The following is a 72,089-nucleotide window of genomic DNA, read 5'->3' on the forward strand; positions in this document are numbered from 1 at the left end:
TGTTGTCCCAGTTTTTTGTATGTGTGCAGAACACCAGAGTGGCCGCCAACCTTGGTATCATGCATTTCATGCAATAGCTTTGCACGTAGGGTAGAGTCTGCAGGGACGATGACCCGTTCCTTGTAACGAAGTAGACCATTGCGCCATATAAAGTGACTGTGTAATTGATCCGTGGCTACCTGACTCATGAATTGTATATATAAATCTGTCTTTGCCACCTGTTTAATTTCTTCCCACAAAGTAACCTGAGGAACAAAAAGATGGTGAAGAACAGGACTACCTTGTTTGTGAGAGAGAGCATCGGCTGCAGAATTTTCACGTCCAGGATGGTATGTGATCTCAAATTCATAGCCTAAGAGTTTGGCTACCCATTTTTACTGTTCTGGTATGGTGATACGTTGCTCTAACAAGTATTTTAGGCTGCGTTGATCCGTCTGAATATAAAACTTTCGGCCTAAAAGATATGGCCGCCATACACGGATAGCTTCAAGGATGGCCATCATCTCTTTAGCATAAGTAGACCACGATTTCTTTGCCACCTCAAGTGCTTTACTCATAAATGCCACTGATTTGCCTTACTGGGTTAATATTGTGCCAATACCATCACCTGATGCATTAGTTTCTACAGTGAAGATGTCTTTGAAGTTGGGCATTGCTAACGTTGGTGTCGTTGTCATGACGTGTTTGAGCGCAAGGAAAGCAGTTTCAGCTTCCTCATGCCACCCAAATTGGCCCTTTTTAAAGAGATTGTTGAGAGCCCGAGTCACAATGCTATAATTTTTGACAAACTTCCTGTAATATTCTGTCAACCCTAAAAACCCACGAAGCTCTGAAATATTAATAGGTCGTGGCCATGCCACCATTGCTGCAATTTTATTTTCATCTACCTTCACTCCATGATTGGTGATTATGTGCCCTAAATACTCCAGCTCTTGTTGGCCAAAAGCACATTTGCTAGCTTTGACAAACAATTGCTATTGCTGTAATATCTCAAACGTCAGCCTTACATGCATCAAATGCATGTCCCGCGTAGGACTATAGACTAATATGTCATCGAAGAAAACCAGTATAAATTTTTGAAGATGAAGTCGAAATATAGAATTCATGATAGCTTGAAATGTAGAGGGTGCGTTACATAACCCAAATGGCATAACCAAGTATTCATAATGTCCGTTGTGAGTGCGGAAAGCAGTTTTTGGAATATCTATAAGATTAACTCGTACGTGGTGATACTCGGCTCGAAGATCAAGCTTGGTGAAATATGAAGCACCATAGAGCTTGTCTAACATATCATCAACTGTAGGAATAGGGAAGCAGTCCTTCACAGTTGCAGCATTGAGTGCCCTGTAATATGTGCAGAAACGCCATGTTCCATCTTTTTTCTTCACCAACAGTACAGGTGATGAAAACGGGCTGGTACTTGGTCTGATAAGGCAAGAATTCAACATTTCATGAACTTGCTTCTCAATTTCTTCCTTTTGATAATATGCATAACGATATGGCTGAACATTAATAGGTTCGGTTCCAGCATTGAGGGAGATGCAGTGATCAACATCCCTGATGGGTGGTAGACCTGTCGGTTCCTTTAAAATTTCTGAGAATTCATGCAAAATTGCCTTCATATCAGGATGAGTTGTCTGGTTGTGTGGCTCCGCAGTACTGACCTATAGACATATTGCAAAGATGGCATGGTTCTGGTGAATTGCTTTGGTTAGTTCAGTGATTGATGCAATTTATATGCCTTCATCGTCCATTCCTTGTAACCGTCTAAGTTGGTTCTTCTACAGAAATTCTATGGTTAACTGTTTCCAGTTGCAAACCACAGAAGCTAGCATTTCCAACCATTGGATTCCCAGGACTAAATCCAACCCTGTAAGTGGAAGAGAATAAAGAGTTAATGAGAATTGAGTGCCTTGCAGGTCCACTCCGACCTCTTCAAAACGCCCCTAACATTTCAATTTTTCATCATTCGTTACCCGCACTATGAAGGTTGTGGTTGGCACCACTGGTATTCATAATGCATTGTCCAATCTTTCGCTAATGAAGTTGTGAGTTGATTCACTGTCGATGAGTGCGATGACATCATTGGACCCTATCTTGGCAGTGATGCGCATTGTTTTAGGTGCAACCCATCCTGTTAGCGCATGCAGTGTAATTTCTGGTTCAGTGGTTGTCTCAAAATTCTCCTGAAGTGGTTGGTCTTCACTTTCATTATCACATGAAAGTGTGTTGCTGGCATCGGACCCTTCCAATATTAGGATTCGAGGCTCGTGACATTTATGTCATGTAGTAAAACGATTATTGCAATTAAACCATAAATTCTGAGCTCGTTCGCTGCATTTCCTCCCAGGTGAGCCGCCAAATGGGATTGGCAGGAACTGTTGGTGCAGCTCGATTAAAACTGGGAGGAGAAAGCGTAGATCTTATTGGTAGTGGTGGTGCTGGTCTAATAAACCTCCTCTGTCTGCTAAGTTGATCATCCTTTATTCGGGCTAGACTGATGGCCTCCTTCAAGGTTTGTGGTTTAAACATGCGTATCCCATCTGAAATCTCAATTTTTAAGCCACCTATAAATGTACCTACAAAAGCCTTTTGCATCCATCCGTGTACTCGGTTGCCCAGCCACTCGAATTCTCGTTGATAATCTCGCAGGGAGCCTCCTTGCCTTATTCTTGATAGGGCCTCATCAAAATCCACACTCTGAAGGACCAAAATGAGCCCAGAGTTCGTCTTCAAAATTTGGCCATGATAGAACGCGTCCTTCTTCTTCAATCAATTAGCGAACCTATTGCCACCACTAGTTGGCTTTCCCTTCCAAGTGGTAAGAAGCCAGGGAGACCTTCTAAAGTTCTGGAGTATTTTGAAATGCAAAAAACTGATTCACATGATTAAACCACTATGTTGGATCATCTCCTAAAAATCTAGGAAATTCAAGTCGTGCTGTCTTGGAAGAGACAATTAGTCATCCCCTTTCTTGACCTTCACGTTGCTGGTTGCCCTGGTTTGGAGGCTCCTGATTTGCCAGCAGCACATCAGAAAATCGGTTAAGCGTGTCCTCCAAATATTGCAATCTATCAGCCATGCCCAGCTCCATTTGGTGTAGTCCATCTTCTAACTGCTCAATGCGTTCCTTATTAGTGCCCATAAGATCTTCTAACTAGGCTTTGATAGCAATGATAGATACAACAAATATTTAACAAATATTGGCTGAGAAATGTTTGTTTCTCTTCGGGTGAGAAAGTACCATAATAATTTAAATACTGATTGATTGCCTCTTCATAATTCTCGGTTGCTTTAAATAAGCAAAACCGGTACAAGAAACTGAAATTAAGGAAAAACCGGTAACTCACGATGTGAGATTACCCACATAAAAACTGAAAGTACCACGTCCTAAATAATAAGCATAACAACTATAACAAATTGAAATAAAAGTGACAGATAAATCGCAACTGCAGAAGACCCAGTCCTGTAGAGAACCCACTATTCTTCAGCTCAATATTTATCTCTTCTGCATACCTGTGTGTCCATATAGATACTGTTCACGTTCAACTATTGCTGCATGGCACATGCAGTTAATATTTCACGTTCAGATCTTCTTGCATGGCACATGCAACTAATATATTACGTTCACCTCAACACACATAATGGCCTTGGCTGATCTACGTGGCATATCAGACCTTCAATTGGGTAAGATCCATTGAAGCAGTTTTCATCACTTCCAGACCTCCATTCCTAACTCCTACAAAAGAATGTTATGATGTTCTCTCACTAGGACAAGAGCTTTCTGTCACCTCAAAATGAATGAGGCTCCATCAAAAGTATTGATAAGAAAGCTAGGTGGTGGCCCAATGGTAAAAACTTGGGACCAAGAGGTTTGCTCCCTCTGTGGTCTCAGGTTCGAGCCCTGTGGTTGCTCATATGATGGCCACTGGAGGCTTACATGGTCGTTAACTTTAGGGCCCGTGGAATTAGTCGAGGTGCGCACAAGCTGGCCCGGACACCCACGTTAAACTAAAAAAATAAAAAAAAAAAAGAAAGTTAGAAATTCAAGCAGAGATTAGTTGATACCAGTTGCCTACAATTAGAATAGGAGGGCTGGTTAAAGCATTATCTGACCTTGTTAGGAGTGTTCTCTTTGTTTTGAATGTGATATATCAACAGAGTTAGATCATACCATTAAGAGAAGTGAAAAAAAAAAAGAATAAATGTTTCCTTTGATGCAAAATTTTTACTTCATTAGTGAAGTTCCACAGTAAAATAGCATGGGAATACACTTTTCAAATAAAATCTTAGTTGTAAAGTATATTTTTAATAAAATAAATGAAGAATTATATATATATATATATATATATATATATATATATATATATATATATATATTAAAAAAGTTCTTAACACCAAGATTAAATCAATAAATTAAAACTAAAATATATATTAAAATATTTAATCGGAGTTAGTTGAGAATCTCTTCAAAAAAAACTTTTATTTAATTATATAGTAATAAAAATGTTAATTCATGTAATTTTCCTTTTTTTTACCCAAAAAAATATACATTTTTTAAAACCATAATTCATTGGCCTAAAAGTAAAACAAATTCAAATAAGAATATTAATTTGCGGTAACAATACTTCATGTTCACATAATTTTCACGACCACAAACATACAAAACGCATAAGGTTCAAATAGAAAAATCTACTAAATTATTTCTAATATCAATCATATCATAAAGAAAGGCAAGAGTTTCTTTCAAAAATTAATATCAAATTGAATATTGATATATAATGAAATAATGTCTCAAATATAATTTAATTTATTCAACTATAATTAATTTGATCAAATTTCAAGAAATTCATTTTTGAAAAGTCATTAAGTGTTGTATAAAAAGAACTCTTAACAATATCACAAGAAATATCATAATCTTATCCTATAACAAATTAAAAATTAAAATGTATTCAATTAAATAATTTTCAAAACAATAATAAAAAAAGTCGATCGCTTCTGCCAAACAAAGGTAGGCAAGTATGGGCTTGTAAGGGCAGACCCACGCTCCAGATCCATTTTTTTTAATTGTTAAGCTAGTACTCTCTCTTTTTTAATAAACAACCAATAACACATCATCTCTTATTGGATTCCAGACACTTAAGATGGTTGAGAAATCGGGCTTCTAATAGCAAGAACTCAAAAATACTCTTTTTTCACCTAAAAACTCCTAAAAAACATTATAGATTTAAAATAACATTTAATCAATTTAAAAAAATTAAAAATCAACTAGATTTTAAAAACTTCTGGAGGCTCAATTTACTTTTACCCACAAGATGAAGATAAAAAACACATCTATGGAACTTCTTTCATTACAGAACCTGCTGAAACAAAAAAAAAAAAACTCTTTTTATCACTTAAATGTGGTTAATGATGATTTTATCTCTCATTCATTGTTTTCTATCGAGTTTCTCTTTCCTTTCTAAACACAAGAACTAAAAATAAACAAAATAAAATTATAGATCAAAATAAAAAAATAGTTGAAAACAATATGGACCAAAAACAAAATTTGCCAATTTCTTAAAACAAAAAAAAAATGGCAAAAAGGTGTTGGACAAACAGTGCCTTTAAAAAAATCATTTTTAGATTCGATCCTTTAATTTTTTTATCTTTCACTAAATTTTTTTTTAATATTAAGCATTAATTTAATATCAAAAAATTTCTTCGACACCACAATAATTATATAGAAAATAGATTAAAATAAATTATAAAGTTCAATTCTAAAAAAATACAATGTAGAAGGACGAATTAAAAATAAAATTGATGATCAGAGTAAAAAAATCAAGAAAAAAGCAACACTATTTTTTTGAATAATAGAAAAAAGCAACACTGTTGAAGTACACAAATCATTTACTAAGAATGCATGGTGGATTTCACAGTACAAAGCCTAGGCTTCTTAGCTTCTTCCTCTGCGTGTGTGTGTGATTGTGATTTGTAACTGTAATTAAAGCTTTATTAACCTCACCATAGATGTTTTGGAGACACAGGATAACATACCACAAATTAATGAATTGGAGACATACTCATCAATGGTAGACTTTATGTTGGATTCAAGCCAGTAATTTGCCCTAGTTTCCAACGTCAACTTATACGCAGTGGTAACATTATATCATCTGGCGATCCAGATCTGAAACAAAACCACATATATAGTTAAGCAATCTTCTGTTAAATTTGCTCGGTGACGTACATACATGCATGAGGTCAAAGCTATAATGATGAAGGATGTGTTCTGATGACAATCAGCAAGGACGTGGAGAGCTGAATACATACATAGCATTGTTCAAAAGCCATGGACATCCACCAACACATCAACTCCTTCCAAGCTCTTTCCATGTTTAGTCATGGAGTCGAGTTAACCAGCCGCCGTTTCATGAGTACGGTATGATTTGTTGCATGATCCAAAATAGACTCCACAATGAAGGGAGCCCGACAATACCAGTAGATGCATTGATTGAATGCCGTTTAAATTATTGGTCTGAATCATATATAATATAATCATCGTTCAAGTGGTAGATTGTTGGATTATTTAGTGGATAAAATGTCCACGACGACTAATTATCTTTATTTTGAAGAAAACTTTGGAAATTAAAAGCTTTGAATAACAGATTGCACCATACATCCCATAGATTCAAATTGACCTTTCTGCACTGAATCTCCTATAAAAATTAGACTTTCGCCCCTCAAAATTCCCAGTAGTTTCTGTGGATCAAGTCTGAGACATCAGAGAAGGTATTGAAAAACCTTTAGGAGTTTCTGCATTTCTACTAATATGAAATGAACGCAAGTAGCAAGGCACATTTCAAAGGAAAAAGGAAAATGAAAGAAAGAATAGGTCTTACCTTGGCAATTGAGCATGAATTAGGCTGCCGCCTCCAATTTCAGTCATGGCTACCATTTCTTTGGCAAGTGGTATGTGTAACCAAGCAAGGGCAGTGTTAGAAATAATTAGGGAATAAAGGTAGGATGGAAAGCTGTTAGGAAAATTAAAGATAATTGAAGGGATTAAGTCCAAGATTTTTGTTTCTTTTTTCAATATTAAATTAGCAACTAAAATCAATAATAAAAATAAGAAAATATTAAATTAGCAACTAAAATCAATAATAAAAATAAGAACTAAAGTAAATATTAAAAGAGTAAAGGTCTAGAAGAAGTTTAAGATTGTGGAACGCAGTAACGCTATTCCTAGAGAGAAGCATACATAAAGACAATTTTATATATAATACGCTTCTTTTTCAAGATATAATAGCCCGTTAGAATTTTTGGATGCAACAAAAATTCCCTAAATCTTTAACCCGTTAGTAGTTCCTTTTAGATTTTTTTTTTTCTAAAGCACTATAGTGTGTGAAGCATTGATTATGTGTATATCTACCTAATATACCAACTACATATGCTATATCTTGTCTAGTATAATTGGCTAGTTGTAATAAAGATCCAATAATTTGTGAATATTTATATCGAGACACACTTTTCACCGTCTATTTTTTCTTCATTTAGTTTAAGGACCAAAAGAACTACATACAAGAGACACATCAAAATAATTAAATCTTTTTTATATTTTTTCAATGTAATATGATTGAGTTAAAGCAAAACCATTGTTGTTTTTCAATAATTTAATGCCTAAAATAACATTAACCAGACCAAGATCCATCATATCAAAATTTTCATACCAAAAAAATTTAGTAATATTTATAACTTGAATATTACTATAAAAAATCATAATATCATCAAAATACAAATATAAAATCACATAATCTTCTTTTAGTTTTTTTTTTATTATAAACACATTCATCAGTAAAAATTGTTTGAAAATCATCAAATAACATGAGTTGATCAAATTTTTCACACTATTGTTTTAAAACTTGTTTTAAACCACAAAGAGATTTTACAAGTTTATAAACTTTTCTTTTCTTGACCAGGCATAAGAAAAAATTTTGGTTGATCCATATAAATTTCTTCTTTTAAATCACCATTTAAAAAAAATTATTTTAACATGCATTTGATGGATTTTTAATTTGTAAAAGGAATCTAAAGCAACTAATAATCTAATTGTAGTGATTTTAGAAATTGGTGTATATGTGTCAAAAACATCTACTCCTTGTTATTGTTTAAACCCCTTAGCAACTAACCTAGACTTAGATTTTTCTATAAATCCATCAGTTCTTAATTTCTTTCTAAGAACCCATTTATAACCTATTGTCTTACAACTTTGTGGCAAATCAATCTAAAACCAAGTTTTATTAGAAATTAAAGAATTCATTTGATGCAGACACCTCTCAACTCAAGATATGTTAAAATTAGATTTGAATAGTTTATAACTTGACCCAACAAGAATCTGCCTTAAAAAACCAAAGTTATACACAATGATCACCCTTACTAACATCTATAAAGAGACACAAACGAGTAATATAAAATCACAAGGAAGTTGATCAATTATTTGAAAAGTTTATAAATTTAATTAAGAACTTAATATGAAAATCACTCAACCACACAAAGGATAGCAATAATTCTGATTTATTTATTATAAACGGTATAACCTCTAAAAGATTCTATAAAAGAGTATTTATATTAGAAATAATCATAATTCTAATAGGATATCCCTAATGGATATTGATAAGCCTGATAAATAATAATAATAATAATAATCCAATGCACTCAAATTTAATAAAGACTATAATATATCTAAAAACCTAATAATAACTAACAGATAAAAAAAAAAACAATAGCTCAACTAATTTAAATATATAGTTCTCTCTCGTATTAAGAAATTAGAAGGAGGTTTGTATATCAATAGAAATATATGAATGTCTACTTTTCAATGCAGCTATCATAACATTAAAATTCTTTTAGAATCTCCAAGCATGACCAAAACAATACCGAAATGTCAAAACTAACATATTTGAATATTCTTATTCTAATCTTTTTATAATATTTGAATGCCCATCAATAAGTCTATCTTGAACATGAATTAAATTAATTAAGACTTGTTCATTATTATTTAATATGTTCTTGAAGTTCACCTTGACCCATATGTTTTGAAAATGTCTATTGAAAGTCTCTTTGAATATCTTAACCTTAAGTCTTGTCATTAGACCAACTAGAACCTCTAATAAATTTTATGGTGTTACTTGGAACACAACACTATCTTATATTTTACCATTGCTTTCCAAAAAGGAGCTTCAATAAATGACATAGCTTTATTATATATTTTAGGTTTTTTTTCAAGTAAAAATGTATAAAAATTAGCACCAAAATCATTTGCTTTTCTATTTCTTGTACTCTTTCTAATTTCACTAAAAGCACTAACAACGTCTATTTTAGAATAAGGACTTTCATTAACAGGTTTAGACAACTTATTTTTCTCTCTAATATTGTTAGGTTTCCTTTTCAATATTAAACAACTAAAATCAATAATAAAAATAATAACTTATTGAAATATTGTGTGAGTTCACAGTAAAAACAGACACAACCATAGATAAATGTATGATCTAAAAGAAAAATAATTACCTGTAAACTAAAAAGGAACAAGTTATTTCCACTTTATGGCTAGATAAAAAAAAAAGCACAATATGTTATCACAGGCAAATAATGCAAAATCTTGTCTCAATCAAACATGACATTATTTTCCAAGCAAACCAAACCACAACAATTCTCCTAATGGTGAAGAGAAATCCAGTAGCTCTCCCAATGTTGCATAGAGAGATCCAATGTGAGAGTAAATAGGTGTCATTAATAATGTCACAGCCCCACTTATTTAAAGCAACAATAATCAGCTCTCTGTATAATGATTCAGCCGTGAGCATGAAGGAAAAAAAAAACCCAAGGGACTATTCTAATTCACACTCCCATGAGTCTGAATGAACAATATTTTCTCAACATTAATATTTAGTTTTTTTTGTTAATTTTTATATGAAATATTAATAAATAATTAGATAACTCTACATATGCATAGTATAAGAAGGGAATGGAGCTTCCAATTAGTTGTTACGAATCAAGATAGTAACGAAATACTTGTGAAATGATGATTTTCTTTCTGCTTTAAAAGGGAACAAATACAATATTGTTGCACTTCTTCGCATGCATAATAAAGATTGGATTAAGCATGCCAAGAATTGACACAATTAATATTTAGATTCAATCCCTCTAAAGTTAAATAACATTTAATTATCTCCATCTAGAAAAAAAGATTATCTTTAAGAAATATATATATATATAGAAAAATCTTTGATCACATGACACAATATCCTTACATTCACAAGGCTCATCGGATTAAATATCACAGAGTAAATTATAACTCACTCCTATAGTTTGACAAACTAATTAATTATTCCTTGTAGTATTTAAAACTATATATGTAATCCCTCCATTCATAAATTTATCATAAATTTAGCTCTTTTGTTATTTTTATGTGCCTTTTCAATTTATTTTGTCTATTTTCTGTCTTCCAAAATAAAATAAAGAATAAACAATTATATAAAATGAGAAATTTGACTATGAATATAAGATATTTTTGGAATTAAATAATTACTAGTTGAGGATGATCATCATCAATAAAATACTATTTAATTATTTTTAATAATATAAGAAGTAACTAATTAATTACTTTTAATAAACTACAAGTCTATGTTATAATGAACTCATATCCCAATTCCCAAAAGCTTATTTTCAATAGATGTGTTGCTTACTTGAGCTATGAATATTAGAAATTCTCCCCAACAAATCTTTAGGTTATGTTTACTTTCATAAAATAGTATTTATGAATTTCCAGCTCTAATTTATTTAGATGGAAAATAGCATTTCGTTAATATATATATATATAAAAAAACAAATATATTACTATTTACACATTACAATTACTAAATGAAACTCTCAAACTTGGGTTGCCTTTATAGGAACACATTCTCACATATGAGTTGAAACTATAATGAATCGAGGAACTATTAGGTTCCATTGATGGAAGATCCACATCCACCAATTAGTAATATCTTTCAACCAATTGGAAGTATATTAGCTTTTATTCATTTAATGAGTCTTTTTTAATAAGAAATTAAGGAAATATGTTTATTATAAATTTTCTAAAACTAAAAACAACCATCTTGTTTGACTTTAATTGAAAATTGGTAAACGAATTCTTTTTATTTTTCTTCTTCTAGATTTGTTTATGAAAAAAAAGAAGAAAACTCACAAGTATATGCAACCTTAATCTCTTATGGATAATTTGTCTTTTATACAATTAGAGAAGGGAAGAAAATAAATCATGGCTAAAATAAATAAATAAATAAATAAAATATTACTCATAAACTTAAAAAAGTGGGTGTTTTACTATACACCCATCTCCTGTGCATATATATATATATAACACACACAAAAAGTTTCAATATATTTTTTATTTTTTATATATTTGATCCTTGTAATTTTAAATGTTTATATTTTTATTGTAAAGTTTTTTTTTTTTTTTTTTACGTTTTAATTCCTGTATAATGAGATAAGATAGTAAGATTTTGGATATTATATAATTTTTAAATAAAATTAGATATTTTTATGGTAATATTAACAATTACTTTGTATAAAATTATATAGCAATAACAAATACCCCTTAGCCTTAGCCTATTGCAGGGAATTTTTTGAATTTTATTTTATTAAATTATATGGTAATTAAAATAGATATTCTTAAATAAAAAAATAAAACCATTTAAATTTTAAATAAAAAATATTTTTATTTACTCAATATATTTTTATTTATTTTAACAAAAACATATTATTTTTATCAGTAACATGGTTTTTTAAATAAAAACTTAAAATAATTAAAATAACTATTTGTAAGAATTCCAATGACTTGGATTAAGGAGAAAAAGTTGTATTTCTTTAATCAAAACTTTATTTTCTTATTTATTTATCTATATATTTATTGTTTTAAAATTGTTTTCTTCAGGAACATGGTTTTGAAAACAAAACATTATCATGATATAAAAATCAAGTTTCAATAAAAAAACATATCATTATAGTTTTTTACTAAATAAGAAATAAGAAATAATTAATTTGATAAAAATATATAAGAAAATTCACAATAAAAAATAAAAAATAAATATTTTATTCTCATTGAATATTTTTTAAAAATATTTTAAAGAAAATTATGCATATGAAGTTTGTGTTTTTCATGAAATTTGATTTTTTTAAAATTAAATTTTCTTAGTATTTTTTAATTATTGTAATATAAAAAATAATATTTTTTACAAAACTTTTTTTAATATATTTTTAAATAAAAATATATTTAAAAAAACAATATTATTACAAACAGCACCTAATACCGGTAAAAAACCAAAACTCGTCCTCGATACTCTCAACACTTATAAATTATAATCCTATCAGCATTGCCCCACCCAACTCAAGGACCCTCTTTCCTTTGCTGGCATCCCCATTTCCACACTCTCTCTTCTCTTTTCTTTTCAAATCAAAATGATGTTGAGATCCATCAAATCCCTAGCAACCTCTCCGTCATCCCACATCCTCCGCCGTGGCTATGCCTCTGAGGCCGTTCCCGACCGCAAGGTTGCCGTCCTCGGTGCTGCTGGAGGTATCGGTCAACCACTTGCCCTTCTCATGAAGCTTAATCCTCTCGTCTCCAGCCTCGCTCTCTACGATATTGCTAACACTCCCGGTGTCGCCGCCGATGTCAGCCACATCAACACCAGATCTGAGGTTTATGTCCTTCTATCTATCTCTATCTTTTGATGCTTTCACATTTATTTTCCTCATTTTATACATTATTTATTTATTTATTTATTTTGCATTTCTAATAAAATTTATTTAATGGATCTATATTTGATTCAACTGTCAATCACTTGTTTTTTGGTCTCACTTAGAGCTTAATCCATCAGTGGTATAATGTTGTTAGACTCATTTTGCTCTTCATGTTTCTGCTGCTTTGATTTCTTTTAGTGGTTTTTCTTTTTAGACTCGTTTTTTACTTCTTTCTTTGTTTGAGTTTAGGTTTCTGGGTATTCAGGTGAAGCTGAATTGGGGAAAGCCTTGGAGGGAGCTGATGTTGTAATCATTCCAGCTGGTGTGCCAAGGAAGCCTGGAATGACCCGTGACGATCTCTTCAACATCAATGCTGGGATTGTAAAGGGTCTCTGTCAAGCAATTGCCAAGTACTGCCCTCACGTGAGTATTGAGATTCTGTTAAAGCAAGTTTGTTTGTATGCCACTGTTAAGTTCGATGGTTTGGTTGAGCTCTATCTGGTGTTTGGACTTTAAAATATATTTCTTTCAGCAAGTACACTAAAGAAAATGGACATGTGAAAGTGTAGAAACTGAATTGTTTTTTGGCTTCCTTATTTTTTGGTTTATGTGGACTTCCCAAAGTTCTATTTGGAACCCAATGGAGTCATTTGTATGTTGGAAGGCAACCAAACATGCCTTTGGCGTTATTTTGCTTTTATGTTTTTGTTGTTTTAATTTCATGTTGGCTGACAAATATTGTGGGATCAGGCACTTGTTAATATGATCAGCAACCCAGTGAACTCAACAGTCCCTATTGCTGCTGAGGTTTTTAAGAAAGCAGGAACCTATGACCCGAAAAGGTTGTTTGGTGTGACTACCCTTGATGTTGTTAGGGCCAAGACATTCTATGCTGGAAAGGCCAAGGTGCCAGTTGCAGGTTTGCCCAATTACTCATTTGAGACCCTTGTGCTTCTTATTTCCCACCTTTATTTCCCTACCGAAGGCCAAATTGAAAGAAAAGTGTATAAATGATATAACATGTTACTTGTCTTTTTTTTGGTGTAAATGAAAGAGCTCAGCTTAAGTAGATGTCATTCTTGTATTAGCATGTTTTTTCGGTCTTTTATTGTGCAGTTCTGTGTTTTAGAACTCTTTGACTCGTTATCTTCTGTAATTCTTCTCTGATGCTGACATGTTGTTCTTCTTTGGTTCAGAGGTTAATGTACCAGTTGTTGGTGGCCATGCAGGCATAACCATTCTCCCATTATTTTCACAAGTATTTATTCACTCCCCTTCCACTTTGTCTCCTAAATAACTCTATATGCAATGTATATTAATACTGTTTCTATTCGAATTCTTGTCTGATTGTTTGTGATCAACTTTTCTAATTTTGTTCTACTTGTTTGATTTATTTTATAGGCCACACCAAAAGCCAATTTATCTGATGCAGAGATTACTGCTCTTACAAAGAGAACTCAAGATGGAGGGACGGAAGTTGTGGAAGCAAAGGCTGGAAAGGGCTCTGCAACTTTGTCAATGGCGTAAGTTTATATCCTGAGCATAGTTATACTCATGAATGTGTTTTGAATCCTTGTTTATGGACACACTAAATTAGCATTTCATTGTGAAAATCTGTGGCTTACAAAAGTTTTCATCCTGGTCAATTCACGTGTAATATTGATTTTTCTGAAGGATTAGATTTACCTGTCAGATATCTTTTCTTTTCTTTTTTCTATCAAGGTAAGAAGTACGATGTGTATGTGACACCAGGATGGTCAAGGACTAATCCTGTTTCTGCTTCTTTTTCAAGTAGTGTTGGATGAGCCAACATTTAGCAGACTTGTTTGGATTTTTGGATTCTTTTGGGGCTAGATTTCTTAGGTACAATGATTAAACCATGAAGTTGAACTCTTTAATTTTAATAATTACAAGACTTTTTAAGCTGTTCCAGTAAAAGCTAACTTGTACTTGAAAAAATATTGATAGATTTGAAGTACGCCGTTGAATTCTGATTTTGTAATTCTTTGGCCACTCTTACTCATTGTTGGCCTGTTTTTCACCCATTTTCCTGACTTCATTTTTTTGTCTGCTTCTGTTCAAAAGTTGTAGAAAATGTGAATGGATTTCTTTTTCAACCTCTTATGGTTCTGTGACTTTCTCTTCACCTTGTTACAAGTCTCTTCATGTCCTTGCACCTGCTGTAATTATAAAAGAAAAGGAACTGTATATTTTTAATTTATTTGATTGGCCATTCGCAGCTATGCTGGAGCCATTTTTGCTGATGCGTGCTTGAAGGGGCTCAATGGAGCTCCAGATGTGGTTGAATGTTCATATGTGCAATCAACTATCACTGAACTTCCTTTCTTCGCTTCTAAGGTAATTTGATCAACTTTGTTTGAACATAAAATCTCTTTGTTAGATTATGTTGATGTCAAATATCCTCTCTGATGTGAATTCATTCTTTTAATTTACTTAATTGCACATTGTTTGCAAGTTAAAGAATACCCTCTGTAACTGATTATTGCTCGTCACAATATATCAGTTTAAATTAATGTTTTGTACCTTTTGGAATCTCTTCCGGGCTGTCCTGTTTGCTTAGTTGGAAAAGAAAAAATGATATCAATTGAATTTCTATTAAGCCCCAAACCCGAAATAACTGGGTTATATTTAGCTATATGGTTGTCTTATCCAGTTGTGTTGGGCTGTGCTTCTGAATGATGTTGTCATACTAAAACATACTAGTTTAATTCATGTCATTTTTTTTTCACCCCCTCATTACCTCCAATCTCACCAATATTTCTCACTGGTGTATCCATGGATTTCTTCCCATACATGCTGAATATGATTGAATTATTTTTATGACCTTTCCTTAATTTTGCTGCAAGAGTTGCATCTCCTCTCTGCAGATGCCTTTCTTAATTTGGTTATTGTCTTTCCATGCATGGATCTTAGCATTTTTTTTCTAGGTTATACTAATTTTGTGACAATGCTATCACTCGCTGTCAAATAACTTGATGCTCTTTTTAGTTCAAAAAAAAAAAAAAAAAAAAAAAAGAAAGGAAAAGGAAAAAACAAATGGGGACTTAGTGGGAAAATGAAACTGTTATAATATCCGTCACGCCTTGTTTTTAGCAACTGCTGTGCAGATATCTCTGATGAAAAAAGGTTCATTACTTTGTGAAGGTTCCTTGATGCTTTGCACCTTTATCAGATGTAGCACTCTGGTATCCGGTGCTTTTCTAGTGCAGCATTGCTGTACACATGCATTTTGCTGTGGAAGTTTTGTATTTTTATGCTTGCTGGGGTGGTCAGATAGTAAACATGGGAATTCGTTTTTTTGTGTTTGCAGGTGAGGCTCGGAAAGAATGGCGTGGAGGAAGTTTTGGGGCTAGGTCCTCTCTCTGACTATGAAAAGGAAGGTTTAGAAAAGTTGAAGCCTGAACTCCAATCATCTATTGAGAAGGGAATCAAATTTGCCAACCAGTAATTCAAGCAATGATATTTGCTCCTTCCATCACAAACGCACGCAAGTTTTGCATTTTCAGTGTTGTATTTGCGGCTGCCAGCAGCTGCAGCATTGCTTTTTCATGTAGAGTAGGCACATAAAACCATGTTTTATCAATAAAATACCCTGTGACTTGAGGTGGTAGTTGATACTCTGGAGAGAATTGGAAATCTAGTTTATGCTAAGTGCAAAATGCTTGTAAGATTTTATTCTTATTCACAGGGATGATATTTATAAATCAGAACCTATCTGGTGGACCGATATATCCATCTGACTTGCATGCTGGGTTTCACCCGACTACAAAAATATGATAAAAAAACCCCCGCTCCGAGCATTATACTGCAAAGACAACATGGCATTTCATCTCAGAGTGGAACTTGTGTTTCTCCCTGGCAGATATTTGACATTTTATTTTTCTTGTACTATAATTACTAGAAATCCTAAGTGACCCTAAGTGATTTATAGTACTATAATTACTAGAAACCCTAAGTGATCTATGGTAAGCGACTAGTTAAATAGAAAAAAGATATATTATCATCCATAAACTGTTCTATTTTAGATAAGCTGCTTGCTAGTTTTGTTCAATATTTGTTTATAACATTTTTTATTTTAGTGTCAGTAAATATTGTGATTGATATTTTTTACTCTGGTATCAATAAATATTGGAGTTGATATTTCTAATTCTAGCGTTAGTAAATACTGAGATTGATACTTGTCATGAATCCATTAATCTCAAACACTTATGGATTGAGTTTTAAAATGATCATTGGACCCGTGCGAATGACAAAAGTAGGCTTTGGACACTTTCAAAGAGATAGTTTTTGGTATTTTGCATATAGGCCCAATGGGCCATTTTATTTGTGACAAGTTTTATTAGGTTTTATAAACTTGTTATAAAGTATATATGCAAACAAAAAAATTTTTTATAAAAAAAAATAATAAAACAACAATTTTATAAAATTACTAAAACTTGCAAAAATATTTTTGAGCTTTTTTTTATGCTCAGAAATCACAAGTTAATGCAAATGTATTTTTTCACATTTTTTTAGGACTTGGCCATTATGCAAATTTTAGAAGTGGTTAATAAAAATGATTTATGATATTTTTATCCTTTTTTATGCTCATTAATTATGTTTATTTGTTGAGTATTTTCGAGGATTGTAAAAGTGGGTGTGTTATGCATGATTTTTTTTTTAGCATGTTAGAATAATAACATAAAAAAGGATAAAAATATCATAAATCATTTTCATGGATGACCTATCTAGATGAAAAATACAAAGATTTTTCAGGATTGGTCTCAATTTTCCAAGTGACCTACTCTTTCGTGAAAAAACATTAGATTTTTCAACATCGATTTCATTGTAATGGATAACCTATCCAAGTGAAAAATACAAAGATTTTGTTTTCTAAAAAAATATCTAATTGTTCTAGGTGACTTGTCTATTGGTGTGAAAAAATAAAAAATGAAACAATTTCATAAGTATTTTGAAATTTGGTTGTTTCGAGGTGGCCTGCTTTTTAATGAATCCCATTGGGGATTTTTCTTGTGATTTTTTTTTTCAAAACATGTTGTTTAATGTTTTTGAGTTAAATGACATATATGCATCTTTATCTGGTTTAAAATATAGCTCCCCCTTTCTTCACAATCTCTTTCCTGCTTAATTGATGAGGTTTGTTATTTCTGATCCAACTACTCTTGGTCGTTTGACTCTAGCCAGCTCAAGTTGACCTACAGGTCTTTTTCTAGAGTATTTGCAATTTTACACACCTCAACATTAATGGTGTTCATCACAACCCATTTACATGTTGGAAATTCTATCTTGTTAATTAATTTGAGGGGATCATTCATAACTCTGTTGTCTCACAACTAAAAAAAATTCAGTGTCACTTGTTGTCTTGAAAGATTCAAAATGCATCTTGTAAACAACAATGCTTCCTTGTTTCACTACCAAAAGCATTCTATTTTCATTGTTACCTTGAAGGGATCAAATCACCTTTTAAATACAACATTACCCCATTGTTTTGACTATTGCCCCTTAGTGTGCTTTGTCAGTGACTCAGACAAACAATGACTTTGAGCAACCCCTTTCTTATTTGGCTTGATTTCAATGAAAAAATCTTTATCTAGAATGAATTTTGAAATCTTGATATTGCATTTTGAAAACAAAAATTGTTTTAATGTAATTTTAAAACAATTTGTTTTTGAAATCTTGCAACTCCCTGGGTTTTTTTTTGTGGAAAAATGATGATTTATTCTTGTGTCAATGATATTGAAATTAATTAAAGTACATTTTGGGTTTCAAAGCAAGAGGCTCGAAAAGCTCGAGGTTCTGTTTGAGAAATTTTTGTTTTTGTTTTTTAACACTCATTTATCAACATGAATAATAACGAGTAGCTTATTCACAATGTCATAACTCTTATGAAAAGTTTTTTGCATTTTGAGAGCATTGTTTATTGATCCATATTGCTTTTTTGCTTGATTAAAAAGGACTTTTAAAGATACATAATGTAGGCTATGAATTTTGGTTATGAAAGAAAGGGATTCATAAAGCTCAAAAAATGTTTTAAGGTTTTAAAGATTTAGAATCACTATCATTAACTTGATTTATTGTGACTTTCAATCCTTTTTTTTTTGCCCTTTTTCTTTGGTTTGCCTTTTTTTATTATTTTGGTCGGGCATCCTCTTTTGAAAATTTTGACTATCACCTTTTCTTTTAATTTAGACATGCTCCTTAACATTTGAGTTTTTTGGGCTTTTTTGCCTTTTGGCTTTCTCACGGCTTTTTCATCAATTATTGATCATGGAAATGTCACTTACCCCCAGTGTGAGATGTGATCCTTATCAGGGTTTTTTTACGAAAGAAAATTTATTCAGGCTAAAAAAGAAACCACAAGGAATATATTTATTTTAGAATGTGAAAGGGATAACAAAGATGTTTTTTTTTCTCATTTCAAGCGCAAGCAATTAAAACCAATAAATTTCAACCTCGTCTAGTGTATTGGTTTGGACTTTGCAAAGAGATGCATTTCAAGAGTCTATGAACAAGGAATCCATTACATATCATTATGCATATATCTAAAACATGGCTTGAGACATGGTGTGAGGGTGGCTGTTTGTTTTTATGTTCATATATTATGGTTTAGAATTTGATCACCTTAGTGCTGGAGTTTCGTAATTCATTAATTCATTTGTTATCTTAAAAATAGAATGTTAAAATGTTGTTTTAAACAAACATTGAATTCTTTCTGAAATCAAAAACAAGTTTAATTTTTCAAAATCCCACTAGAGAAAAGATTTTTGCAAAACAGATTTTGGATTATGAGATCATTAAAGGCTGCGAAGGTGGGTTATTATGGGGATCCTTTTTTAGGATTTCTGAAAATAAGTAATGTTTTGTTGTAAATCAAAGAAAAAGACACAATTGAAAGCAGAACTCATTATTTCATTGAGTTTTGGAAAAAAAAGGTTCAACAATAGAAAACCTTATGCGTTATCTTGAGCCACGATTGCTAGCAAGGTAAAACATAGTAGCCATTGATTAAGTTTTTCTAGATTCTCCCAATCATTCAACTCTTATAAGCTTATTAAGTGGGCATTTTCCTAACAATCAGTTGCACAATTATATGTAGATCATTCTTATCATAATGACATTGTAGCTTCATCTTCAGGATGGTTGATTTCTGAGGATTAGTGTTGAAAAGTTAGCTATAGGAGAGGTAGGTGTTTGAGAGTTGCAAGTATTTTTGTTTTGGTAGCTTTTTTTTTCTTACATTTGTAGCCACCTTCGATATTGTGAACTTCAGTTCCATTCTTTTTCAGCGAAGCCTTTCTCCTCATTCAAAATAACAATCTTACCCAACCAGATAGTTTGTTCAATCCTCTCAACTATAACAACCATGTTAGTGAAATATTATGTAGAACTTTCAATCAAGTATTCAAAGTACGAGGCATTATAGGTGTTGTAAAATAAACTGATCATCTCTTTTTCCAACAAAGAATGATTAACTTATACAGTTGCCTTATGCCACATTTACGCGTATTCCCTTATGGACTCTTTGTTGTCCTTCTTCATAGCTTACAAGCTTGACCTATCAGGGGTTGTGCCCATATTGAACTTATATTGCCTAATAAAAGCATCAATCAAATCTTTCAACCTTTTCACCTTGGTATTGTCCAACCGTATATACCAAGTAAGGGCAATGTCACTCAAGTTGTCTTGAAAGAAATGAATCAGCAGTTTCTCATCATGAACCACCTCAGTTATTTTGTTATAGTATGCTTTGATATGAGTTATAAGACATTGGGTTCTAGTATATTTGACAAATTCCAACACTCTAAACCTTTTTTGGAATGACAACGTGGGGCACTAAACACATCTTAGAAGCCTTTACAGGATCATATAATCTAGTTCCATTAATTGCCCTCGTCCAGTCCTCTATGGCATCCAATTTTTCCAAGCCATCTTTTTCTACTACCTTGTCCTTTTGAGATTCCTCCACTGTCAAGACAATGGTAGGCGGTATCCTTATGGGATATACTAGTTGAGTAGATTGAAAATACATAGCCTGTTGAGATTCAGGTGGCGCTTTATTTTCCCCCAAATTCTATAGAATGAAAGGAGATGCGGGTATAAATGCAAATTGAGTTGTGACTACTGGCTGTACAGATGTCACTTTTTTGGATTTAGATCTCAAAGCATATTCGAGTAGACTGGTAAGTCTTATAGCTTATTCTTTAAGACTTTATATCTCCTTTTGATGTTGGGCTTCTAACTGAGCTGTTTCTTCATTCTCCATTTGTCTTCTTCTCAAGCGAGTGTTATATATGCAACTTAATAGAGGACTATATGTCAACCTGCTAAATGAAAATCATACAATTATACAAAGCAAATATAAGATGCTAAAAATAATGATGTTATCAAGAAGAAAAATGCATATTAAATGTGGACTTGCCCTTCATGGGGTGACAACAGTCTTTATTCATGGGTTTTCGGAACCTTATGCCATTATCATACCAATGAGGGGATCCTTGTCTAGTCTTGCCTAAGCTCGAGCTTTTGATAGCTCTTCGGCTTTCAATTCAAAACAATTCTTTTTTTCAATTGTAACAACTTGTATTCTTGTAAAATTCCCATGTGGAGGCCATTTATCACCCGATAGTCGTGGAATTCAAGATGCCACATGTTGGGCTTGCCATAGAGTACAACCTAATAGGTAAGTTCTAGTCATTAAGTGCATCAAAGAGTAGGTTACTATCTAGTCTAAAAGGATCTTTCGCATGCTTAATAATCGTTCTTTAAAGGTTGATATAAGGTTACAAGAAGTGTGAAGATAAATACCTTAAATAATATCAAATTGACATATTAACCACTTTCAAGCAAACAATCAAGCGAGAGTAAGATGATTTTACAAATCTTGCTCAGGCTAAAGCCATTGGGGTACCATTACTTCCCCACCTATCCTAAAGTTTAGGGTGTGTGCTCTTAAAAGTGATGCATAGTAATATTAACATGAATGCATGCTAAAACAGTGAAAGCAAGAAAATAAACAAACAACACTACAAATAAGATAGTAATAAAAAGACAAGGAAAAGCTTAGTCAAAAAATCCCAAGTGGAGTCATCATTTCATCGCACTCGACATCGTGACAACCTTTAAAAACTAGAAAAAAATAGATATCTAGCATCTTGTCTTAGAGAGAAAAGATCTTGTTTAAGAATTCACCACTTAATATTACGGTCACTAGAAACCCTAAAGTAATCTTTAAAGATTTTATGGTAAGGGACTAGTTATGCTAGATAGAAGATATTATCACTCTTAAAGCATCCTACCTTAGGCAGACTACATTGCTAGTATTATCTTAAATTGTTATGGGTTGTTGTGTTATGTTATCAATGATTTGTCTATAATATTTCTGATTCTAATGTCACTAAATATTGAGATTGATATTTTTTACTCTAGTGTTGGTATATATTGGGATTGGTACTCGTCATAAATCCACTTACCTTGAACACTTCTGAATTGAGTTTTAAAATGGTTATTGGACCGTGAAAATGACAGAAATGGGCTTTGAACACTTTCAAAGAGATGAGTTTTTAGTATTTTGTATGCAAGCCCAATGAGCCATTTTATTTGGGTCAAAGTTCTAATGGACTTTATAAACTTTTTATAAAGTTCATAAGCAAATAAAATATTTTTTTATTAAAAAATAAAAAAACAACAATTTTATAAAAATACTAAAACTTGCAAAAATATTTTTAAGCTCTTTTTTATGCTAATAAATCACAAGTTAATGCAAATACATTTTTCACATTTGTTTTTTGGACTTGGCCATAATGCAAATTTTAGAAATGGCTAATAAAAATGCTTTATGATATTTTTATAATTTAATTTTTTAAAAGGGATTAAAATTTGAAATTAAAAGATTGAGGACTAATTTTGATTAAAAGAGTGATTTGTCAACTTGTAAAAAAACTAGGAACATAATGTGTTTTTTTCCTTCTCTCCTAACCTTCATTTTGATAAAGATGATCATGGTATCTTTGATATTCATTTTCAAATTTGACTTTATGAGACTACTGTATTATAAATATAGATACCAGTGCATAGAATATAGGGGGAGCGGGAGCATATCAAAATCTCTACATTGAGGGGAGATCAGGAGATCAAAAAAATTCTACTTCGAGAGTAGACTTAAAAAATAAAAATAAAAACAAAGCAAAACATTAGAACTCCCATAGAGAACGCAACAATCTTATATTGATGATCTGGCCAAAAACTCCCCCCCTTATTTTCTTTCTCCCGTCATTGTCTTTTTAAAAACAAAAGGAAAAATCATTAACCACCCACCATACCAACATCTCCACTGATTCAAGCACACCAATGCCAACACACCCATGGTAGATCCAACTTTTCCTTTCAATTGTCGGTCAGCCAACAACAATTATCTCCACCTCCCTCTCCAAAACCAAAGATTCCATTGATAGTAAACCCATGTTGCTCTCTCTCTCTCTCTCTCTCACCCCCCATCACTAATCCATACACCCAAGACAACCATCAACAACCCCTGAACACCACCACTTACGGCGGGCCCATCATCATGAGAAACCCATAACGTTTCTCTCACAACAACACCTTTCTTCAATTAATTGTTTCAACCGAACCAGCCTTCAAAATAGTCAGCCTACACTAGCATTGTGTGTCACATCAACCCTTAACTAGCATTGTGAGTCACACGACCACTAGCTCTTCTCACTCCATCTCACATGCCACCATCTTTTCATCCCCAAACGACAGCAGATCTGTGAAGATATGAGGGGATTAAATTGATTTTTTTATGTGAAGTTTTCTGATTTTTATAAGTAATATTGATTCTCACCGCAGGCATAGACACGAAAAGAAAAGGAGAAGCTACCCAATTTGTTGTGCCACGCTCGATTTAGGACTCCAAATCATCATTCCACGCGTCGTCATTTGTGGCAACGCATGACAAACACGCGCCGCGAGAAACCCACTGTTACTATAACATCCGATTTCATTTTGGTAGTCTCATCCTATTTAGCAAGCAACACTGTTGAAGGTTGATTTAGAAGTTGATATTTGTTTTTGCAAATTAATGTGTATTTGTTATGAGTATTTTTTAGGATTGTAAAAGTAGGTATGCTAGTATATTAGTAAAAGTAGGTGTGTGAGATGCATGATGTTAGAATAATAACATAAAAAAACAAATAAAAATAAAAATATCATAAAGCGTTTTTATTAACCATTTTATGGCCAAGTCCGAAAAAAATATAAAAAATACATTTGCATTAACTTGTGATTCTTAGCATAAAAAAGAGCTAAAAATATTTTTGCAAGTTTTAGTATTTTTATAAAATTGTTGTTTTATCACTTTTTGATTAAAAAAATATATTTTGTTTGCATGTGAACTTTATAACAAGTTTATAAAACTTATTAGAACCTGACCCAAATAAAATGGCTTATTGGACCTACATACAAAATATCAAAAACTCATAGCTCACTTCTGTCATTTTCATGAGTCCAATGACAATTTTAAAACTCAATCGAGAAGTGTTCGAGGTAAGTTGATTCACAACGAGTATCAATCCCGGTATTTACTGACGTCAGAGTCAGAAATATCAACTCTGGTATTTATTGACACCGGAGTCAGAAATATCAATCCCAGTATTTACTGACGCCGGAGTTAGAAATATTATAAACAAATCATTGATAACATAGCACAACAACCCATAGCAATTTAAGACAAAACTAGCAATACAGTCTGTCTAAGGTAGGACGTTTTAAAGGTGATAATATCTTTCTTCTAGCGTAATCAATCATTTGCCATAGAATCTCTAAAAATCAGTTAGATAATATCTTTCTTCTAGCGTAATCAATCATTTGCCATAGAATCTCTAAAAATCAGTTAGATAATATCTTTCTTCTAGCGTAATCAATCATTTGCCATAGAATCTCTAAAAATCAGTTAGGGTTCCTAGTAACCATGATATCAGGTGACAACTCCTTAAATAAAACATTTTCCCTCTAAAAACAAAATGTCAAATATATATTCTTTTTCTAGTTTTTAAAGGTTGTTGCGAAAATAAATGACTGAAGACATCATTAGCATCTGAGAGCCAAATATCTATATCACAATGAACAACAAACATAAGAAACAACATTGGAAATATCACTGAAAATGGTGAATGATTCAAGATCAAAACCTATAAAAACAATTAAATGGAAAATCTAGAAAAATTATTAAAAGAAAGCATTTGATAATATATTGCCATTGAAAAGTGGGACCCGTGGTTACTCAGCGAGATTTATAGGATATGTGGGAAACACATATCGGAATGCAAGTTAGCAACGCTTCTAAAGATTATCTTTCGGCATTTTTGAAGACATTGAATGACGATTTAAGGCAAATGTTTGAACACAGTGAACTAAGTCTTGCAATTGACTTTGTAAGTAGAGGCTTAAAGAGAAAGGGTAATTGTTTTGAAATGAGTTTCTTAATTCTAACTCTTCAGTTAGCCATATTAACCTCTGGTTGCCAAAAGCAAAGCGATTGCATCCCTACAAAATCTGATTAAGTACTTTGCCAGAACAATTGGCATGTGCTAAATCACACCACCAGCTGCATTTAAACCAAAATTAGCTTCTACTGAACCATCACAAGACTCACAGTATCATTCAAACTACTGACATCACAGATATCACACAACTCCATAGCATGTTGCCAGAAACTTAAAACCATATATGTGGGTCAAGGAGAAAGAAAGAGAGAAAATTAACGAGCAGCTAATGCTTCCATAATGATTATTTTGACAGGCAAATGTCCAATATCGTCAAGGTTGAATGGAAAATTTACAATTACCATGAATGATAGATAAAGAAGAGACGATTAGGATTCTAACCAAAGATGATGCCCCTGCCTGAATTGAATCTACTAACTCCTATGTCAACGACCTGCATCTGACCCAGATCCTGATGAACTATCAATATCAGAGCCTGCACATGAAGTATCAAAATGAATTAATGAATCCATTTTATGTTCTAATTGACACTATCATCGCCAGAAAATTACATATGTTCAACAACACTATAGCTGTAGTGTTTCAATTACCACTTGAAGAAGATCTGGAGCCACTGCCAAAACTGCTTGAACAACGTGATCTGCTCATACAATGGCCTTGCTTATGCTCTTTAATAGGTGAAGAGGCGGGAACAGTCATTTGTACTGCTTCAAACCAAAAGGTTTTAGAATTCAATGCATAATGAATAGAATGCCATAAAGATCCAACAAATGAACAGCCTGAATGAAGGCAACACAAAATCCTAGGGAATTCGAGATGGTTATTACCTGATCCAAGTTCCTTTGGTGCCTCTGCAGTAGCAGATGTCAATTTCTACATAGAGAGAGAAGAATGATATATCAGTTAGCATGAGATTCATGAAGGGAATTCAGCTAAAGATTCGAACTAATAAAAATTATGGTCTTACAGTCCCGAGCATATCGTGGCCACCTTCTTCTCTATCTTGAAGAGCAACTTTAGCTTCTCTGTCATTCTTGCTTATACTCTTCCGGTAATTGGTTACATTACTATGAAGTTCCCAAAGTGTTTCATTATCAAAACTATCAATATCCACTTCAATCTCATCTTCTTGTTGAAAAAGCCCAGGATTCCTCTTCCTAATAATCTGGACAACTGATTCTAGTTTCTCTGAAGGTAAACTCTGCAGGCTTATACTCAGTTTCTGCTTCTCCTCGTAAGTCATTTTGCTTTTGTCAGTGTCCTTCTTAGGCTTCTTCGACACTGATGCCCTACCCTGATCAGCAGCTTTCATATTTGGATGCCCAAGCTCTGTCAAAGAATCTGTTCCACCCAAAGTTCTCGTCTCTAAAGGCATTGTCTGTTGAAAAGGAGCAGGACTGGGAGCACAGGCAGAAGCAGAACCACAAGCAGGGGATGAAGCATGAGGACCTGAAGCTCTCTTTGACGCAGGTGTTTGCAAGCTAGCATCGTACCCCATCTCCCCCCTCTTATCAAAATTAGTTTCAGCCTTAAAATTAGCCCAATTCTCCTCGAAAATCTTCAACAATGTATCTGCCATTGTATGCACATCCTGCCCTTTCTCATTATACTTCATAGCATTATTAAAAGTCAACCTAACATCCTCAGCAAACTCCTTTGGCGACTTATACCAATTCTTACTCAGCCTACTCTTCACTGTCCCTAAATCCATTGGATGCTTAATAATCTTAAAATAATCATGCAACTTCAACATTTTCACATCCACTGGCACATTAAACACCCATCCATATTGATGTTTCATTAACTTCCCTAACAACTCCCCACACTCTTTAACCAAATATTTACTGAACTCCACCGCCACCCCTTGTCCCCCACCACCGCCACACTGTTTCAACTTCTTGTTCGAATTCACCGGGGTTTTCTTCTTCTCATTACCATCCAACGGCCGCGAATTGGTGTGTCCCACATAACTAACTTCAGAATTAACCCTATCAAGAGTTTCAATTCTATGACCACCACTATTACCTGTTATTCTATTATTAAGATTATCATTAAAGGAAGATTGAGACATTTCTATGGAATCAAGTTTCTTTCGCAAGCTTCTAACTTGATGAAGTTCATTCACTAGTTTCCTCTTTAGATGTTTAATTTCAGATTTTGGCCTTGAATTCAAGTTGATTTTAACTCTACTATCATCATCAAATCTCACGTACCCGGGTAGTACTGACATGTTCCCATTCTGTGGGACCGGCTGTACGTGATTAAGACTTGAAGAGTCGTCTGACGCCACGGTTCCGTCGCGGTGGTTCTGCTTTCAAGAAGAGGAGGTGGTGGTGGTGGTCGGGTTTTTTAGGATTTTGAAAAAAATAATTGTCGGTGAGGGATATTGTTGTAATATTAGGTTTGTTGTGGTGTTTTTGGGTATACAAGTTTCTGTTGATATTGGGTCTCCTTTGTTATTTCTTGTCTCCACAGTCCTCTTCTTCACACTCTAACCGTTCATGGAAGGTTCGAAACCCTAATTTCTTGAATCAAAACCCTAATTATTGAATCAAAACCCTAATTTCTTGTCTCCACAGTCCTCTTTTTTTTTTTTTTTTTTTTATGCATTTCCTAACTTATAATTGGCCGGTCAAATTAAAATGACTTGGTAGATTAATTTAAAATCTAAGTGAAATCTAATTTTTTTATATTTTTTTTTATAAATTTAAAATAATTAAAATTAATTTATAAATACTTAATTTTATAATTTTTTTTATAATCTGCATCTACTTAAATTGTTTCTTTAACTTTTCCATATGATGAATTATTTCTTAAATGTGGGATAACTTATATGTATATATTCAAGTGTATTTGTTTTTAATTTTTGAATTTTTTAATGTATAATAATTATATTACACTTTATTTTTTTATACACTACATTCACATGAGTTATTTTTTAATTTTTTAATATTAGATAATTATATATAACTTATATTTACATGAATTATTTTTTAAGTTTTCAATGTGAAATAACTATATTACACTTCATTTTTTATATATAGTTTATATCCATATGAATTATTTATTAACTTTTCAATATAAAATAACTGTATTATATTACATTCACATTTTTTTTATAACCTAAATTCATACGTGTTGTTTCAAAAAATTTCTACGTGAGAAATTAAATTCTCAAATAATTTTATTTTTATTTTTTATAGTCTAAATTCACGTGCCAAGATTTCAATACTGGCTTCAATGGGCAATTTGGTACTTTCAAAATGGTTTTTTTTTTTGTTATTATCATGTAAGATAAGGGGCAATTTTGTATTTGGACAAATATAAAAAAAAATTAAAATAAAAAACACAGTGAAACAACTAAAATGCCATTAGAAGTAAAAAAAAATAATTAAAATTAGCCTCAAGGGGCTTTTTATGTCTTTTCCTAAAGGTTTTTTTGATATTAACTTGACAAATTAGAAACAATTTGGTATTTGACTAAATAAAAAAAAAGATATGAGTGTGTGATGCACCAGGAGGCGCGTGGAAGGTACTCGTGCCCTATAGGAGGGGCGTACGACCCCACTTGACATTTAAAAATACCCCTCTGCCCTGTTGTGTTCTTTTTCTATAGGTGTGACGCGTGTTTTGTGTGGTGATTTGGTTTGTTGTCAGTAAACTTTTTTTTTTCTCTTTTGTTTTTTCTCCTTCACTGAAAATTATAGCCTAATCCTCTTAGTTGTTGGTATTTCAACTTTAGTCCTTATTTTTTTCATTTCTAATTTGAGTCTGGGTCCTTTTATAAAAGTTTTATTTGTTTTCAATTTCAACATTCAATCCCAATTTACCAAGTATTATATTCTTCAATTTGGTCCCTATTCTTTGGATTTCTAATTTTTTTTCCTTTGTCTTTTTATAAAAGTTTTATTGATTTTCAATTTTATTTTTTAATTCAAATTGATGGTATTATGTTTTTCAATTTGGTCCTCACTATGTTGATTTCTATTTTTTTTCTTAGCCCTTTTGTAATAGTTACTATTTTTTTTTTAATTTCATCCTTAAATCAAAATATTGTTTTTATTTTTTTTCATGTCAATTTTGATTCTTATTTTCTTGAACTTTTTTGGTCCTATTACTAAATTGATTTTTCCTTTTATTTTCACACTTCAATCAAATATAGTTTTTGTTTTTGTTTTTCAATATTGATCTTCATTATTTTAATTGTTGTTTCTTTTTAATTTTTTTGTGTAATTTTTTTTTTCAATTTCGTTCTTCAATATTTGACTGGTTGAGAATTGAACTTTCTGTTTTTTCTAGATTAAGTGCTTCAAGTTTAATGACCCGGATCACGGGTTTGAAAAACTAACAGGTTTGTCATGCTAACCCGGATTGACCAACCCTGATTTTTTGCATGTCTTTTTTTTACCAAAATTCAGCATTTAAATATTATTAAAAAAAAAAAGAGTCCTATCTCACGGAGCTAGTAAAACACTATTCTGGAAAATTTGGGTTATTTTTCACATGAAAGATGTAAAAAACCAAAAAGAAGAATTAAATTACGGCTTTTGTTTTTGTAAATATTAACAGTAACACAAGTACTAAACACACAGCAAATGGAGTTTTGTCTTCTCCACTCCAGGAATTTCGAAGAAAGGTAAATGGTTCTTTGTTTGTTTGCTGGTAAGGATGATAATGACTTGGATTGGAGTCAAATTTTACTACACATGCTCTTGATTTGGAATACATATAAATCTATCATTTGCTCCTCTCTCTTCTTTCAACCCAGTTGAATCAAGTCGAACGAAGGACTTTCTCCACCAGACAAACACCCAGCCTGACTAGATTTTCTATTAATTTTACCAGTTACAGTCTCAATTCCATTTCTATTCGAGAAACCTCTTCATCAATTATATTTATATGCATTGCCAAAAAAACTGAAGGAGCTCAGGAAGAACACTACAGATCCAGGGTGCTTTCAAGCAGTGTTTTCTGTGAGAATCTTTCTTTGATCCATGAGAGGTTGTATTCAAAATGGATAGAAAACATCTTTCATCTCCTTTTCTTCATGGGCATGTGCCCTTCTCTGCCACATTTGTTTTCATGGACAAAAACGAGAGAGGGGGGAGGAGGGAGGGAAGAGCAGAAGCTTGAGTTAGGAAGAGACAATTTGACTTATCCCTAGTGGGGAAATGGAAAGGGTTTTGAAGTATTGCTACTCTACCTTTTCTCTTCCATCTTCCAACGTGATATTCACTATTTATCAAAGAGTAATTGTTAGGTATCTATGTGCACTATCTAGGTGCAGCAACAAGGTCCCGTAGCTCAGTTGGTTAGAGCGTTGGTCTTATGAGCCGAAGGTCGCGGGTTCGAGCCCCGCCGGGACCATCTCTCTCTTGTTTTATCCCTTCTTTTAAATCTTTAGTCTGGTGATGAATGCTGAGGTCCAGATAGGTTAGGTGCTCCGTGGGCCGCAGTCGGTATTTTTTTTTTTTTTAATGTATTTTATGTATTTGACTGTTGGCCTTCCAAAGGATGAAACAGCAGTTTCAGTTTTGTTGAGTAGTCAGTTAAAACATTCTCTCTCACCCATTTCTTGGACTGCACTTAAACTTCTTCTTCTTATTCCCACCACTCCACCTTCTCAAACCACAAGCCAACACAACAAGCCTGCGTTGCTCCTCTTTCTGAACCACAAACAAAAACATGGGCTGTTTCTTCTCTGGTATGTTTATTCTGTTCCTATTATCCTTAATCTTTTTCTCTGTACGCTATTGATTGTGCTTGGTGTTGCTGTATATAATGGTTAGAATATGGAGGAGTGTTGTTGATTATACTGATATGCATTGTCCTATCTAGTTGTATGAAGCAAATTTTGCTGTCATGTATTTTTAAATTATATATTTATTATACTGTTCCATATGTTTGATTTGCTCTAATATTGTGGCTTGAAGTTTTGCTCAATATTGAAGCTTAGTAAAATGTTATCTTCTAAGTTTGATGGTGATCGATTCAGCAATTTTGCTTGAGAAAAATTGAAAGAAATCCTTGCATCATGACTGAACTTAACAGTGAACTTGGCTAAGCCTTTAGGTTTGAAAGCAGCTGTGAACTTAACAGTGACTGAACTTGGCTAATCCTTTAGGTTTCTTGCTCAAAGAAGTTGCTTCTTTGATTTTCCTGTCATAAATGCAATATAATCTAATCTGTGTGGAATTTTTTTGGCATGTTTATATTGGTTTCTACACTATATAGCAGCAACCTGATCTGCACCAATGGGTTCAGGATACTGGTTAAAGTCGATTATAGGCCTGAGAAAAGCGAAGAGAGATAGATCGAAGAAAGTAAAGGTAAATAATACTCAGGATTCTGCTGATCCCTTTTGGTAAAACCAGGGTTATTGTTTCTTTTTTCTAATCTGTTCCTTCACCTCTGTGAGGCAGGTACATTCAGCTATTGAAAAAGCAAATGAGTCAAAGGAGAGTCCACCCACAAATGGAGAATCGAGTAGTTTCGCCCATGCTGATTTGCAGAGCAGTCATGCTGTTCCTGGATTGTCTGCTGAATATATAGCTGCCGTCAGGATTCAAAAGGCTTTTCGGGCATACAAGGTACATTTCAACAGTGTGATTATAGAAGGACCATTCATTTCTTCCCCGATGAATCAACCCTTCTGTCAGGAAAAGAAGAAAATCTAGATAGGTGTGATTAAGAGCTTGGCAGAGACCACCGATTTCGTTTCTGCTATCATGGCACACATGCATATATTTGGTATATGCATGTGTGCCATGATTTAAGCTCCTAGGGCCGCCGGCATTGATTTTCTTGCCATGTCCAGTGACCCACAACAAGTTTTTGAAATCAAACGAGTGAATATTTATTGGAATCAACTAAATAGCCTTCTTATTTCACTGAGTTTCCAGATCGTAGCATTTGTACGATCACAACAAGAAGAAATCTTTTGTTAGCGTTGTTGGAATTTTTAAGAAATTTACTTCTGACATTTTGCTTGCTCTCGTGGGCTTATAGCCATTCCAACTGTTGTAGAATTTGTACGATCAGTAAAGTAACAATGGTTTTCTTTTCCCATTTTCAGGCAAGAAAGGCAGTGCAACGTCTTAAGGGAGCTGTGAGATTTAATGTACAAATCCATGGTCAAGATACTCAAAAGCAAGCATCAAGCACGTTGAGCCATATACATTCATGGAGCAATATACAGACCCAGATAAGAGCTCGCCGACACCATATGGTTACAGAAGGCCGTATTAAGCAAAAGAAATTGGAAAACCAGTTGAAACTTGACGCCAAACTTCAAGAGTTAGAGGTACTACTGACTATTACCTATTTGGATTATAGCTTTCGTAACTTAATTAATGAAACAGTATCATGTTGCCAAAAAATTAAAACTTGGACCATCTTTTTTATTTATTTGAAAAACAGTGAAAATTTTGTAATGAAAAGCTATTAAAAACCTCTAAAATGTATTTTACAAATTTCTTTTCTTTCCTGCATGTTCCAAATTAACTTGCTGCAAATTTCCGAAATATGACCTCATTTTTCGTGGTTTGAGTCTTATGTGCCAGAGAATATGCAATTGTTTGCTGTTTAAAAAGTTTAATGTGAAAATACAGAAAAATTAGTGTTTTGTACAAAAAATGCAAGCTGTCGTCTTCTTGTTTATGTGGGATTCTTATGACTCTTTCTATTTGTGCTACAAAAGAATTATGGGGTCTATGAAAAACCAATGAATCTGCCATAGAAAGGAGGAGTTGATGAGTAATCAATGAGCTTGGCCCTACGTACTGTGTGGACTGGTGGTTGTTGGCCTTTTCCTTTTCCTTTGAGATGGAGCTGTTTGGCTATAAATGAAACTCGGCCAACAGGGAAATGTCTTGTAGTTTAGTTGAGTGCCAGAACTCAATCATGCATTAGTCTGACCTTATCATGCTTGAGAGTAGCTACAAGCACAGCTTCTTCTTCTTCTTCTTCTCCTTCTTTTTTGTATGAATACAAGCTCAGCTATTTTAAACCTAAATATTCGATGTAGACAAATGATGACGTGACTGTCATAGCATGGTTGGAATTTTGCGTAAGTTTTCTTGTAGTGCAAGTGTTGTTCGATACCATTACCAAAACATATTGCTTAAAGGTTTGTACAGAAATATACATGCTCCGAGAGAAATTGAATGCATCCAAAGTAGTTAGCTCCCAAGAGAAAGGCAGTTGCCCAATAATTATTGCATGAAGCAACAGCCAAGATTTCAAGATCTACCATCCACATTTTCTAACTCGGTTTTGATAGGTGGAGTGGTGCGGTGGCTCCGATACCATGGAGGAGATTCTTTCCAGGATCCAACAAAGAGAAGAAGCAGCAGTAAAGCGTGAACGAGCCATGGCATATGCCTTCTCTCATCAGGTCCATCAACTGTGAAAACTATGAACACATCAATTTATTATAGTTTCTGGTTCAGTTGACGGTAAATAAATGTTGTGAGTTAATATGATTTTCAGTGGAGGGCCAATCCTACACGATATCTAGGCCAGGCCTATTACATTCTTGGCGAAGAAAACTGGGGTTGGAGCTGGAAGGAGCGCTGGGTTGCTGCGCGGCCATGGGAGGTTCGAGTTCATGCTGAGCCTAATAACCTCAAGAAAGTTCATTCCAGACAAGGGAGCAAAACGGAGATTAAAATACCAGTACTGTCAACCAAACATGCTCTGTCAAACGGGAAGGTGAATGCTAAAGCTAAAAAGTTGTCCAGCCCAGCCGTGGATTATCAAGCAACCCAGGATGCCAGTTCTACTGCCGGCTCATCTCATTTGTTGATTCAAAGTTGAGTTAATTAAGTATAATTTAGCAAATCATTTACTTGCAAACTTGTACACACTCCTTGATCCTGTGTTTTTGTTTTGTTTATTGTGGGGTTGGTGTGAGATTTGCGTGCGGTGTGAAAAGATTGTAACAGACAGAAAAATGTTTTCATGTTTATTGTGAGATTTGGTTTAGTGTCCGGGTCAAATCATTTTTTTTAATATAAAAAAGTATTTAAATGTTGCAAATGTGTTCTGTAATAATAAAAAAATTCAATAATGAATTTAAAATATGATGCATATTGAATGATTTTTTTTTAAATATTGATATTTGGATGATATTTGTTTTTAAAAATTATTTTTTAATTTAATAATGAAAGACAAAATTAATAAATAATATTAAATTAAAAAAATATAAAAAAAACTATTCAGAAAACTCAGGTTAACCTATTAAACTTGCGATCTAGATCATGAAATCGAGATAATTTCATAAAAAATAAAAAGAAAAATACAAAAACTCACTTCCAATATATCTAACTACTTACTTAACTTGTGTTATGCCACATGTTGTATTTTTTTTCAATAAATTTATTTGGATATATATGTTTTACCAATGTGTTTTTTTTACATAAAAAAATTATCAGTGTATTAAATACACTAAATAACCATGTGTAAATAAATAATAAAAAATAATTAATAATAATTAAAAACAAAACTAGAAAAATTAAAAGACATGTCTAGATCAAGATATTTGATATTACAATAAAGAATATTTATTCGGTTGTGTTTACAAAATTTATTTATTTTATTAAATCAAACGATAATAGAAATATATACACATGAAATTGATTGAATAAAACAAGAGAAAAAAAACTATTATACAAAGCTGCATACATTAGAAATATCATCTAAAAATAAATTTAATCTAAATAAAACATAAAAAAATATTTATAGGTGAATCAAAATAATATCTTTAAAAAATAAACACGTATAAAATAACTAAGAAAAAACCACTATTAAAAAAAGATTAAATAAGCAAAATAAAAAATAATAAAGAATGAAAATTAATCGAAACATAAAATAAAAAATTATTTTAAAAAGAAAAAAAAAACATATCAATAAAAAGCATCAATAAAAAAAAACAAAAAAAAACACAATGATAATCTAGATGTTGTAAGCATGTTTCAAAGAAATAAGAAAAATAAACGACTCAGGTTATACCCCATGTTTTTTTAAAAAATCAATATCAATTGATAAAATCGAAAAGAAAATGAGTAAAAAAAAAGAAAGGAATGTCAATCTATATTAACTTTTCAAGCGCATGACCCGAGTCATTAGGCTTGAAACACTATAAATGAAAAAAACACAGCCCAATCCTAAAAAAAAACCAAACGTTAATTTTTACCCTCAACAAATCAAACGTCGAATGATTAAACTGGGAAAAAAATCAATTACACAGAAAAATCTAAAACAAAAAATTACAATTAAAAGATGAAGGTGAAAATCTAAAAAAATAAATAAATTAGAGGACAATTGTTTTTTATTGAAAGGTTAAATTGAGAGGAAAAATAACTTTAATAAAATGAAAAAAATTAAAAGAATAAGAATTAAATTAGAAAAAATAATAGACTATAAAATTTTGATTGAAGGATAAAATTAAAAGTCAATAAAATTAAATCTGAAATATACCAAAATTTAAAAGATATAAAATTTATTATGAATTGTTCTATTTTTTAAAATGATAAAAAGATATATCTGTCATTTTAGGCAAAACAGAACAAAATTCACAACCTTAATCAAAGCTGAGGCATGGAGCTCCAAACCACTCGGAAACTTAGGACGGATGAATTTTAACCGTGTAATTCATTAATGTTTTTACACTAATTCATTGTTAGTTGTATTGCTAGGCAAGAACAACTACATCCCAACAAGATCTTCCATACCTAGCCCCAATAAAATCTGTTTTTTTTTTCCTCTGGTAAATCTTAATTTACTAATGCACTATTCAGCACAGTCATCTCATGCGTACAGTTATCCCCGCCAGCCACCCTATTTTATTAGCTTTCAATGAGGGTGGCAAAAGGAATTTGATGTGCAGTTAAACTTAGAGTTGTATTTGCAGTAGTAATTATCAATCCCGGAATAAACAAGATTATAGCAAAATGTCACCATCTCCAATGAATCCAAGTGTTACATTTTTGTATGTTTTTAGCTTTTTCCCAGGGCAAAAAATTCCAGCTAGGCTGAGGGGGCTGAGAATTTACAGGGTTGGGGAACAAAGACATGACAAAGTATCAAAATTTTAGTGGTATCCATCTGTGTATTCTTCCATAATTGAGTTTTGTTGTGTTCATCCCGTTCTACTTTCATGGACATGGTTCCTCCAGCAGTGCACTCCACTTAGCCCCGCTTGTTCTACCCTTTGAATTTATCTAAGCTTAGCACTCATCGATTACGCCAAGAATGACAGACCATGACCATCGGATTCCTCACAACCTGATCTAAATGCAAATGTAAAATCCAGGAGAGCTTGTACTTCAAATCCCACATCCACAATCCAGGTGCACATAGGCCCCAAAACAACACTTGGATCGCTTTCACACTAGCTAGATGAAAGAATTCAGATTCTACCAATTTTGGTAACTGTGGTTTTGTTGGTAAATATTTTCTGATATGGAGAAAGTAGGTATCCATCCTTGTTTTGCTTTCCCTTATATATGGAGCTCTCTAGTTACTTTTACACACAAGCTTAGTCACATCACACTAAAGAAGCTAGCAAAACAGAAAGACGACACTACGGAGTAAATGAGACTATAAAACACAATTCTCCACTCAAAAGGTCATAAAGTCTCCATTTCTTTTCCAGTTTCCTATTCTATTCCATTGCAAAAGAGCTTCAATTATTGATGGAAAATTGACTCCCCGAAAATCTGAGGAACGAAAGAGATGTTAAAGAGGGTTTATTCTTTCAATTCTTTAGGCAGGAAGATGTTGAGGCATCAAAAGGCAGAAAAGCAACAAACAGAAACAATCACGAAGAGAAACTCTCTTTCATCTACATGAATTAAACAGAGGAAAGGGCCCTTATTGTGTTTCTCACATTTTATGATAGCGAAGAAAATAACATGCAGCTCAAATGAACAAAGATGTAGGATTGAGCAAGGGGAAATGCTACTACAGAAAGTCTTTATTTGCTGGTCTGGGGTTGCATTGAAAATCATTGTAAGGATACCAGATTACTATTATATATGCATATCAGGTCTGCTCTAACTGGGGGAAACACGAAACTTTTCATCAAATCAAACTAGCTCTGCTTCTATCAGAAATGGAATCAAAATACAAAAAAGAATCCATGACATGCAAAAACTCTAGCAACATAAACACAGTCAATCCAACAAAAGCTCGAAGCAAATTAATTTGAGCTATCAAAGCCCTCTCAAACATGGAAACTAAAACAACAACTAGAACAGAATACCAAATAAACATCTAAACAAGCCAGGCATCGAAAAACCTGAAATATCCACCCGTATCTCTCTCTTTTCCCACGGTATTTGAGATTGATTCATCTCCAAGTGGCCAAAATCCCATCCTCCGAGCCTATCTTGAAAACATCTTCTTAGCCCCATATTAGTCTCTCTTAAACAATGCACAAGTCCTGCAAGAACAAGCTATCATGAGCAAATGATGAATTTGAGAAAGGCGAAAGTAAAAAAAGAAGGATTATAGATAGGTGGAATTTGAGAAATGGGCTTGAAGGTAGCACCTGGAAAAGGTGAGATTTTGGGTTTTTTTGCTCAATCAACTGCGAGAATCAGAGGAAGCAGAGGACGGCTTGTTGTGAATGCCGTCGCGCTCCTCTTCTTCGCCTTGAATTCGTGTTGGAACTCGAAACCCAGAAAACCCACCATCTGAGGCAGTGAATCCAATGCCTGATATTGCAGTTTGCTGCTGCTGCTGCTGCTGCCGCAGCTGAAGATGATGATCAGGAGTGATTGCCGGGTCTATCCAAGCACGAAACGAAGGCGTGTTACTGGACTGAAGGGTTCCCCTCTGTGAAAAAAACTGGTTTTGGCCGAAAAACGGCTGTACAAGTGGCGATGGCGGCATCGTCTGTGGTGGTGGTAGTGGTGCATTGAAGATGAGTCCTGCACTTCCTCCACCGCCACTACCAGCATCTGCTGCATTCCAAGCCACCAAATTTCTTTGGAACCGGGTAATTTCTTGTGGGTAGTGCTGCTCAGACCACCCACCAGAAGAGCAATCAAAGCCAACATGATGGGCAGTGGTTCCAGAGAACACTTGATGTTCACTTTGAGCTTGATGACCATGATGGTGTGCTTGGTGTTGCAAAAGAATTGGTCCTTGAAATGATAGGAGCGAAAGCCTCAGATCTTGGCTCTGGCTGCTGGTTCTTGACATCAAATCTGGTGGATAGTTCTGAAACTGTATAGTAGGAGACGATGTCTCCGTAGATGCACCCAATATTGGAAAGAAAGTTTTGATTGTGTCAGCGATGACATCTGATTCTAAAGATGGTGGCAGAAAACCCAAACTACTGTTGGGGTTTTCTGCCATTTGCTGTTGCGTATTTTGAACTTCAGCAATTTTTGAAGTAGCAACATTTTCTACGGAAAGCCCATACTCCTTCTCATCGCATATGTTTTGTTGTTTGGTGCTTCTAGTAGCAGTTTTACTAGTTTTGGGGGTGAAGCCCGCTGTGGTTGGATCCCATGCGGGTAGTTCTGCGAGCTCGTCTATGGAGGTCTTGGCTTTCTTGATGAGCCAATCGACAGCTTTGCTGGGACGATCGTAGCCGAGGCGGTCCTGCACATCGTAGAACTGGATAGCAGTGTGGGCTGAGAGCCGGACGCGGCGGTCTCTGGGGCCTTTGGCTGTACAGACCTTGCTGTGGCGGTCTTTTCTTCCTGTAGGCCGAACAATGAGGCCTCCTTGGACCTCCACAATCTCTCCCACTGTGTTGCTTATCCCCAATCTAGACGATGTTGCTGCTTGGTGGTGGCTCTCTCCCATTTTCTTGCATATTCGACGCTTTGCTCCTGGAAGGTTAAGGAGGAAGAAGATGGAAAATAAGATCTTTTCTTGGATGGTTGTAGATGACTGCTGCTGTGTGTGTAATCCTGTTACAAATGTTGGTTTTGGTCTTGTTGGGGCTGTGCGTTTTGGAGATATTGGTGGTGAACAAGAAAGGGCAGCACTTGTTGATGATGATAGTAGTGCTCTTTGGGTGATTGGTGATCCTTTTCTCTCCTCCTCCTATATGTCTTGAATTTGGGACTCTGTTTCGAGGCACCGGACCCAGACCCTTGTACCTTTTCTGTTCCAGCTTTTAATGGAGAATACTTTTCTTTAATGGGTGGGGCTTGCCTCTTTACTGCTCTCTCTAATTTGCTGCTTCCTAATCTCTTTTTGTAGGTTGTGCAACAGCTGCCACCACTCTGATACCTGATATTGCTGCTTCTGCTGCCCCTCCCAAAAGGTTCTGCCATTCAATATTTCCACTTCCATCAAACCCAACATCACCTAAAACGGAAAACCAAGCCTGAAAGCCTATGCCCGCCCTATGTGAAGCCTAACCCATCGCTTTCCTCTTCTCTCTATCTGCACATGGATAATGGCTTTTGATAAATGTTGTACTATGCACTAACTAAAAGGGTAATATGGATAATACCCGCTAGAGAAAGAAAACCCAAAACAAGCTATGCACACCCAGATTTTCCAGAGGGGTCTTCTTGGGAAATATCCTGCAGTTCTTTCATTATTTTGTATCGAAAGACACAAGAGAGAGAGAGAGAGAGAGAGAGAGAGAAAGGGAAGATAGAACAGTACAATTAATATTGGGGCTAAATTCTGTTTTCCCTTCTTGACCTACAAGAAGAGTCGTCCTTGATGATGCCACTGGTAAGTGTGGCAGAGTTTGGTCAGAAATGAGATTAAAGATCCCTGTGACCTCATCACTGAGTCTGCTACTGTTCTTTGTACTGATACACAAAGCGCCCAAAAATACCAACTCAGAGGCAATCATTCAGTCAAGGCTCCAGCTTTCAACTCCCCCCCTCCCTCCCTCCCTCTCTAACCTCTTCTTAAGTTTTGTATGTCTGTCTCTCTCATTCGGTTATTTTAACTTGTTTATAAGTTAGAACCGTCGGCTGTAGTTCAAAAGGGGTGAGACTCTCTCTGATGCTTTCAGAGATTAGCCAACACATCATCACACCTTTCGAAAATGACTTCCACTTTTTTCAATGTTCTGTCTCTGTAGCTTCACTCAAACGAAAACACCATCTTTCCCTCAATACTCCCATCTTCCAGCCTAATCCTTTCGTCGCTGGATTTCTTTACAAAGCATCTTAATCCTTAAGAGCTTGTCTTTTTATTTTTCCCTTGAACCACCATATGTTTCCCTCATATTTATCATTTTCTAACATTATTTGAAACTGAATTATTTATTTAACCATATTATCTTTTCCCATAATGGGATTTCCTCATCCATTGGTATTAAAACTAGATTTGCTGCACGCACTTCGCTGCAAAATTGGAAATTAGTTATCAAATGGTTTGGTTTACGACGGGAAGGCATAGCCATAGTTTTTTCATTCATGAGAGACCAGTAAGCAAAGATGCGATAGATTTACTATAGGTTTGACTTGTTGGCGATGTAAATTCCAAGCAGTAGGTATTCGCAAAGAAAGTTAGCACCCATTTTTCCCAAGTTCAGATGAAAATAGAAAACAGGAAAAGCAAAGTGATGAGGTACTTTTTTATCTCGTGGGTTTGAAGGGTGGATTTGGATACAGAATAAAATCACTAACAATCTATCCACTCTCGGTGAAAACCTAGGTAGGTCATTATCAATTTAGATCCTCTCCAATTGTTAAATTAGTATTGGTTTAACGAGAAATTGATTATACTTTTTTTAAAAAAAACTTTTGAAACAAATAATTATATAGAAAAAATTAAACCTATCACGATAATTTTTTTTCTTCTTTTATAGCCCTTGGGGTGCTTCTTTTCTTTATAGAGGAAAGATTAACCGATATTTCTTTCCAAAATCATCACCTCTCTTTTCATCTATGAGATGGGGTATTTATTCCTTCTTTAGGGATTTGTGAGGGATGTGTTTAATTATTGCCAGCTAGGTTTATACCAGTTGCATCCCAATAAGTAAACACTCATATTTACTTTTGAAAACCTTTGTAAAATGGTTAGGCTCGAGCCCATTGTACATGTCTTTAGAAGTTGTTATCAATTGGTGGCTAGCACCGATGACGACAACAACATGTGTTAGTTCTTCACCTTTGTTAACAGGAGAAACAATGCTATGAAGAATATGTTGATCGGAAAACCCAACTATACTAAAAAGTGGAAGGGAAAGTGGTTGGTCATAAGACATACTAGGGTTTTCAATCGATAAGGAGGACTGCAGCAAATCTGGGGCTACTCCTCTTATTGGAAGATTTCTCCCCACGAGGTAAACAACAAGTCTTGTTTGATCTTGAACGAGGAGAAAAACTATGTTGTACTAGATTTAACTAAAATCAATTATAAAGTCAACAAAATGACTAAGGGGAATTACTAGGCTATTTTGCAAGGTATAAAGTCATCTTGTCATGATTTGTTTTTGCTTGTTTCAGAATCTAATATTCTTTTGTCCCTATAAGGTTGATAGTTGGAGGAGAAGAAGAGGTGTCGTTGGAGACTTCTATTAATAGTCTACCCACGAGGTCTTCATCTCAGGCCATTGACGAAGATAACATGACTCCAAATTATTATTATTATTATTATTATTATTATTATTATATATATATATATATATTCAAAGATAAATCAAAAATAAAAAAATTTAAAATCCAAAAATATTTTCAGGACATTAGGAGTTATGCCTTTGCGCTGTAACAAACCAAAATGCTGGAAGAATAACTAGATTGAGATATTTTGATAAAATAGAATAAAGAAAGACTTAATGTAAAGAGAATTGAGGTCAAAATCCAAACCTTACCAAAACCAAAATAAAAATTATGCAAATACTTGGGTCTCGCAACCATGCCAGACCCGAACGTCATGGGTTTGGCAACCATGTCAGACACAAGAGAAGATGGTGCTTCCTGTGTCCAGTCCTTCTCCTTCTTCTCAACCAAATCGGTAGAAGAAATGGAAGAGAAGATGGCACCAAATTGACAGAAAAGAGGACAGAGTTGCGATGGAGAGAAGAAGACAACAAAGAGAGTATAAAATTTTATGGTATGATTAATGGTGAGAAAATTATATGGTTTGCTTTTATCTGTTCTTAAGAGTTTGATGTGATTAATTATTCTTCCATTAACAAAATGGATGTATCTAATGAGAACATTCTTGATCTCACCATCAAACCCATAAATTTATAAGAAAATGTAGTGGACTTTATGGGTTCTAATATCAAAAATGGGATTTTTTTCAAAGATCTAACATGTTTTTGTTTTTTTTTAATAATATTAGGAGGATTAGAGATAGGTAACATAAAGTTTGGACAACAAATTAATGGGCAAAACAAGAGAACTTTAAGTATGTTGAATCAATATTTTATTGGAGGACAATAAGTATATCTTTACGTTGTTAACAAAAGAAGCTTGCAAGAGTAATTTTTCTTTGTTCTTGATTAAAGTTTTTTAAAGTTGCAAGAGCGCGGACATGTATCTAACAATTGATATCAACATAACAGAGTTTAGCTTAAATTCTGTATCTATTTATTGAAATTCAGGAGTGTTTGACAGACGTATTTGTTGCTTTTTTTCTTAACAATACATTAAAAGTTCACAAGGAAGTATTAATTAGATGTCATGAGACCATTCAATACATTTGCATGGGTATTTTGGTCCTTAACAAAACCATTACCTTTATCTAGCTCATGAAAATTATGCAAATTCTAGGCATCAAACTCAAGCTATTTGGGTTTGATAATCACACCAAACCCAAGAGCCTTGGGTTGGTAAGGGTTTGGTAACCATTTTAGGCCCAAGCATTTTTGATCTAGTAATCACGCCAGACTTAAACGCTCAGCCAGACCCAAGCATTATGGGTCTGACAATCAAGCCAGACCCACGTATATATGGTGCTTCCTGTGTTCAGTCCTTCTCCTTCTTCTCAACCAAATCAGCAGAAGAAATGAAAGAGAAGAGGGCACCAAATTGATAGAGAAAAGGACAAAGTTGCTAAGGAGAGAAGAAGATAACAAAGAGAGTGTTGAATTTTATGGTATGATTAATGGTGAGAAAATATTGTGGTTTGCTTTTGTCTATTCTTAAGAGTTTGATGTGATTAATTATTCTTCCATTAACAAAATGAATGTATCTAATAAGAACATTCTTGATCTCACCATTAAACCCATAAAAATTGTAAGGAAAAGTAATGAACTTTATGGGTTTTAACATCAAATGTGGGATTTTTTTTCAAAGATCTAATTACATGTTTTTGTTGTTTTTTTTTTAATAATGTTAGGAGGATTAGAGATGGGTAACATAAAGTTTGGATAACAAATTAATGGGCAGAACAAAAGAACTTTGAGTATGCTGAATCAACATTTTATTAGAGGACAATAAGTATATCCCTGTGTTGTTAACAAGAGAAGTTTGTAAGATTAATTTTTATTTGTTCTTGATTAGAGGTTTTTAAAGTTGTAAGAGCACATGCATATATCTAACTATTGGTATCAATATAGTAGAGTTTAGCTTATATTCTGCATCTATTTATTAAAATTCAGGAGTGTTTAACAGAGATATTTGTTGTTTTTTTCTTAATAATACATCAGAAGTTCACAAGGAATTATTAGTTAGATATCTCGAGACCATTCAATACATTTGCATGAGTATTTTGGTCATCAACAAAACCATTACCTTCACCTGGCTCACAAAAATTATGCAAATCCAAGGCGCTAGACCCAAAGTTCTTGAATCCAACATCTTGGGTCTGACAAACATGTGAGACCTATGTTATGTGGACTTGACAAAAAATGCAATGGACAAGCTTTGATTTGGATTCCACTCTAGTTGTCTTGGTTATGCATTAACTCCTTACCTTCTTAAAACTTTTCTATCTATTTTACTACTTATATGTTGTGTTAATTTCTCTTTACATTATTAGCCGTTAAAGTTTATATTATCTTACATATTTAGCACAAACATGAACCAAGTTAAGCGCAACAAATTAAAAAAAGCTTGGCTATACAATTTCAATTGTCATTATCCATTCAATTTGCATAAAATAGCATAAACCATATCAAATAACAGAAAGGCCTACCATTCCATTTATAACCATCACGTAAATTATTTGGAGGAGGCACTGATGCTATCATTTTTTTATTTTCCTTGAATGGGTACCCAATTGTTACAGTAACCACCAAAGAAAACTAATAGAATAAAAAGTAAAATGCCAGCAGACGAGATAAAATTACGAATAAGGATCAAACCATTACGCCAATTGAAGAAGTAATAGCAAGATCTAAGAGACAAATATAATGGTACCAAGTAAGGTTGTTAAAATCACGAGTTAACTCTTAAAATCTTAAGATTTTACGAGTTAACATGTATCTAACGTGCTAAATCGGACAAAAAACTCAAAACTAGTAAAATCAGATTTAACTCGTGCAAAATCGGTAAAATCGGTAAACTCGGTAAACTCAGTCCGATTTTACGAGTTTACTAAATTTGTGATATGAACCACGTCAGGTCCAAATTTGGTCTTAAAATGTCTACTGACTAGTTTTGCGAGATTGAGCATATTTTTCAAACCGTATATTGAATAAAGCTGAAATTTTATAAGGAAATATTAGATACATGAAAATATATTGTGGTAAATTTTCAGGTCAAATGAAGATAAAAAAACATAATATTTCAGAGGAACAAAGTTAGTAAACTAATATTGTCAAATATGCCCAACAAGACCTTCATATACTGTTTGGGACATATCTAGAGTTACCGGTGGAATTTTGCTTCGATTAAAGTTGGGATAGAAACTAGACATTTGAAACTTTCCAACTATATATTGTAGGCCCAATAATTCATCCAAACGAGAAAGAAAGACATGTTTGAAATCATGAGAGAATGACATGTTTGAAATCAGGACTCAAATCTGCCAAGAATATGCAAAAATTAGAGATTCAAGCTACATAGAGGAATTTTAACATAAAGACTTTTTTTTATTATTCTATTTTATTTATTTATTTAATTTTAAATAATTATTTTTAATTTGATTTTATTTATAGTGCATTATACATTGTTTAGGAGTTTATTTCATTATTAAATTTATATTAGTTAATTACTAATTTAAACTTGTTAGTTTGCAACCTAAAAGGAGTCTATCAAGACTTGTTGTGATGGGAACAACCAAGTTGTCACTAGATTTATATGTGATTCCTACCTTTCAGTAATTCCTCTATATTGAGAAATTTTGATCTGAGACTTTTTATTTCTCCATATCATTAATTTATTAATTCATACTATCTATCTTTTTTATTTTATTTAGATCATTTATTGATTATAATATTGTTGACATATTTTATCAGATTTTAATATAAATTATTTTTTTAGTTAGAATTATCAATATATAATTATTTTAAAAAATTTATTTATAATTTTATAATTTAAATTTACAATTCAAATTTATATTATATTTTTTATATCTTGTTAAAAAAATATATTTTTAACAACCTTCCTACCAACCAGTTCAACGTTGTAAGTTTTTGTTAAGCCCTAACCTCGTCATAAACTTTAAGAACCCAAGCACTTAAGAACACAAATGGAAAGCTAAATATTTCTGCTCGAGGAAATTCTTGGGAAGAATGAGAAAATACCTGCACAGAGAAACCATAAACCTCCAAACTCTGTATAAATTTAATAATACCACTTGGCAACCACAAACTCAATTTCTTTTCTTAAAAAAAAATCAGCCCACATAGGATAAAAAGACGTAGAAATCTTGTGAAACTCAAATGTTCTTGATTTCCCTGAAACAACTCCATAGAACCTTAAAATCCCTGAAGAATGCACATACTATCCTCAAAATCTGAACATCATCACCCGTTATCATTTTCTTTCACCGACCTCAAGACTGGCTGACAAAATCCCGAAAACAGAAGAAAAAAATCAAAGAATTTACATAGTGGCAACCCCAAACCCAGAAAATCTTAAGAGAGGACACACCCTTCAACACCGCTAATTCCATTCTCATTCATATCCATTAACCATCCACCGCAGAAGCTGGAAAAAATGATAATTTGTATTTCAATCCCCGCCAAAGTCAAATGCTTTGTTTTTCTCTGCTACCAATCCCACGCCATCTACCTCTGCCTCCCTTTTCACTCACCGGAACCCTTCAGTTCTCTCCAAAAATTTTTGTGGGTTTCTTTCGATTTCGAATTCTTCAGTTCCTCCTTCACCGGGAGCTTTATGACGTGGTTGAGGTGGTCATGGGTTTGGGTGGGAAGCCACTAGCGAGATTTCCATGCATCTGGGGACTTTGTTTTATCGGATTGTCCCATCACCCTTTAGGGTCCCCAGCATGCTACTTCACAGGTTTTTGGATTGTTTTGTTATTCTTTCCTGCTAGGTTTTTGGATTATAATTTATGTTATTTTAGGATGATGTTTGTGTCTTTCGTATTCTATATGTGAGAAAGGATATTGCCCGGACTTTCGTGGAATGTAAAAGCTTCATGCTTGTGATGTTTAAAAAGTATTTCTGCGTTAATTATATCTCTTGTTGAATTAGTGCATGTGACATGACTGGTTTTAATAAGTATATTACGTAGGTTATTTCTTTGGCAAATGAAATCTCCGAAGCATGTAATTCGTATTAGTAATTGGCATATGATCATTCTACAATCAGCAATATGTAATTTGGTTTAGCTTGGTTCGCAGTGTGATGTCATTTATTTATTTATTTCCTGATCTTGAGACCTAGATGCTTTATTTTGTCATTTTATTAATCAATAATTTGCCAGCTTGTGAGTGCTTACTAAGATTCTAATGCTTAGGTATTCATAGAGGAAGTTGAAAATCATATGCCCCAAGTGAGCGTGATAGATGAAATCGGGACAAAACTTGAAGCAATGGCTGTGAGTACAATTGCACAGCATGAGTTCAGCTAGTGGCCACTGCTCATGGAATCACAATAGGAATTTGATAATGAATCCTTCTCTAGAGATGCTTGTTGGAGGAATAAAGGTGACATGATTTTTTAGATGAAGATTAGTAATTGGTTTACTGTCATTTGCTATATTGCAAGTTGCTCGTTCATATATATCACTGTTATGGTAGATCAAATAACTAATCTAACCTTGATATAATCAATATTTTTTTCTTACCTGATGAAACCAGTCCTTATTGGTAAGTCCATAAAATTGAGCCAATCAGCTATAGCTTTGTTTGACATCAGTTCTGAAAGCAAATAACCAGTTCTTTAGCACTAGTTAAACTGATTAATTTATTGTGCCACTGCTTAGATGAACTTAGTATTTTACTTGTATGATGTTAAACTACTCAAGCTCAATTCCAGATAGGCTCAATAAAACTCGAGATGAATGGCAACACAGATGAACCAAGTTTTGGCAGCTTAAGGCTTGGCTCAACCTGTTAAATACCTTTTGAAGTGTGTGTTTGCAGTAATATTGATCGAAGTATCCTCTCCCTCCTTTTGTCTTTCTAGCCTGTTTTCCCATTTTATTTCCGCCACCCAACCTAACAAAATGGTCATGTCTCTGTAACTGAATTGAGGAGACATTATTTTCCAACAAGTAAAACAAAAAATGAGGTGTTTACAAGCATACACACAAAAACAGAATTGACATCAATTATTTTATTTGAATAGATGTGTCTTTCGCTTGCAATCATATGATTTGATTTTTCAGATTTATTGTTGGGATTTGAGTTCAATTCAGATCGAACACAAAAAGTTAAAAAGTTTTGGATGCCAACTATTTTAATTGGTAAAGTTATCTGGCCGGGGGTCAAGAGATCAGAGATTAAATTCCACTTGAACCAGAGTTAGAAAAGGCTAAAAATACTGGGAGGGTTAGCTTCCAATTACATGACCTGATTTTTGTGTTTTGTTGTTGTCATTTGTGTTACATTCAAATCTAGTTTGTCACCTTTATGTTAGTGCATAAATGTAAAACATTTTGTGGCTACGAGCTATTTAGTTGGTAAGGTCATCTGGCACTGTGCCAAGAAATATGATGTTAAGTTTCACGCTGGCCAGAGTTGTAAAGGGCTAAAAGACAGGGAGGTCTTTTATTTTTTTTTTCAAAGAACTAATCTAGCTTTAACTAAACTGATTCTAGATTATTAAGTGGTCTTGATTTCAATAGTGTGAATTTTTTTTGATAGAATATTTTTTTAAAAAATTACTTTCATATTATTTCTCAAGAAGTCGGTGGATTATTAGTGATTACAGTTGCATGTTAACCCGGAGCAATGGTCATCCCCAGCCTTCCCCTTACTCTCTAAATGTAAGAGAGACTATTTAGAGTATGGGCTTCCAGAGAAAGTATGGACATGTTAAATGTTTTGAGTGTAAGCCATTGAGATTCCTACTACCCTGACCAGTTCCCTTTTTTTTTTTAAACAAAAACCTAGCACGGCTGTTAAGGGAAAAAAAAACAACAACAACAACAACAAACCTTTCCCATTGGAGGCTGTTTGGTGCACAGATTCAGGCTGTTCACAACAGCATGGGAATAAATAAATCATCAAAGTGCTGCTAAGGGGTGTATTGAAGCTAAAAATCTCTTTCATTTAAACAGTTCAGCTCCTAGAATTTCTATTGCTCAACAATCCAAAACTGCTAGCTCTAAGTCAATGATTTTACAAAGGATTTCTCTTTTTCCTCGTGATAAATAAAGTAAGTTGTGAGAATGCATGCATGTGTAGAATACAGTTCTGAACTCCACAGCTTAACATTTTTTTTACTCTCTTCTTTGAAGTGTGTGACACTTGAGTGTTAATGTGTTATTGATGTTGCATTAAAGTTTTTTCACAGCTTGTCTTTTTCTTACTTTCTTCTTTGAAGCGTGACACTTGAGTGTTAATGTGTTATTGATTGCATCAAAGTGTTTCCACATGGCATATCAGGGAAAATGTCAGAGCCTCATAAATGCCTTGTCGAAAACATATTAAGGGCCTAAGGACACAGGCAACAGAGGTAAAGACAAGGTATTCAAGTGGCAGAGTTCCACTTAATATGTTAAACATTGCCACTAAGGTGTAAAAGTGTCGCTGCATGGTGTACATTTTCATTTTCTCCTTTCATTATTTTACTCAAATGCTTCCTTTACTACATTGAGGATCAAGAATGTGTCAATCTTTAGGGCATCAAGTTTTGAGAATGTTTTCATGTTCTCTCTCTGCAAAAGAAAAAAAAAAGAAAAACAAAAAAAAGCTGCCACCAAAGGCATAATTCTTGTGAAATAAATAAAGGAGAAAGAAAAAGGAATGCAGAAAAGGAAAGAAGACGTAATAGTATCAAGAGAAGTGACATTGTCTTCATGGAAAATCATTAGCACTGAAATTATTATACAAAAGCCGATCAACTTGTCCTGATATAGTAAAACAAAAACATTACTATTTTATGTTTCAGTTCAGTACGAATTTCTTCAGAGGAATTGTGGCAGATATTTTCTCCCTGAGTTGTCCTCTTTGCTTGATTTGTTGACACTGTTTCTGTGAAGGTCGTTCCCCATATGTGGAAGTTTGCAAGATGACCTCTCAGGGAGTAGAAGAAACTGTAGAAAATGAACCTGCCTTGAAACATATGCTGAAAAGAAAGATGATGTTTGGTTGAAGATTTCCACTTGACAGATGAAAGGATTGGTCATAATGAGTTCACTTCTGAGTCTCATCTGGACATGGGAGATAATTCTTTGGAACATGAAGTACTGCTTCGCCTTTATATCTATAGGGTAAGCACTATTTATGGAGTTAATGTTCTCTAGTTGTAACTGGGTGGTTTTTCTTTGTATATGCAAGTTATGTTTAATGAGATAGGAAATGAATTTCTTTTTGGAACTGATAAGTTATATACTTTGATGGCTTTAAATCTGCATAATAAGAAATTATAGTTTTGTGCCCAACATAGCTAATTTAGTATTATCTTATACTACTAAGTCAACATGCCATATTTCTGAAGCCATTTCATAGCAAGTAAATGAAGCCTGCAAAACCAGCTGATTTCGGAAAATGACATTAAAGAAGAAAACAATTTCAATAAAAAGAAAAGAAACAGAGAGAAAATTGGAAAGTTTAAAATCCCATTAATAAACAATTTCTCCTATTGCAAACTTTATATAATTGAGTGTGTTGTTAGCTCATTCCTCTTTTTTATTTATCCGTGGTTTCTTTTTTCAAGTTGTGGATATTGACTGCTTGGGACAGAGGTTTAATCAAGTTGTGTATGAATACAAATGCAAGTTGTCTGGATTCTGATACTAGAAATCATACCAATTATGTTTTTTTTTTTATATATATATATATATATATATATCTTGTTCCATTCTTTTAAAAACAACATTTTTCCTTTGCAAGGAAGTTTTCTCGAGTCTCAGATAATTTGGTGCTTGAAGGATATCTACAGTGGCTGTTCCTACTTAAATATTTGCCAATTGTGGGTCACCTATATTATTTAGATAGGTAGTTTATGTCTTTAAGCATGCTAGAGCAAGCTGGGCTGAACTTTGTGTGACCAAGTTAAGATTTAAATTTTTCTTCCAAAAGATGGGACCTACATTTTATTTTGTAAGCAAAACTGGACTTTGCTTTTCAGCTGAAGTTATTAAATTTTTAATTTGTTGGCATTTGATTACTTCTTCGTAGTGTGAAAAATACTGGATATGGAACTTACATAAAGAGGATACAAAATTGTCAGACAAGATCAATGCCCTGGAGGTAAAAGTTAAATTTCTTCTTTCAGTTGTGTTTTTTGAGTATTTATTATTGATTAATCTATTTTGTGAATTGAGTGCATGAACGATGGTTTATGTTTACAAGGGAAGGGAAGAATTCGTGGATCACAAAACAGAGAAAGTCTAGCCTAAAATCATGTCAAATATTATGCAATTAAAATCCTACATCTGCAGCTGATTCTAAGTTGAACTCTATAGCTGTACATTGTAACGGTAGCATAGGTTTAGCCTTTACATTTGTATAATTCCTAAACTACTGTGTATATAATATAATACATAATTCTCATCAATGAAATGTGTGTGAAATAATCATTGAAACTACTGCAATATTTGTTTCTTTATATGGTATCAGGAGAGCCACTCTCTATCGAGCAAACGATCCAAATCTCCATTATGACTCCCTTCTCCGATCAAAATCCAATTTTTATCCTTAACACCTAACCTCCTTTCGCAACAGATAAACACTCATTGCTCTCAACATCACTGCCCAAATCAATGAAAAATTTGAAGCACTCCTCATAGGTTATGATTTACTCTACTACGTCGAAGGCACTTTTCGGTGCCCTTCTTCCACTGCTGATGAGTTCCACATCTTTTTCTATCACCCCTCCCTCTCTTCTACGGCAAAAACCTCTCATGAAGCTTGGAAAAAGCTAAAAACCCTATATGCTACCTGAGTAATAACTAGTGCCATGCAGTTGAAGGAGGAGCTCACCTTAATCCAACATGGCAATCGGTCGATCACAGACTATCTCCACGCTGTAAAGGCCTAGGTTAATGAAATAGCCATCATTGAACACCTAAAATCGGATAATGACTTAACCCTTTGTGTTGAATGATATAGGTACAGACTTTCAGGAGATAGCAGCACCAACTCGAACCAGGGAGTCATCACTGGCCTTTGAGGAGCTGCATGATATTTTTGTGGGACATGAGGCGTTTTATCAATTGCTGTCATGAATGGATTGGGTTTAAGGCAAATGGATGTACACAATGCATTTCTAAATGGTGAATTAACTGAAACTGTGTATATGGAGCAGTCCCAAGGTTTAAAGATTTGCCTAAACCTAATCGTGTTTGCAGGCTAAGACTATGGTCTTAAACAAGCCCCACGGGCTTGGTACACAACACTTAGAAATGCCATTCTTCGGTTGGGTTTTCACAGTTCCAAGGCTGTTTGTTCTCTTTTCATTGGCAGCCAAGGATCTTACCTGGTTTATGTTGATGTTGATGATCTTGTAATTACAGGGAATAATTCATCCTTTGTGGCATCTGTTATTCAACAATTGGGTGCTATGTTTTCTCTCAAAGATATGGGTTCTCTTCATCTCTTCTTGGGAGTTGAAGTGATTCCTACCACTGGATGTTTATTTCTGTTGCAACATAAATATGTGCGTGATCTTTTAGCACAAACAAGCATGAGTGGTGCGAAGGATGTCTCAACAGCTCTATCTATTACTCAATTTCTTAAATTAATTGATGGCAGCGCTTCTGTGGACAGCTCCAACTTCCGTAGAATAATTGGCAGGCTTCAATATTTTTCCTTGTCGAGTCCAGACATCTCATTTGCAATCAACAAACACTCTCAATTTATGCACAAGCCGACTACAAATAACTGGACAACAATCAAAAGGCTCCTCCCTACTTAAAACATGTTAACAATTGCGGTAATTATCTCCAAGTTGGATTTGCATCATTCAAGTCCTACATTGTCTCTTATATTAGCTGGAAAGATATATTCCAGCATCCCGGTAAATACGTGATTGTATCCTAGTAGAAATAGGTTTCCATGTAATTAGCAAATCAGTCCTAAACTATAGGATCTGAAACGTAGGGATTCTTATGTAGAGTAGCTATATATATTCTGCTTGTAACAGAGGAAGTTACTAAGTGAAAATAAACAATTGAATCCCTTTGAAAACTATGCGTACGTTTTGACTTGGTATCAGAGCAGGTTTATTATCTGCTCTTTATATCACCACACAAACCTTATAAATCTTACGAATCCTCCTTCTCGTACCATGGCCAGTGACAAAACCGAATCATCATCTGTTCCAGTTATCCAGGTTCAATCAGAGAATTCCAGTTTCTCAACCAATGTCACCCTTACTGAAAGCAACTATGATGTCTGGTCTCAAATCATGGAGATGCAAATTGCAGGACGAGAGAAACTTGAATATCTTGTAAGCAACACAATCCCAGAAAAAACTGATCCATCCTATGCTAAATGGTATGCTGAGAATCAAAAGATTAAAGGATGGTTGTTGACCTCCATGTCACCAGAAATTATGAAACGCTATCTTAGACTGCCTACTGCACATGAAATCTGGAATGCTCTAGCCAAAGCATTCTATGATGGGGCAGATGAATCACAGCTATTTACCTTGAACCAACGTGCGTTCTCCACCAAACAGGTTGATCGTCCTATCTCTACCTATTATGGTGATTTGGTAGAAATATTTCAAGAACTAGATCATCGTGACAAGATTGTTATGAAAGATCCCGATGATGTCATTGCCTACAAAAAATCAGTTGAGAGACTGCGGGTGCATATTTTTCTGAATGGCCTTGATGAAGAATTTGAGCAAATTCGTGGTGAGATCCTAAGGAGAGATTCTGCACTAGACCTTGAAGAAACATATGCTTATGTTCGTCGTGACTCTATCCGTCGAAACACATTGAATGGGGAACCTGGACACTCAGAGCCATCTGCTATGATAGCTCGCCGAAGTAAGTATCAACGACCACAGAACCTGAAACCAGATCGAGCTTCTGGTTCACTGAATCATAATCATTCAATTGGATCGCAAAATCGCAGCTATGAAATAGGAGCTGCACGACCAGAACGCATGTGCACTCACTGTGGTGAAACTGGGCACACTAAGCTACGCTGCTATGAATTAATTGGATATCCAGAATGGTGGGATTTTTCCAAAGCACCCCGTAAGAGAAACTTAAAGGCAAATCCTCATGTGTCTGTTGCTGTGGCAGAACCAAATCATATGTTTGGCAAGAAATCTGGGAAAGACTCCTCTTCTGGTGCTATTACTGGGAATGCACGCGACACTGCTGAGAACACAGGTGCTGATGCTGTAAATGCAGGTAAGGCTCTTCATACCTCCACTTCTGTTAGAAATAGTGAATGGATAATTGATTCAAGTGCCACAAATCATATGACGTTTAACAATAATATTTAGACCATACAACCCTCAAACCACCATGAAATTTTCACAGCCAATGGAACTCCTTCTTCTGTGTCAGGAGAAGGCACGGTTACTCTTACAAAAAATCTGAGTTTAGAGTCAGTTCTTATTGTTCCGAGTCTCAATCATAATGTATTATCTGTTGCTCAAATAACTTGTGCCTTGATGTGTGTTGTAATTTTTTGGCCGAACCTTTGCATATTCAAGGACATTCAAACTCGGAAGACAATTGGTTATGGTACTAGGAGAGGGAAGCTCTACTACCTGGATCTGATTCCGGCAAGCTCAAATCAGTTGGCACAAGTCTTCTCAACTAATACAGCTAATGAACACCAGAAGTCTGAAATTTGGCTATGGCATAGGCGTTTAGGCCATGCATCCTTTGGATATTTACAGAAATTATTCCCACAATTATTTTCACAATTGATTGTTTCAGATTTTAAGTGATGTATGTGAACGTGCTAAAAGTCATCGTGTTTCATTTCCTATTAGTATGAATAAAAGCCCTGCACCTTTTATGGTTGTTCACTCAGATGTATGGGGACCAACAAACACTCCTTCTCTAAATGGATCACGTTGGTTTGTTTCATTCATTGATGATCACACCCGCATGACTTGGATTTGCTTAATGAAATCAAAGAGTGAAGTGAGTTCTTTATTCCAGCAATTCCACAAAATGATAGCAACACAGTATCGGACCAATATTCAGGTGATCAGGACTGATAATGGGGGAGAGTTTATCAATCACAGCTTGAAAGATTACTTGAACACACATGGCATTATTCATCAAACAACTTGCCCTTACACCCCTCAACAAAATGGGGTGGCTGAACGGAAAAATCGTCATCTCCTTGAGGTCGTTCGTGCCTCCTTATTTGAAGCTCACATGCCTACTAGTTACTGGGGAGAAGCTGTTACTGCCGGAGCATACATTATCAATAGGGTACCTTCTAGTTCTCTGCAATTCCAAACCCCCTTCGAGGTTCTCCATCGCCTTGTAAGTGCTCCTACAATGCCAAACTTACCTCCTAAAGTTTTTGGATGTGTAGCTTATGTACATCTTCATAAAGGTTTGAGAACTAAGTTGGAACCTCGGGGACTTCGATGTGTGTTTGTTGGCTATGCTCTGCACCAAAAAGGCTATCGATGTTATCACCCTCCTTCTCGCCAACTTTATGTTACTCTGGATGTGGTCTTCCATGAAACTACTATGTATTATTCATCTCAAACTAAGGAGAACGATGAAGTGCAGATAGCAACTAAGCCTACAGACAATGTGGATATCATTGCACATGGTAACCAACTGATTGATACTTTGGATAGCTTGGAGACTAATGAAGAATGTCCAGTTAATGAGAACACAGAGGAACACCAGGACAGGGAAGAGTATACCAGTGAAAATGGTCCAGAAATCGTTGATGGTAACCAGGAAACCTTGGAGGGGCCGACAGCTTCCCACAGTGTACCAGTTAACCAATTGTCTTCCCCGGTTGATTCCAGACTTGAGTCTCATGATATTCATCCAGTTGAGTCCCTAAAAGAACTACCTAATCGAGTCACAAGAGGTAAACCCAAGGTGAACTATGAACCAACCCTTCACTCAAAACTCAAATACCCTATGAATAACTATGTATCCTATCATAGATTGTCAAACGAAAAAATGGCATTTGTACATCAATTATCCGTTGTATCTATTCCTAACAATGTGCAGGAAGCCTTGGCTGAGCCTAGATGGAGGGAGGCAATGAATGAAGAAATGAAAGCCCTTCAAAAAAACTCAACATGGGACATTGTTGACTTGTCGAAAGGAAAGAAACCTGTTGGGTGTAGGTGGGTCTTCACCATTAAATACAAAGCTGATGGAACTATTGAACGGTGCAAAGCAAGGCTGGTAGCCAAGGGATATACTCAAACATATGGAATTGATTATATGGAGACTTTTTCACCGGTGGCCAAACTTAATACTGTTCGTATTATACTATCTCTAGCAGTTAATCTTGACTGGCCGCTACATCAATTTGATGTAAAGAATGCATTTCTACATGGAACTCTCCAAGAAGAAGTATATATGGAATTACCTCCTAGCTGTAAACAGCAAACGGAAGGTAATAAACAGGTCTGCAGGTTGAGAAAATCCCTATATGGTTTAAAGCAGTCTCCCAGAGCGTGGTTCGGAAGGTTCACAAATTTTATGAAGACAGTTGGTTACACACAGAGTAACTCGGATCACACTTTATTCTTGAAGCATAATGAAAAACACATTACAATTCTCATTGTGTATGTTGATGATATAATAGTAACCGGAGATGATTCAGGAGAGAGGAAAAGATTACACGAGCACCTTGCCCGTGAGTTTGAGATGAAAGACCTTGGAGAGTTGAAGTATTTCTTGGGCATTGAAGTGTCACGGTCAGATAAAGGTATTTTTCTTTCACAAAGAAAATATGCCTTAGACTTACTAAGTGAAACAGGTATGACAGCATGCAGTCCAGCTAGCACTCCTATGGAAGAGAACTTGAAACTACATGGTGATTCCAATCAAGTTCCGACTAACAAAGAACGCTATCAGAGGTTGGTTGGAAGGTTAATGTATCTTGCACATACTCGACCTGATTTAGCTTATTCATTGAGTGTGGTCAGTCAATTTATGCACTCTCCAAGCGAAGAACACATGAATGTTGTCACCCGTATCTTACGCTACTTGAAGTCGTCTCCAGGAAAAGGAATTTTGTTCACAAAAGGACACAATTTGGATGTTAATGGTTATACAGATGTTGATTGGGCTGGTTCTATTCAAGATCGACGTTCTACTTCTGGTTATTTCACGTTTGTAGGAGGAAACTTGGTTACATGGCGAAGTAAAAAACAGGAGGTAGTTGCTAGATCAAGTGCTGAGGCTGAATATAGAGGGATGACTAAAGCTATATGCGAATTGTTGTGGATTAGAAATCTGATGATAGATTTACATATTAAGCAAGTCAATCCTATGAAGTTGTATTGTGACAACAAGGCAGCATGTGATATTGCTCATAATCCTGTTCAACATGATCGTACTAAACATGTTGAAGTTGATAGGCATTTTATCAAGGAAAAGCTAGAAGAAAAGCTAATTGAAGTTCCTCATGTTCGATCTCAAGACCAGCTCGCTGATATACTAACCAAGGCACTGTCAAACCACGCGTTTAGTACAATTCTCAGCGAAATTGGAATGAGTGACATCTACGCACCAACTTGAGGGGGAGTGTTAACAATTGCGGTAATTATCTCCAAGTTGGATTTGCAGCATTCAAGTCCTACATTGTCTCTGATATTAGCTGGAAAGATTATTCCAGCATCCCGGTAATACGTGATTGTATCCTAGTAGAAATAGGTTTCCATGTAATTAGCAAATCAGTCCTAAACTATAGGATCTGAAACGTAGGGATTCTTATGTAGAGTAGCTATATATATTCTGCTTGTAACAGAGGAAGTTACTAAGTGAAAATAAACAATTGAATCCCTTTGAAAACTCTGCGTACGTTTTGACTAAACAAACCATTTTTCATGGTATACAACTCACCAATGTTGGACCTCCGGTCCTAAGAACATACTCTAACGCTGAATGGGCTGGAAACATTAATGCCCGCACATCAACCTCTGCATAAATCAGTGAAAATCCTGAATGGGCTGGAACATTAATGCCCGCACATCAACCTCTGCATAAATCAACTTCTTAAGTTCTAATCCTATTTCTTGGAGCTAAAAAAAAAACACAAAGAGCCATCTGACGATCCACAACAGAGGCTTAATACCAGGCACTAGTGAATGCAGCTTCCGAAACATTGTGGCTGTCCACACTTTTAAAGGAACTTGCCTTTCTAGTCGGTGAATCTCCCCAGCTGCTATGTGATAATCTCGGATCCACACATCTCAGTTTCAACCCGGTCAATCATGACATCAACCATTCTAATTAGGGTCAAGTTTAAACTCCACATTTCCCATGATTAGCAAGATTGCTATCTGTTTTCGCTTAAGATTAAGTTTTTAATTATAGTTTCTCCTTGGACGGAAGAAACAAAGAACATTGATTAAGGAATCTACGATAGATTAGCAGTTTGACAATGATTAATCATCATATTATCTGTCAGATCAACAGTTATAATGTCCACCTTTTTCAGGGAAGCATATAAAAGCTTATCGCATCAAAATGCAGTGGAAGTTATTTTGCTCCATCCATTGCATCCTTTTCAAATTATGTTTACGTGTTCTTGTCTGGATGGATTGAAGGACCTACTGAGTTACCAGGTGTAAAGTAGCTGGGAGGGGAATGGGGTACTTATCATTTCCCATGCAGAGGTTTTGGATGAATAGGGAGGAAGAGGACGTAAATTGGAGAATTGGAATGAGAATGAAAGATTAAATGTACTTTTAGGTGTTTTCAGGGAGGGTGCGTGTGGAAAAAAAACAAAACCTCAGCGGGGATGATTGAGACACCTGAAACGCAGGAGGAGATTCTGTATGTCATCGAGTTTTTTTGACTGGCTACAGTTTAAAGTAGTTTATTACTCTGATGGTTTAATGGCTAATTGAAAAGAGGAAGGGAATGCTGAGGCCCCTCAGGAAAGTGCGATACTGAGCCAAGTTGAATGTCTATAGAAGAAGGCTACAAAATGATTAGGTAAACTTTTGTCTGTTCTGTTCTAGGTTTGTATTTGTCATCTGCATGAATTTATTATGTTGAGTTATTGACAGAACGTATTTAAAAGTTGAAATACTGGTAAAAGAAAGGTGAGATTGAGTTCAAGCACAGACCTCTTCCTCGCTTGAATAAATTGAGTTTGTCCTAGCTTCCATTCATTCCCCATCCTAAATCTGAAATGAAGTTGATAAATATTGACAGAATGTGTGTCTATATATGTGTATATATATTAAGTCGAAAATTATTAGGTGTGGGTTTTTTACTATAGCCATAGATATATTTTGCCGCAATAGGAAAATTACAACTTCACCATTTGGTTGGAAAAAAAATAAAAGCCTTAGTTATGGGGGTATTTTGATCTTTTCTATAGATTTATTGGTCATTAAAAGATTGATAGGGGTATCATAGTCTTTTTCTTTTTTTTTATTGTAAAAATACTCTTCTACCCTTGAGGTCAACAAAATTTAGAATTGCTAACTATGAGTTTTTTTAACCTTTTCACAAACTTTAAAATAGTAAAAATACTTATTTGTCTTCAAGGTAAAAAAATACTTGAGTTATTGACCAAGGGCTTTTTGGTTTTTCTCTTCTTGGGCTACATTTAAAATATGTCTTTGCCCTTAGAAAAGACAAGATAAGTTATGCATTTAGGGGTGTTTTGGTCCTTTCACTTTGGTTTGTTTGTTATTTCTAGGATAATGAGAGGCGTTTATTTGTTATTTTTGGTTTATTTGTTAATTCGGGAAAGTTGTTGGCGCGTGGGTGGCGTCTGTGCTCTTTGGGCAAAGAGTGCAACGCCACTTAGTGTCCAATCCCTGCCTTCTGCTGTGTTTTTAGAAACGCCACCGCCTCCTCATCCTTCAAGTGTTGCGCGTGACGACAGTTGATGAACGGTTTGTTGATGGTGGTTGTTTCTTTTTTTCCTTCCTTCTTTTCTCCCTCCTCTAGAGAAAATACATGTCTGCTTTCTTTTCTTTTCTTTTTTTTTTTTAAATTTTAGTCCTTATTTTTTTTATTGCTTATTTTTTTCCTTGACCCTTTTATAAAAGTTTTTTATGTTTTCAATTTAGTTCTTAAATTGCAATTTGTCATATATTGTTTTTTTTTCAATTCACTCCTTATTTATTTGATTTTTCATTTTCACCCCTAGCTCTTTTGTTAAAGTTTTATTGGTTTTCAACTTCATCCTTCAATCAAAATTTATGTTTTATTTTTTTCAATTTAGCCCACACATTCAGTTGATTTTTTTTCCTTTTGTTAAAGTTTTTTTTCTTTTCAATTTAACCCTTCAATTTATATTTTTTTGATGCTCTCAAATTTATTTTTTATTTTGGTTTTCACCCTCATTCTTTTAATTACAATTTTTTACTCTGTTGATTTTTTTCCGGTTACATCTTTCAGTGTTTGATTTGTTTGGGGTTGAACTTCATAGTTTTTTTGTTTGTCATGCTCCAAATCTAATGACACGGCTCACAAGTTTTAAGAGTTAATATGGTTAGCAATCATTTTTTTCTCATTTTCTTTTACAATTTTATCATTCTACATTAATTGTTTTTTTTAAAATAGTTTTGTGGTTATCTTCAATTTCTTTTTTATTGTTTTGTCTTCAATTTATATGAATTGATAAATTATTTAAAATTAGTATTTTGGTTAAATTGAATTAATTATTTTCATATTTTGGACTAAGTATTTTCTTTATGTTCAAATAGAAAAATACAATTTCTCATAGTATAGCATCTTAGGGAGATTCAGTTCAATTTTTTTTTTTTTAATCTATGTTAGAAGGAAAAATAAAGTATAGTGTTGATTAAGGTATTTTCGTGGTCGATAAAAGGAATGACCTTGTTAATTAGACATTTTCACCAAAATTTATTTTTAACTTGCTGCCAATATCGCATACTACATTCTTTTTTGTGAAATTCCTCTTGATTAAGGCAAGGAAGATAGGGGAAAAAAACCCACAACACCAACACAACTCTCTTCTATTTTGATTTTATAGGTTTTTTTTTATTGATTAATAGATATTGTTCTTTCATTTAACAATATCCTTGTAGATTTGTGAACCTCTTATTGTTCAGAATTATCAGGTATAATTGGAAGGGGAGAATGCAAAGAGGAAAAGAATGGAACGAATTATAGAGAATTAATGAGTGAGAATTAAAAAATCAAAATAGAATATATATATATATATATATATTGTAACCATAGATGACTACCTAACCTTAATCAGAATCTAACCTAATCTATGCAATAAGCAACAAACGTTCTATCCCATTTTGTTGTAGCATTCAAAAGATCTGTTTCTCTAGCAAAACAAAAGGAAAGGAATTGTTATATATAAATTATTTTTGTATTAAACAGATCATAGTGTGAAAATTGACTCCATATATATAAGAAAAATACTATGACATGGCGAGCAATGGAATGTTCATGCTAAATTTGTTTTACGATAAATAACTCAACTCGTAGCTAACTCAGTTAGAATATTAGTATTCATAATTCTAGTGGGCAACTCATGCTATGAATTTGTATAATAAACTATCTATCTATATCTTGGGCATAAAAGTTGGAGTGTGAAGGATGGACTCATTATTTAGTGAAAGACACTTTGTACTTTACTATATTTATAAAAGTTTTTTTTATGTTTTCAATTTAATTCTTAAACTATAATTTTTCATATATTATTTTTTTCAATTCACTCATTTTTTTTATTTTTCATTTTCACCCATAACTCTTTTGTTAAAGTTTTATTGGTTTTCAACTTTATCCTTCAATCAAAGTTTATGTTTTATTTTTTTCAATTTAGCCAACATTCAGTTGATTTTTTTTAAAAAAGTTTTTTTCTTTTTAATTTAACCCTCAAATTTATATTTTTTTATGCTCTCAAATTTATTTTTTATTTCAGTTTTCACCCTCATTTTTTAATTATAATTTTTTATGCGGTTGATTTTTTCCCTAGTTACATCCTTCAGTGTTTGATTTGTTTGAGATTGAGCTTCACAGGTTTTTCGTTTGTCATGCTTCCGATCTAATGACACGGGTCACAAGTTTTAATAGTTAATACGGTTAGCAATTCGTTTTTTTTTTCATTTTCTTTTACAATTTTATCTTTCTATATTTTTTTAAAATAGTTTTGTGGTTATTTTTAATTTCTTTTCTATCGTTTTGTCTTGGTCTCATTACCTAGACCATGAGTTTTGAAAGTCTTTTTTGGATAAATTGTTTTTTAAGAAATTGTTTTGTTTTGTATTTAATTTTTGCAGATTTTTTATTTTATACAAATAAGTTTTGTTTTGTAAAAAAATAGTTATTTTGAAATAATATTTATAATATGTTTGGCCATGCATAATTTTTTATATATTTTATTCACTTGGTTTCATGTGTGTTTTTATTTCTATTATCTTTTATTGATTTTAATAAACAAGTTCGGTGGATACAAATGGGTAAATATTTTATTTTACGAGATTAAATATCTTAAACTACATACACCTCTTAATATTTTTTATTTTTTTATATAAAAAATATAAAAACTTAAGTGTTTTTGTTAAAAAAAAAAGAACTTACGACCCGCTGCAGCGAAACGCGGATAATTGTAATCCTTGAAAATGAAGAAGTTCAATGGATTGAATGAGACGATAGAAAAGTAGTGGTTGTTTAATCACGCCCGCGTGTGCACTAATTTTGACGTGGAAAACCGACCGTAATCACTCGTGGTTTTCATTTTTCAAGAATAGTTTAAGGTTGGTGTTACCTTTATATATGTAAGGATAAGAAGATTAATCATTAGTGGGCTGCAAAAAAGCTTAATTGCGATTCCTCGTATCAATGTACATATATTCCATTGATGCGTTCTTAGGTCAATGAAAACAATGCCAAAGTTGTAATAGTGAGTGAGCTAATGAAGTCAAAAGCCATGCTAACCTTTTCTATGCTGCTGTGCTTGATGACTCGTGTTTTGCTCACTGATTGGTCTGTCATGCACACTTGCTTCGTGAGCTTTTTCTTTCATCTTCTGTCCTATGTTGTAGTAATTGTATTTTCTAAGGGAGCGTAAAGTAGCTTTGCCCATCTTCGAATGTTTCCACTTGGATTTCGTCCAAGCAATTTAATGGATTTAAGCAATCTGTGGACTCTGCGTAGTAATTACAATGGCCTATAGCTTAGGTGTTTAGGAGAGAGAGTATGTTGTTCTTGTTTGAACATACCTCTGTTTGTTACATGCTGCACTAAGCCCAAACGTGGCTTAATAAAAGAAATAAAAATTACAAAAAAAAAAAAAACTAAAAGAGTTCACTCATGTACGGTAGATTGTGAGTGTTTTCACTATGGATTGAAGCAGTGTTTATTGGGGAGGAATTAGTTGCTTCTCATGATAAGTTGTGAGCGGTTTGTTTTTTGCCATTTTTTCGTGGTGTGCGTGGCATGCCGTGGGTTGCTGGGTTGTTTATTGTTAGTGGGTGTTTAGTGGGCTGTCGTTCTCCTGATTTGTTTAGTGTGGAGGAGTTGGTAGTTATATACAGGCCTTACCTACCCGGTTGCGTGGTTGTTCTAGGAAGAGTGCTGGTCTGGTGCAGTTGGATGAGATTTTGGTTGATTTTGCACGGGATGATAGTGGTTTCTTTGTTGTTTCTCTTCGTTCTGTGCAGGTATAAGTACTTTGTCACTATGCTAGGTTGGTATAAGTACTTTGTGACTGTGCTGAGTTGTTTATTTTAATTATTTCTTTTGGATTTTGCTGGATTCAAGGGACTACAAATAAATTTTGCGTTTGAGATTGATTGGGGTAGTCATGTTTTTTTTTTTTTTTTTTTTATGAGCTAGTTTATAGAATATTTAATAATTTAACAACAAACAACGTGTCCAGATAACGTGGACTTGTCAGGCCCAAACAACGTGGACTTGGCATGCTTGCCAGGCCAAGCAACGTGGATCTGACATGCTTGCTAAGCCTAAATAACGTGTGTCTGGCAAACTTGTGTCTAACCCAAGTAATGTGGATTTGACATGCTTGCCAAACCAAAAGCAATGTTCTTCAGTCTTGCTCACAGTTAGTTATTTTCTGTGCAACATCTAACAACAAGAAAAACAATGTAGGACCATTGGCTTTCTGAAATTTGATGGGGGACGTGTCCAGATGCGTTGATCATTGCTCATACCAACACAAACATTTTTATTTAGTACTTCATCACAGTTTTAAAAGATATTTGGAGTTTAATTTTATTTTGTTGGAAATGATTTTAATTTTGTGATTAGCGTTGTATTTGAAATGTAGATCCATTGAAAACTTGCATGTCGGTCAATGCCACTGTTGCTATTATGCATTACATTTGTAATGTTTCTATGAAAAAACAACTTGAAACATAACATGGGTTTGACATATTTGCCGTGAGTTTGACATGTTTGCCAGATCCAAGGTGTCTAGACTTGGCGAACAGCGAAGTCCACATAACATGTATCTGGCATGAGATTATGATAAATTCATAGAAAACAATTAAAAAAATATATGAAGCTCTACTTTCAACAAGACTAATGTTGAAGGTTAAAATAAATAAATAAAAAAGAAATATATGAGATCGTTATATAACTTAACAAAAAAAAAACATTCAAAAATAGTTACGAAACACTATTTCTAAAACAATTTAATATTAAAAAATAAAATTAAAAAAGAAAACTAAATAAAAAAATAGATTGTTGAATGATAAAATTAAAGGAAAAAAAAACAGAAGACAAATAATGAATAATGTTTTATAAGTATGACTTCAATATTATTTAACTAAACCCTTTAGTGTTTTGTTAATAATTAATTAATAGGTGTTTTATACGTGAGGTGGACATGCTTTTTGTGTATAGCTTGAGCCCATGGTATTCTAACTTGGAGAATTCAATTTGTAATTGTGTAAAGATAAAATCAGTAGTCCCAAATTGCAACGTGACCTGTTGAACGCTGGCCATAAAAGAATTTGGTAGACTAATGTCCATCCAGTTTTGTCGCTAGTTATTGAACTCCAAGGCTAACACAGAAGAATGTTGCTTGAAAGTATTCATTGCTTTACTCTTGAAACTGCTTGCGATTTCCATTTTCGTCAGTTCTGTCTAAACAATGCTATTGTTTTTTGAATGCAGGCATGGAGATCTCACTGCCATTCTCCCAGCAATCAAATTGAAGAATAGCTTGAAATGAAATGAAAGAAAGAAAGAAAGAAAGGGTTCGAAATTGAACAACACTTGAACGTTTTGTTCTGCATATGTTAGCCTTTTGCACTAATTAAGGATAAGATAGATTTAAGTCATTATATTTAGGTTTTGGCACTTTATAGTGATGAGCTTCGTATTATATTCGGTAGCCACAAGATAGTGCTCTGTAAGCACTATCTAACCTCAGAAACAGATTAATCATTCTCTATTCAAAAGCGAACCTCGGCTTGCAGCTAATATTAAATTATGGTGATGGTGGCTCAGATGGTGCTTTTACCTGATTCTCATGTTACCATTTTCATTTGTTTCCAAAGAACTCAATGAGAAGCTAAGAAAAAAAATATTGTTTTTGATCATGAATGTGGTTTAGATGTGAATAGCTTGTTAAAAGATTCATCCCATAATAGATTTATTCTGGAGTTCAAGAGGGATTTGTGGGGGAAGAAATTTTTCATAAATCTTATAATTTAAATATGGATAACTTGTTTAAAAACTATTTTGGAAGTGGTTAGTCTCAGTGTGAGGGAGAGTTGACTTAAAAAAAGAAAGAAAATTCTAGGGCATATGCTCTGACATCATTCAGTGCGTAATGGCATCCAACATATCGGCTATCACATTAGTCGGTAATGTATCGAGCACTCAAGTTATTTATCATTGCATCGTCCAGAAAAGAAGAAAAAGAAAGGAAAAGAAACCACCATCTCTCTCAGTCAAAGCTGAAGAAGAGATGAGCAGCCATTGCATTTTAATAAGCTTGGTTGTCCATCGGTGCCGACAATTCATTTTGAAAATGAACAATGCCTTCTCGTGGAAGAGGTACTGAAGGTATTGTTATAAAAAACATAACAGAAGGCTTCAAGATAGTCTCAGGAAATTATGAGTGAGAAAGTGATTCTGCGAAGTTGTTCCCACTCCTGGAACTCCATCTGTACGGAAAGTCTGATTGCATGAACAAGTTTGGAAGAACATGAAGGGTTGAGGTAGTGGGGGTACTGTTTGCTATAATTCCATCTCTTCTTTCAGCCTGTAACACCATCTTTTTCAGTAACATCCGAGCCAATCTAGCGTCATATAATCTCACGTAAATTAATGCACTTATCATCTATTTGAAGATATATAGTGAGCATAACATAGAATCCAAGTATATTTGTAAACGACGATACACCACAAAAAGCTTATTGTTAAGAAAGTTATTATTATTTTTCATCTTTTTTAAAAAATTCCATTTCAATTGAAGTCCGTAACCTCTACATAACTTTATATATATATATATATATGAAAGAAGTTAGTGTAACACTCCACTTAGAGGTGGAGGTGATTTGGTAGAATAAAAGTTGTCTAAAATTAATATAAAATAAAAGTTTCAAGATACATGCACAAATTTGCTTGCTGAATTGAGACTTCCTCTCTCACAAAGATTCAAGTTGTACAACTTGCTAGCTAGCCCTACGTATTTGTGAGAAAGAGAATCATTCAACTATGGATATATTGAATAATTTTAATACAAGGTAAATAGTGTTTTGAGGTCCTATGTTTCTCTCGTCATTTATTAGCTTTTCAAATTTAGAATATGGATGATGCCAAGCCGCTCCTGACTAGGCAAAAATCTCCTTTTCAAGAATATGACATGACATCTCACCGAAATGAGTAGGAAGGAACTATTCTCAGTATCCGTGCTTCCCCATGGGATTAGATTATTTTTTATGTAAAAAATATATTTATGTGCTGAAATGAATTAAAAAAAAAACATATAAAAAATTAGTTTTCATCGACTTGATTTAAGTTAGTATAGCAATCTTCTAATCACGATAATCAAGATCGAGTTAATTTGAAATATTTTATTAATTCGTAATTTAAATCATGAAATTGAAATAATTTAATAAATAAAAAAATAAAAAAAAATTATCATGATTATCAATGATTTGGATGACACGTAAGAAAAATATAATATCATTATATACTATTCTAGTAAACCGTCTGAGTCTACAACCACAGTACTTTTCCAACCAATTTTAGCTTTTGTTAATATTCCCGAATTTCTTACAATCCAGATGAACACAGATTGAAAAGGGGTTGATGGGAAATTATCATGGTTTGAAAGCAAACGAAAGGCAGCCACCTGTCACTATTAGGTAATTTTGAACACAATAAACCTTGGTAGTATTCAATTTTGACATATGCAAAGACAGAAATAATAAGAGGCGAAGGAATCGGTAGAAACCATTGTGTCCCTTCTTTGAATATACAAGTGATCTCTAAATCAAAGTGGTATCCTTCAAAATAAAGTTTTCTCTATTTAATTTGACCCTTTTCGAATTAAATATCAATAAATGATGGCTCGTCATGTCTATATATACCAAATGCTCTAACTCTCTCTCACAACATTGCACACATAAAAATTTTCTCAGTCAGCATTCTCATCCAAGACAATGGCTAACATGAGGCTGCTCTTGTTCTTCGTCCTCATTATGCTTTTATTTTCGATGTTCGAAACTCGTTCAATCGACCATGTTGCGCACCGAAGAGATCGTTCGTTGATAGAGAGTTCCAAAGAAATGGTGAAGGAAAGCATAGTAAGGCATGAGATGACTGGAGGTTTCAATGAGTGTTTTAGGCTTAGCCCCGGAGGTCCTGATCCCCGCCATCACTAGCTAATCCTGGCGACACGAGGGAAGCTCCACCACAGCAATTGACTCATGCAAAAGGAAATGAAAATACATGTAGCAGCTAGCTACACCCAATTTTCCATTTCAAGCATGTATTCTGTCTAGCATTTGGCTGTGATGGGGATGTTTTGTTTTTCGAGTATAAGAACACTCCTTCACAATGATGGGGCGACAAAAGTTAGGTTTCTTTTTAAATGGTAATAAAATATATGTAGCAATTGTCATTGCTTATAATAAAATGTTATGTTCGGTACAAAAGGGTTTCAACTTTCGAGTACTGTCCTCATTGCTTATGCAAAACAATTATTTGGTGACAATATTTAAGTAAGCACATTATCTGGAGCTGCCTGCTTTAAGACAATATTATTGAGTATTGATTAATCGGTCAATTTCTTATATTTTCCTCCACGATCACATTATAATTTACTAATCAACAAAATGCTGCAAGAAACAATTGCTGCAACTTGAGCTTCCATGCTTCCATAATTTTCTCTGTCAATTGTCTGAGTTCCTAGAAAAAAGGAAAGAAGAAAAATTCTTGCAATATTTAGGGCAAATTATATCAAAGCCCTCCAATTCTTACTTAAGTTTAGAGTCTCACGTATACATAATATTTGAAAAGAATAGCACTTAGGCAAACCCTTGATTTAGGGCAAATTACTTAGGCAAACCCTTGATTGTTGTCTGGGAGCGTCGAGCGTTTGAAAAGATACATGGATGTTCATGAAAACCTGAAGCATCTAAAAAAGATGGTGAATTAACATTCTAAAAGCATGTATGTTATTTAATTTTTATCAAACTAATAATAGTTGTCTACTTTAAGGTCAACAATTTTTTATATAAAAAATGAACACATTGAATTTCTTTTTCAATTTCATCCTTCAACATTAGATTGGTTGAGATATGGACTTTATAAATTTTTTTATTTGCTTTCTATGAGGTTATTCATGTGTTGTAACCTGGGTCACGAGTTTGACAAGTTAACTCAGGTTTAATTGGGTCGGTGTTTTATCCTTTGTATAATATTTTTTTAAAAAATTTCATCCTTCAACATTGAGTTAATTAGAAATTGGACTTCATAATTTTTTTTTATTTGCATTATATTGGGCTATCTCAATTTCATGACATGGGTTGCAGGTTCAATAGGTTAATCCATATTAAGTTGGGTACTTTTTATTAATTTATTTTTGTTTTTCAAAATAATCCTTCAACATTTGGTTGATTGAAAATTGAGCTTCATAATTTGTTTCACATTATTTTCTACGGAGTTATCATGATCTCAAGACTCAGTTTGTGAATTTGAAAGGCAAATTCAGGCTAACCCAAGTCAATCCAATATGTTGTCATCTCAATGTTTTTTTAAAAATATATTGTCTTGAATTTTTAATCAAACTACGTTTATACCAGTCATCCAGGTTGCATTTGGACCCACCTAGTGTACTAGGTCACAATGGGTCAACCTCCCCACGATTAATTTTTTTTCTTCTAAAACATGTTAGTAACATTTGATCATTTTTTATTAAAAAAAATAATTTGACCCGCAGTATAAGACAGACCAATGATATAGTTATACATTTAATTAATGAGTTTCACAATCAATTGACTACTTTAACACTTGTAAATTTAGTCCCATAACTATGGATCCATTAATTTCATGTATATTTCAAAAAGTAACATTTAATTAATGAGTTTCACAATCAATTGACTACTTTAACACTTGTAAATTTAGTCCCATAACTATGGATCCATTAATTTCATGTGTAATTTCAAATTATTTTAATTTTCTACATAAGATATAATTGATAATGAATTATTACTTATTGGATAACTCGATAAAAATTGATAACACACATATTAAAATAGATGTGAAATTGAGGAATTTTAATAAGTACATGGATGGAATGATGATGTGAGTCGATTATAACTTTTATGTACAAAATAAAAAGTAGGTCATAACACGACCAACCTCTTATTGTTGTTGTTGTTGAGAAAATGAAGTTATGACTAACAAGAAAGTTGTTGGTTGTAGAACAGGTGAGATCATTTTTATCTGGATTAAAGACCCTTTCAGTAGTGTGTGTGTGTGTGTAAAAACATACTTTTATCACTATTAGGATTCCATCCTATTGTAATGAGATTGACTTCATGAAGACTGCATATAAGGATTGAAATTGGCTAATTTAAAGAAAAAACATTTATTTTTTTTCTTGAAAATGCTTTAGAAATTAAATAAGTAAATTTTTTGACAAAGATTTCTGAGTGAATAAATAAGATTTGATGTTGTACCAGTGTATTAAAGGTGTAGTAAGATCCGACAAGCCCTTTTCATGGCTTAACTACAAATCTAATGATTTCACAGTTCACATTGATTAACTAAGACATATTAGGATAAAAATTATTATTATCACAGTTTTAAAACCTAACTCGGTGGTCAATTTGTGACAAAGCTCGGGTCACTGTTCAAGGCCTGGATCGTGGGTTAACTTGACCCGAATCAGTGTAGGAATAAAAATGGTTAGTATTATAGTTTTAAAACTCGGTTTGAGGGTCGACTCGAGGCAAAGCCCAGATCATAAGTAAGGTTGACTATTGACTCGTGTCAATGTAAGGACAAAAATTATTATTATCATAGTTTTAAAACTCGACTAAGAAATCGACCTAGTGTAAGGCTCAGGTCATGTGTCAGGAGGGTCAACATAAAATAAAAATGGTTATTATTGTTGCTACCCATTTTAACCAAAAAATAGAGAAAAAGAAAAAGAAAACGAAAAATATATATATATATAAGGGAATACACCTGAAGAAAGCCTAAAAGAAAGACCACCCAAGTTTGTTGGTGAAAAACCAAAACGCCAAGTAAAAGTTGAAAGACCAAAATGTCTAAGATTGATAAAATTAGCAACCAAAATTGTGATTGGTAAAAAGGCTCATTAGTGAAAATGCTTTATTTAGGTGTTTAAGGACTCAATTGGAATTTTGAAAGGTTTAATGAAGTTTTTTTGTGGACTTAATCGCAAGAGAAATCAATTTTTAAGAGTCAATTTGGATGTTAATTGAAACAAATTGAAGTTTGAGGACTAAAATTGAATTTTGAAAAGTTTAATTGATCAAATCATCAGGGGCTTACTTGCATAAAATTCAAAGTCTGGTGAGCAATTAGGGATTTAATTGAACAATTCATAAACCAAAGACCAACTTGCAAAAGGTGCGCGACTTCATGGATTGAAATCGGTGAAATCAGAGGTAAAATCGAAGAAAATTGAGAGTTTGATGGTCATCTGAGGGTCCAATTGAACAAATCAAAGACCAATGTAAGAGGCGCTCAAATTTGAGGATGGAAATTGAATCTAGCAGAGATGCGATTGCATGAAATTAGAAGTTTAAAGGGAAATTATGAGTAAAATTAAACAAAATTTAAAGAATAGGGATCAAATTGAAAATTACTAAATCTCAAATAAAAAAACCCTAATCTGTAGGGATTAGCTAAAATGGTGCCATTCAAGATACTATGCATCTTTTTTTTAGTTTTTGGATGATCGGATAGACACTTTCAAGTGAATGAATGTGGCGTTTCTAACTACTTCAGAGGCTGAAACCACCACCATTAAACTTAGGAACACCCCCTCTACAACCCTATGTCTTTGAAATCAAATGTTTACATCCTATATTCTTCATTAATCTCCACAATATCTTATTCCTTATCAGTTATCACTGCAGTTTCAGTTGTCATCTATTTGAGTGGACACTTTCAAATGCTTGAATGTGGAGCTATAAACCTCCAAAAATAAGCAAGGATGGATCTGATTAAAAGGTATGCACCCCCTCCACCAAGTTTAGATAGTCTCAAGCAACGTTGACGTCAGAGTTACTCCGACGAAGTCACGAAAGTGACCAACCTAGCCAGTCTTGACCAAGACACCCATTTGCAGAAAACCACCTAACTCTTTCATGTGTTTCCCTTTAAAAACCCCTAAAGGATTCCTATCAAGGGTCTAAAACCCTTCTCTCTAGATCTAAAGGCCAAAACACCTCAGTTTGGCCTTCAAGTTTGTTACAAAACCACCTAAACCCAAAATCATTGGTTCTGTATTAAAACCAGCTTGGTTTTAGTTTGTTAGAACCCTAAGAAACATATCTAGAAGCTTGAAATCAGCTTATAAAAATAGAGGTAATCAAGAGCGGAAAGAAAGAAAGAAAAAGGGCAAAAAGAGAGTAAAAGAAAGAAGAATAAATAAACTTTGGCTAAGGTGCAAGAAATTCAATCCATGAGACTTGGAAGCTTCAACTCTCTATGGTTAAGTTTGAAGATCAAGAA

At 33.8% G+C, this 72,089-nt stretch overlaps 4 protein-coding genes, 1 long non-coding RNA gene and 1 other non-coding gene across 9 annotated transcripts; 4 read left to right on the forward strand and 2 right to left on the reverse strand.

Moving 5' to 3' along the window:
• The first annotated feature begins 12,400 nt into the window (after nt 1–12,400).
• LOC7471892 (malate dehydrogenase, mitochondrial) lies at nt 12,401–16,527 on the forward strand. Its single transcript, XM_002316758.3, has 7 exons — nt 12,401–12,735; nt 13,027–13,200; nt 13,528–13,696; nt 13,974–14,035; nt 14,179–14,300; nt 15,018–15,135; nt 16,109–16,527. The coding sequence occupies exons 1-7, from the start codon at nt 12,493–12,495 to the stop codon at nt 16,244–16,246; spliced, it is 1,026 nt and encodes a 341-aa protein (XP_002316794.1). The 5' UTR covers nt 12,401–12,492; the 3' UTR covers nt 16,247–16,527.
• Nucleotides 16,528–25,550: 9,023 nt separating this feature from the next.
• LOC18103285 (transcription factor GTE4) lies at nt 25,551–27,615 on the reverse strand (the record flags this gene model as incomplete). Its single annotated transcript, XM_052445151.1, has 4 exons — nt 25,551–25,776; nt 25,892–26,008; nt 26,129–26,174; nt 26,269–27,615. Coding segments are annotated over 4 exons (1,560 nt in total), but the record flags the coding sequence as incomplete, so codon positions are not given.
• A 2,979-nt stretch (nt 27,616–30,594) lies between these two features.
• Nucleotides 30,595–30,668, forward strand: TRNAI-UAU (transfer RNA isoleucine (anticodon UAU)). Its single transcript has one exon. It is a non-coding gene; the product is annotated as a tRNA-Ile (tRNA).
• A 176-nt stretch (nt 30,669–30,844) lies between these two features.
• LOC7463786 (protein IQ-DOMAIN 10) lies at nt 30,845–34,286 on the forward strand. 3 transcript variants are annotated; one of them, XM_002316759.4, is made up of 6 exons: nt 30,845–31,005; nt 31,539–31,630; nt 31,724–31,891; nt 32,377–32,604; nt 33,583–33,696; nt 33,792–34,286. In XM_002316759.4, the coding sequence occupies exons 2-6, from the start codon at nt 31,556–31,558 to the stop codon at nt 34,116–34,118; spliced, it is 912 nt and encodes a 303-aa protein (XP_002316795.4). In that variant the 5' UTR covers nt 30,845–31,005; nt 31,539–31,555; the 3' UTR covers nt 34,119–34,286. The 3 variants fall into 3 exon arrangements, with proteins under 3 accessions (XP_002316795.4, XP_024467637.2, XP_024467638.2); XM_024611869.2 differs by having other exon boundaries at nt 30,865–31,005; nt 31,566–31,630; XM_024611870.2 differs by having other exon boundaries at nt 30,872–31,005; nt 31,536–31,630.
• A 3,093-nt stretch (nt 34,287–37,379) lies between these two features.
• LOC7471894 (transcription factor TCP4) lies at nt 37,380–40,176 on the reverse strand. Its single transcript, XM_002317332.4, has 2 exons — nt 37,855–40,176; nt 37,380–37,746 (listed from the first exon to the last, which is right to left on the reverse strand). Exon 1 carries the CDS (start codon nt 39,120–39,122, stop codon nt 37,890–37,892), a length of 1,233 nt encoding a protein of 410 aa, XP_002317368.3. The 5' UTR covers nt 39,123–40,176; the 3' UTR covers nt 37,380–37,746; nt 37,855–37,889.
• Nucleotides 40,177–45,844: 5,668 nt separating this feature from the next.
• On the forward strand, nt 45,845–51,353 carry LOC18103287 (uncharacterized). Of its 2 annotated transcripts, XR_008056778.1 has the most exons (5): nt 45,845–46,651; nt 47,112–47,301; nt 49,207–49,287; nt 49,803–50,033; nt 50,944–51,353. It is a non-coding gene; the product is annotated as an uncharacterized LOC18103287 (long non-coding RNA). The 2 variants fall into 2 exon arrangements; XR_008056777.1 differs by lacking the exon at nt 49,207–49,287 and having other exon boundaries at nt 45,847–46,651.
• The last annotated feature ends 20,736 nt before the right edge of the window (nt 51,354–72,089 follow it).

Source organism: Populus trichocarpa, chromosome 11 (genome assembly GCF_000002775.5).
Source record: "Populus trichocarpa isolate Nisqually-1 chromosome 11, P.trichocarpa_v4.1, whole genome shotgun sequence".
Lineage (NCBI taxonomy): Eukaryota > Viridiplantae > Streptophyta > Magnoliopsida > Malpighiales > Salicaceae > Populus > Populus trichocarpa.

What these genes read in the sequence shown, in the direction of transcription:
- LOC7471892 (XM_002316758.3), top strand. Translation starts at nt 12,493, where the DNA reads ATGATGTTGAGATCCATCAAATCCCTAGCAACCTCTCCGTCATCCCAC. An exon ending in TTCTCCCATTATTTTCACAA is followed by an intron (nt 14,036 to 14,178) that starts GTATTTATTCAC and finishes TTTATTTTATAG; the next exon opens with GCCACACCAAAAGCCAATTT. An exon ending in TCTGCAACTTTGTCAATGGC is followed by an intron (nt 14,301 to 15,017) that starts GTAAGTTTATAT and finishes GGCCATTCGCAG; the next exon opens with CTATGCTGGAGCCATTTTTG.
- LOC7463786 (XM_024611869.2), top strand. An exon ending in ATAGATCGAAGAAAGTAAAG is followed by an intron (nt 31,631 to 31,723) that starts GTAAATAATACT and finishes TCTGTGAGGCAG; the next exon opens with GTACATTCAGCTATTGAAAA. An exon ending in AGGCTTTTCGGGCATACAAG is followed by an intron (nt 31,892 to 32,376) that starts GTACATTTCAAC and finishes TCCCATTTTCAG; the next exon opens with GCAAGAAAGGCAGTGCAACG.
- LOC7471894 (XM_002317332.4), bottom strand. Translation starts at nt 39,122, where the DNA reads ATGGGAGAGAGCCACCACCAAGCAGCAACATCGTCTAGATTGGGGATA.